Source organism: Phycodurus eques, chromosome 7, assembly GCF_024500275.1.
Source record: "Phycodurus eques isolate BA_2022a chromosome 7, UOR_Pequ_1.1, whole genome shotgun sequence".
NCBI classification, from domain to species: domain Eukaryota; kingdom Metazoa; phylum Chordata; class Actinopteri; order Syngnathiformes; family Syngnathidae; genus Phycodurus; species Phycodurus eques.
Genome location: NC_084531.1, coordinates 445,038 through 517,126, shown reverse-complemented (window position 1 = coordinate 517,126; position 72,089 = coordinate 445,038).

The following is a 72,089-nucleotide window of genomic DNA, read 5'->3' as shown; positions in this document are numbered from 1 at the left end:
ACAATATAGTATGCATAAAATTGACTAATTTAAAATCAAACCTACGCACTTATTGTACTGAAAACACTCCAGACACTTATTTTCATGCTCTTCGGCACTGTACACCTGTACAGCGCTTCTGATCACTAGTTAAACAGAAACTCTCCTCAGTTTTAAACTGTAGCATTCCAATTTGTCCTAATCATTGTCTATTGGGTGATTTAAAAGGTATAGATTGTCATGAATGGATGGAGACCAGACCCAAGAGCAGGCGGAGGCTGAGAGGTTGTGATGAACAGTTTATTGAAAAAGGAAAATGTAGATGTCCTTGAGGTGCACTGGTGGGTTGTGGAGGCAGGGAATGCGTGGCAGGCGGTGATGAGGACAGGCGGCTGGCTTGGTGGCGTGGTGGTAGGAATTCACTTGGCGAGGAACACGGAGGGAACACTAAGGACAAGGAGAGACACGGAGGTCAGAAAGGAGACAAGGGATTATGTATCTTACGTGGAGACTGGGGAGCCGTTGTACCGCTGGCGAAGCTGGAATACTCTGGCAAGGATATCCGAGATCAAGCAGGCTTAAATGCAGGTGGTACCGAGGGCTGATTGGTGACAGGTGCGCGGCCGAGGAAGGTGCTGGAAAGAGAGAGAGGAGGGAAGAGAGAGAGAGAGTGAGAGGGCGCAAAGCGCCACCCATGCTCCAACAGTAGAACTGCAGGGCAGCTCATGACATAGATCTTCCAAATAGAGATGCTCAACCAATACTATACTAATTCTAGCAATCGCTAAAGAAACAATATTGTTAAACTGGAAAGATAAGCTATCAACATTAACTAATGGCAAATCTTGTTATAGAGGATATAACACTAGAAAATATCTCTGCTAACCGTAATAACCAAATTGATAACTTTCAGAAAAATTGGTCACCTTTAATTAAAATGGTCAACCTTGAAGCTTGATTCTTGTCTGCCTGGGAAAGAATGTCATACAGAAATGTAATGTAATCCATCCATCCATTCATTTTTCGTGCTGCTTATCCTCACTAGGGTCGCGGGCATGCTGTAGCCTATTCCAGCTGACTCTGGGCGAGAGGCGGTGTACACCCTGAACTGTTTCCCGGCCAATCGCAGGGCACATATAAACAAACAACCATTCGCAATCACATTCAAACCTAAGGGCAATTTAGAATCCTCAATTAACCTACCATGCATGTGGGAGGAAACTGGAATACTCTGAGAAAACCCACACAGGCATGGGGAGAACATGCAAATTCCACACAGGCGAGGCCAGATTTGAACCCGGTATCCTCAGAAGTGTAAGGCGGATGCGCTAAACAGTCGGTCACCGTGCTGCCCATGTAATGTAACGTGTAATGTAATGTGACCAAACCATATCTTCTTATTTTAGACTCCTGTTCAAGCCACTAGAGTCACTTGCATGTACTTGAACCCCGATCCTTGGTGTGTGTGTGTGTGTGGGGGGGGGGGGGGGGGGTCGGTGGTCCAGTACCCGTGCCCCTCCCTTAGGGACTGGTCGGGCTGCTTCAGTTGGGCTGGGGGCTCGCCCTGTGTCCTGTGGAGCAGGTGGCGTGCCCCTGGCTGCTATCACCCGCGGGATGAGCTCGCTGGCTTGGCCACTCCTTGTGGATGAGGCCGAACAGGAGTGGCAATATGGAGAAAGTCGGAAAGATATTGTATCAAGGTGCAAGTGAATTGCCATAAATGTATTTAGAGGAATTTTAAAGTTCCCATATTTTGGCTACTTAGACCTCCATAGAGTGAGTATCTAACATGGACTTAGTAAGTTTGTAAAATTCTCAATTTCATTTCATTGAGGAAGGGTGGGGCCGCCCCTTGTGAAAGCCACTGACTTCCAAGAAGTCCACCAAGAAATGTGGAAAGAGTTGATTGCGGCTACAGTGTTGAGGAAAATCCAGGAGTCTCAGTGGAATATCCCCACCCTCATGTCTTTCATCAATGATGTCCAGAAAATGTGCACTTACCTTGGCCAAATGCACGATGAACACTACAAATTCCTTGCTCAAAGACCTTCGACCATGCTTGAATGGAGGTGGCAAAGATGTCTGAGCCAGATTGTCTTCAACCAGCGGGAAGTTGCGACAAATGCCCTTGTCTGAATTTTGGCCAGAAACACCGAACCACACAGATTTGGAAATGATGTGTGCATTACAGCTCCCTGTTGTTGAGAAGAGGCAGCCATGCAGTGTTCCTGAAGACAATCAATACCTCTTTGCAAAACCAGGAGCACTGACCAAGACTCATTGTGTGTCCGTGCAAAGCTCTGTGGTGCAGTGTCCCTTGGCACTTTCACCAGGTGGACACTGAGAGGGATCAAGTGGCAAATTTCCTTGGACATGACTTAGAAGTCCATGATAAATTCTGTTGGCTCCCTTGGAAGCCCATGCAGCTTGTCTAGGTCAGCAGTTTTGATGGCACGCGAACAAGGACAATTAACCAAGTTTCAAGGCCCGAACTTGGATGAAATTGAAATACATCCAGATGGTGGGTTCTTTTAATTAATTTTTTTTTACAATATACTGGTAATATTTGTTGTTTGGTCACTTTGATAAGCTGTATATTGAATTGTTTCCACAGAAAAGGTTATTCACAACAGCAATGAAGAATAAGGCACCGGGGTGGAAGCTGATTCCGATGTGTGACCATCACTGGTCAGGGTAACATTTGTCAATGCAGTCAGTAAAGATGAAGGTATTGCTGCATGGGAGTCATTCAGTGCTGAGGCTGAGGTGGGAACCAAGACCGTCGGGGCCAAATTTGGAAATGGAGTACATCCAGCTGGGACAGCTTGCAAAGCACCACCATACAAGGGGAAAACCCAGTGGAGCCACCAAAAATCCCTGGCAGTGAAAAATATATGCGTTGTTTCATCAGCTCTTTTATTGTTCCAGCATGGCTGTGAAAAACATACAAGAACAAGCTTGTGAGGCACGAGACTGGACAATTGTTAAATTCTATGTTTACAATCGCATTACAGACAGGAAAAGGAAAATGCAACCTGTTGAGTGTGAAACTATGTCAATTAAACGTTTATTCAATACAAAGTTCAGGGTGTGGTACTCTGTATGCTGACAAAATGACCACATCCAGCCATGGCCAAAGCATTGTTGGAATGTGGGCCCCAGCGTGGAGGGAAAAATATACACACGAGAGTGGCAAAGCCCCTGCAATGTCTTCGACACACGTAAATCAGAATGTGTGTGTGTGCCTGCGTGTGTGTGTGTGGTTCGGGTGAAGAAAAAAACAAATGCACAAAACGAAAAAGAAATAGGAAAGGAAAGTTGTTGTCCCGTTTGGGATGCGCTCATAACTTCCCTGCCGGTCGACCTGGTGGCGGGCCGAGCTCTGGCCCTCAGAGGCGTATGGGATCGCTGGTACGGCAACGCCGGTATGGCATCCCGGCAGTTGCTCACTGAGGCCCCGCCGACCGATCGTAGCTAGGGAAAGCGATCAGAGCCGCATGGTCGACTCCTTTGATCGAAAACGGCGCGGGTAAATGGGTTTTTAAAATAATATAAATCTCAAACACTCCATCTCTGTACTCTCACGCATAGAATCATTGTTTAAACTTTGGTCGTGGCAGATGGGTTGCTTGACGTTAAGCTGCTAATTAAGTTAAGGTCCACTTGACGTACACCAGGTATTGCCCGAGTCGTCGTCTCACAGCAGGCATAGTGGAGGAGTAGGGTTCTCAAGTGGGTGCGAGTCTCTGTGGTGCCTTGATTTGCGGAGCGCATGTCCGCTACAACTGTGTTACATCAACTTTTCTTTTAACAACATTCAATAAACGTTTGGGATCTGGGGACACTAATTGTTTTCTAGGTGGAATTCTTTCCCATTCTTGCAGTCTGGGGTCTCCGTTGTCGTATTTTACACTTCATAATGCGCCACACGTTTTCAATGGGAGACAGGTCTGGACTGCAGGCAGGCCACTCTAGTACCCGCACTCTTTTACTATGAAGCCACGCTGTTGTAACACATGCAGAATGTGGTTTGGCATTGTCTTGCTGAATATGCAGGGGCGTCCATAAAAAAGATGTTGCTTGGATGGCAGCATGTTTCTCCAAAACCTGTATGTACCTTTCAGCATTAATGGTGCCTTCACAGATGTGTAAGTTACCCATGCCATTAGCACTAACACAGCCCCATACCATCACAGATGCTAGCTTTTGAACTTTGCGTCCATATCAGCATGGTTCTTTTCCTCTTTGGCCCGGAAGACACGACGTACACAATTTCCAAAAACAATTTGAAATGTGGACTCGTCGGACAACAGAACACTTTTCCACTTTAAATCAGTCCATCTTAGATGAGCTCGGGCCCAGAGAAGCCGGCGCCGTTTCTGGGTGATGTTGATAAATGGCTTTTGCTTTGCATAGTCGAGTTTCAAGTGGCACTTACAGATGTAGCGCCGAACTGTATTTACTGACATTGGTTTTCTGGAGTGTTCCTGAGCCCATGTGGTGATATCCTTTACACATTGATGTCAGTTTTTGATGCAGTGCCGCCTGAGGAATCGAAGGTCATGGGCATTCAATGTTGGTTTCCAGCCTTGCCGCTTACATGCAGTGATTTCTCCAGATTCTCTGAACCTTTTGATGATATTATGGACCGTAGATAATGAAATTCCTAAATTCCTTGCAATTGTACATTGAGGAACATTGTCCTTAAACTGTTCAACTATTTTCTCACGCACTTGTTCACAAAGAGGTGAAGCTCGCCCCATCTTTGCTTGTGAATGACTGAGCAATTCAGGGAAGCTCCTTTTATACCCAATCATGGCACCCACCTGTCCCAATTAGCCTGTTCACCTGTGGAATGTTCCAAACAGGTGTTTGATGAGCATTCCTCAACTTTCTCAGTCTTTTTTTTTTTTGCCACCTGTCCCAGCTTTTTTGGAACGTGTTGCAGCCATAAAATTCTAAGTTAATGATTATTTGCTAAAAACAATAAAGTTTATAAGTTTGGACATTACATATCTTGTCTCTATTCAATTAATTATAGGTTGAACATGATTTACAAATCATTGTATTCCGTTTTTATTCATGTTTAACACAACATCCCAACTTGGAATTGGGGTTGTATATGGGACAGACAATTCCAATCAAAACGTTGACGAATACTGCGAGGAAGCAGTTCCTCCCCTCTAAACAAACAGAGGAGATTGTTCCCCACACCACCATGAAAACCAGCTATCATTGCACATCTCCATCTCACTCTCTCATAACTAACATGGCTTCTAATTAAACAATATGTTTGAATATAATCAGGATAGAGGTGCAGTAGATAGGAAGCAGGAGTTGGTGCTGGTTGTGCTCATATACGGAGGGTAGTTGTAACACGCTACATTTACTGCGTTACATTTACTCAAGTAACATTTTGGATAAATTGTACTTGTCAGAGTAGTTTTAATGAAACTTACTTTCTACTTTTACTCGAGTATTTACAGAAGCTGAAATAAGTATTTAACACGTCATAATTTTTCTCACTAAATCTATATCCAAAGGTGCTATTGACATGAAAATTTCCCCAGATGTTGGGGAAAACCCAAGTAATCCATACATAAAAAGAAAGTAGAACAAATAAGTTTTCAAATTAAGTTATTTGTAATAATGTGAAATGACACAAGGAAAAAGTATTGAACACATGAAGATAGGGAGGTGCAAAAAGGCATGGAAAGCCAAGACAACACCGAAAATCTATCAATAATGAAACAGCAATCCAGCCCCTTGTCAGTGCAAATCAATATCAGCTGGTTCAGTACTAATTGATGGCCTACAAAACAGTCTCATTGTCAAGGTGTGAGTCGAGACACATCTCATAATCGGTAAGAGCAGACAGCTGTCTGAAGGCCATCGAAAACTAATTGTTGCAAAACATAATGATGGCATTGGTTACAGGTGCATATCTAAGCTTCTGAACGTTCCAGTGAGCACGATTGGGGCCATAATACCTAAGTGGAAAGCCAATCATAGCACCATAAATTTGCCTCGATCAAGTGCTCCTTGCAAGATTTCTGACAGAAGAGTGCAAAGCTTCAAAAATACCTGGAATTAGCAGGTACTTTCACAAGGAAAACAGTGAGTAATGCACTCCACCGCCATGGCCTGTTTCCACGCTCATCAAGGAAGACCCCATTGCTGAAAAAAAGCATGTCAAAGCTCGTTTAAAGCTGACTGAACAACATTTGGACAAGCCAGTTAAATACTGGGAGAATGTAGTCTGGTGTGATGGGAGCAAAATTGAATTGTTTGGATGCCATAATGGACACCACGTTTGGGAGGAGAAATGGCACTGCACATCATCCTAAAAACACCATATCAACAGTGAAGTTCGGACGTGAGAACATGATGGTGTGGAGCTAACTTGAGAAAACACCTTGTGGCAAACGCCACACAGGCGAGGCCGGATTTGAACTCCGGGTCCTCCGAACTGTGCTCATACCCAACAAAAAAACCAATGGATTTTTCTAAAAAAAAAAAGAAAAAAAAAAAGAAAAATGTTAAACCAATCATGCTATATAACTCTTTGAACAATGAATATACCACCCACACCAAATGTACCATACATGCTGTGTAAGTACTTCTGTAGGTCTCTCTTTTTGAACACATGAAATCTGTGGGCGGGTTTTCTCCTCTGAGAGGCAACTCATATATTTTTTTATGAGATACTTGATTTGTCATATTATAAATTCTATTGTACTGTTTGGTGCAACCATTACAGCGACTCGGGCATCTGAAAAACATATTTCAAAAATATTGCCATACCGGGTACACATTTCTTTACAATTGAATCCAGAAATTAAAATTGTATGTATATGCTAATTTAATTTTAGTAATTCTCCAATTACAGTAACAGGGTGGAGAGTAACAGGGTGGGTTGCCAGTCAATGCTAATGGTCTGGTTTTTGCTCAAGAATACATGTTAGCTGTGTTAGCTGCTGTGCTACCTGCTTAAGAACATACTTCAGTGTACAATATTTAAAAAAAAACTTCAATATTCTCTTGTGATGTCACTCACATTTACTGCAGAAGCTGAAGTTAAACTGTAAACAAGCTGCAGTTTTCTAACAGCCGTTACTTCGTCAGTTGGTGAGTAACACACACACACACACTCAGAAGGAAAGGTTAAAATCTCCTGTCTCATTTAGTCCTCTTTCTCGCTTCACTTTCATTCCTTTTAGTGTCGGCTCTCATCCCTCGTCATAACTCTTCCGGAATGCCTTGCTAGCCAGCTTCATGTTAGGGCAAGGCTCCTCGAAGTTGTTGCATTGGAAACAAATGGCGAAAAGAATAGGTGTGATAGTCCCCACCTTTAAAATGCTGTAATAGTGCAAACGATTTGGCACGACAAAAAGAACAAAGGTTGGAAATTACAAATAAAGGAGAAAGTAAACAGAGAGGTTGAGACGGGCTGGTCTGTTGTGAGTGCATCTTTGCATTTCATTGAAACATGTCAATTCTGTTTGTTGACAGAAAGAATTCCTGCCAACAGGGTGACTGCAGCACCACCACACTGTAAAAACAAATTTGTTGGCTCCACTTAAAAAAACAACTTCCATGTAAGTTGATGCCACTTACAATGATAAGTTACATTTATTAATATGAAAGTGATAAACAGTTAGCTCAACTTGATATTCTAAGTTCTACGAACAAGGAATTTTAAGGAAATTTAATTTGTATGAACTAAATGCCCGGCGGCACGACTGGTTAGAGCGTCTGCCTCACAGTTCTGAGGAATGGGGTTTGATTCCCGGTCCCGCCAGTGTGGAGTTTGTATGTTCCCCCCGTGCCTGCGTGGGTTTTCTCCGGGTACTCCGGTTTCCTCCCACATCCCAAAAACATGCACGCTAGGTTCATTGAAGACTCTAAATCGCCCGTAGGTGTGAATGTGAGTGCGAATGGTTGTTTGTTTAAATGTGCCCTGTGATTGGGTGGCAACCACTTCAGGGTGTACCCCGCCTCCTGCCCGTTGATAGCTGAGATAGGCTCCAGCACTCCTGCGACCCTTGTGAGGATAAGCGGTTCAGAAAATGGATGGATGGATGAACTAAAGGTCTAGTTGAGGTGACATTGCATTACAAGTCCAACCAACAAACATGTATTTCTACATTTGTTTCTCAAACAAGGAAAGATACGTTTTTCCAACTAAGCCTATAAGTATAATCAACATAAAATTTTAAGGCAGCGAGGTTATTTTTTCAGTAAAAGTTGACCTCACTGACAATCTTAAGTGTGATCAATACCTCCAAATCGCATTATTTGTCAGGTCAACTAAATCACTTATTTTCTAAAATGACTGAGTGGAATACATAAAGGCATTACTTTTTTCGTGTTAAATGTTAAAAAACACAAAAAAAGAAAGAAAGGAGGCTGCAGAAGTCACAGGAGCTTTCAACAGATGTACAGACCAAGACTTGAACTGAGTCAGGTCTTATTTAACAGTTGCAAACAATGGATAACATTTGAAGTGATCCCATCTGTCTTTATCCATAAACAACGAAAGACTTGTAGAGATCTGATCAAACTGTTTGTTGCAGAATCTTGTTCTTGTGCAAGAACTTTGGATGAACATGTCGCACTGACAACATGCATGAAAACATTCTGGATTATCTCAAAGCTGTATTTCAGTCCCTTTGGATAGTCAATGTTGAGACTATACAAGAAGCCAATTCGGACAGTAAAGGCATTTGGAACACATTTTAGGTGACGGATGATAATTTTGTCCTCCAGTATTACTGTAACATCCAGAATGTCTGTGAGCATGTCGCCATCCCCAGCTTCTCCGGTCATGACGAGTAGGCCTACATCGACCCCTCTTGTTATTTCCATCTCCGGATCAGAAGCCTGAAGACAGAAGGTGAAAACACATGGATCAGGTATCCACATTGAAGGATTCTCGTCTGCTAATTATCTGCAAATTAAGGCAAGGCCCTTATTTGCATAGCCTGTTTTTACAAACGGTTGTCTCAAAGGGGTTTACACAGCATCAAAGCATCCTTTCACCTGGCTTAGACCCTCATATCGACAGAGGGGGAAAAAAAACACGCTCACCTCTCTGTCTCTTTCTCTGCTGCTGCCTGCACCGCTTTTGTTAACACACACCTTTCTCACCAGAGCAATCAGCTCATATGCTTTAGCTGGACAGCAACCTTTACCCTGACTGACCTGTTGACCATGGGTTCTGTAGTCTTTTAATGGCAGCCATGATGGATACGATGATATTTTTGCAGCCACCCAGAGGGAATGTATTTCCGCTCTATGGCTGTGTTCAGAATGTCATGCCAACGTACTATTATTAATACCAAGTATGATGTCAAATTGAGTATGTGATGTTCACTCTGTTCTGTATGTGCGAAATTCCCGGATGTGAACTAGATTATCAAGAATTTCTGAGTATGTGGTTGGAGGTGGGAAAAATCCTGATATCAAAATGCCCTTGCTGAATTCAGATAGGTAGCTAATAGGCTATATAACTTACAGGGCGTTAACAAGGGGAATATTTAGGATAATAGCTTAAGGAACATGGTTTGGCAACCATTTTAACATTGCATAGAATGGCAAACTGCACCTTTATAACTTTTAAAAATCTTTACTTTACCTCCTTATGTTGACTCCTGATACTCTTCCTGGGCCTCCTTGTAAAAGAAAATGGCTTCCTTTCGTGGGGGCAGTCTTGACCGGTCTTGACATGTTGGCTTGTGTAGGTTGTCCCGGGGAGTTTTGCAGGGGCTACTCATATGATTTAACTGATAAGTTGGCAATATTAGAACTTAATATTTCAAGTTGACCCAATGATTTAGGTACTTTTAGTTGGACTGATTCAGAAATATGAGTTCAGGTAACAAAAAAACCCTAATTCATTTTTACAGTGTACAGTATAACCGGACCATACAAATGTAATTGGTACACAAATAAAAAGTCAGGAGAAGACCGTTGGGCGTGTTCCACTGCAACGTAGGAATCAGAGGTCAGCTGCAGGTCGAGCGCTGCTGGAGCAGAGGAGTCAGAGGGCAGCTGAAAGATGTGCGCCGCCAAAGCAGAATGAACAGGTGACTAGCACAGCTTGAGCTGCTGCAGTGCCAGAACAGGGGCTGTGAGCTGCCACTGAGCCAAAACAAGGGCCATCAGCTGGACCACGAGAGATCCCGGCAGGACACAGGCACCCATGTACAAAGTACCTGACAGCGATACTTGGGTTGAAGTACATGTATCTTAACTGAAAACAGATTTGGTTCGAAGTCAGCTTGTAGGGTATTATTTGAGTATCTGACATTCACTCTACTCAAGTATCAAAAGTAATTTTCTGATATTAAATGGACTTAAATATTGGCAGTAAAAGTACAATTAAAAAAAAAAAAAAAAAAAGAAACTGGGTGGTTATGATTTTTTTTCGTTCTTATTTATATTACATGAATTTTTATTGAGGTAGTTTACTTCAGCAGTGTAGTTAAAGATCTGTGTGTTGACTAATAAGCCAAGATAGCTAGCACAACTTAGCCTGACTATCACGCTAGCGGCTCACCATAGCCATATGCCTAAACAAGCTCATGATAACTAAAAAAACATTGTTTTCACTTCATTGGATTAGTGTAGATTTATGTAACCTACAACGTACTTTAGTTTGGCAAACTTTAGTTTCAGCAAACAATTTCTTCTAGTTCCTAGAAATCCTGTCAATACATGTGTCCGCGACTAATTATTTAATAAAACAAGTCCTTTTGATCATGTATCTTTTATTTTCATAATCGTATTGCACATTTTGCATCTTCCTGAAATTGCTCTCCACGCTGTCATTTTGGGATAACTGCACCTTTAAGAAACCCTCTGATGTTTTCAGTTACATCACAACCAGCATTGTGCCTTTCGTCCGATTTGAAAGACGGGAGAGTTGCAAAATAAATAGTTATACTTATGTTTTGTAATTTTCATCATATGTCTATGTAGTTGGATGTTGTCAAGTTTAACATTTCAACCCTGTCTATGTATAATATCAATTGACATAAAAACGTACGTACGTAAAAAAAAAAAAAAAAAAAAAAAGTGCTTATTTAACTTTCTAAATAACAGATTAGTCTTAAAACACTGAAATGAAAAGGCAATTATTTAGCTGCAATATATTGATAGATAGAAAGATAGATGGATTATTATTATTATTATATATGGAAAATGTTAGAGATGCTAAAGCATCACTCTTCCTTTGATGTGACACACACTTATGTGCACCCCTGAATATTGGGTTAATTTAAATACTGTACTAATGTAGCTTATATTGTAAACCCTACAATATGACACGATAAAATGTTGCTGACTCGATTGTTGTAGCTCATTGATGAGTCAACTCAGCCAAACCAACAGCAATTGTTTTGGCTTAAATTATTTTTAAAGATATAAAGTTTACAAAATCCCCACTCCAAAACACAAACACGAAATAATGTAGCCTAATACTATACCTTCGCAAAATGGACACCACAGTCTCTGCCCCTCCTCTATGATTGACTGGGATTGGCTGCCCCTGTCACAGTGTGTGATTGCGACCTCTGTGTGAACTGCTGGGGATATATGCCCTCCCTGGGTTATATATATAATACACAGGGTGGAGGAAACCATCTGAGAACAAATGGGGGCCTGGGTGGTGCTGTCGGCGAGTAGGTTTAGGATATTGGCAGGATGACATGCTTTAGATGAGATGATACTGCAGGGTATATACAGTTCTTGTATTAAATAGAGCTGGCTAAATGAGTAGAGCAGATGACTGTGATTAGAAAAAGGCTAGTGTTTGGCTGGTCTGTCGATCCAGCTGCAAAAGTTCTTGTTTGTAAAAATAATCTATTCATAGCTATATCGAAAAGCATACTTACAAAAACGAATAAAGTATGCTGCTAATTTGATAATTATTGTCACTATTCATACAACGTTTAAACAAGAATCTACTGCAAAAAGTTGCAGTCGACAGGGAGATTTCTATGATCTGAACATTAGCGGGTTTCATCACTTAATCAAACAATTAAGCATACCTGGTAATTGCAGCATTTTATTTAACCTGCAGCAGAGGTGGGACCAAGTCTCATTGCTTTGCAAGTCACAGGTAAGTCTCAAGTCTTTGCCCTCCAGTCCGGAGTCAAGTCCCAAGTTGAGACAGGAAGGCCATGAGTCAAGTCTCAAGTCGAGACAATCAAGTCCTGAGTCAAGTCCTACACTTTGAGGTTCGAGTCCTTTCAAGTAATTTTAACAACTATATATATATATATATATATATATATATATATATATATATATAAAAATATTCAACAAAACAAATTTGATAACCCAGTGCATTGAACCATTACGGGAAAATTAGGGGGCTAATCAAAATCTTTGCACCTTCAAAACCAATCGTCAAGGTGGGCCCTTAGGTTTTTGCCCAAGAGACCTCACCTTATCGTAGTGTAGGGGTTTGTGTGTTCCAGTGATCAAGTAAGGATCGGTCACGGCCCGGGTTCACAACGTTCGCCCCCGGCACCGTTAACCTGCAGGGCGCCGGTGGAAATTCAGCTACTGTGGGTCGAAGACGAAGGAGAGGTGGAAAGCAGGTTCTTAGACAGAAAGAGAAGAGGAAAGCACAGTCATTCTATGAAAATGCTATGACTTACTTTTTCCTCACTTTATTTCTGAAGTGACATTATAAACACATTGAAGTTACTAATTTTATTAGTAGAGAACAGAGCTGGGTCGAGTAGCCAAAACACTTACTCAAGTATGAGTAAAAAAGTATGTGGAGAAAATGCTACTTGAGTCCTGAGTAACTCTTGTTTCAGTAGTGACATAAATTGACACAAAATGAACTGCTGCCTTCTATTTTTTTTGATATTTTGTTTTTTTTGTCTTTTTAAAAAAAAAGAGATAAAAGACAAAAACCGATGAAAATGTTGAAGTTTACATTGTGTTTTATGAACTTTATTCGAGATAATTTATTTTTAAATATTTTTTTGTGGCATTTTCTTGGGAAATAGGACTTTTACATTGTTTCATATTTTGTATCTCGTTCATGTCAATATTGAAACACATCAGACTTCTCAACAGCTCAAACAGAAACTTAGTATTCAAGTACCTTTTGACTCTTTTGACACAGATTTAATGGCCAATGGCCTCCTGGGGTTAACTTGAGAAGTTCTGACTAGATATAGTCGAGCTCACCTTCACACACGGCTTAAGCTTTGGTACCAGTCCTCCTGAGAGGTGATGTACTCTCTTCCACTCTGAAGTTGCCACTTTGAGAGGTGACAAGCAGGTGAAGGCATATGTATTGCCCCCAACCCCCCGGCTCAGTACTTATACATTGGGTTTCACCCCGGTGGACGTGAGGGTAGCCTCCCTTCGCCTTCAGGTGGGGGGATGGGTGCTGACTGCTGTTTGTGCCTATGCACCAAACAGTAGTTCAGAGTTCAGAGTACCCACCCTTTTTGGAGTCCTTTGAGGAGGTGCTCAAGAGTGTTTCTGCTGGGGACTTCCTCGTTCTACTATGGGGCCTTCAGTGCTCACGTGGGCAATGACAGTGAGAGATGGAAGGGCATGACCCGAACCCGAGTGGTGGTTTGTTATAGGACTTTTTGCTCAATCAAGGATTGTCTATAATGAAAACCACGTTCAGACATATGGGTGTCCATATGTGCACTTAGCACCAGGACACCCTAGACTGTAGTTCGTTGTTTGTGGTCGTGTTATCGTACCTGAGGCTGCATGTCTTGGACACTCCGGTGAAGAGAGGGGAAGAGCTGTCAACCGATCAGCACCTGGTTGTGAATTGGGTCCGATGGTGGGGGAAGATGCTGGTCCAGCCTCCCAGATCCAAAACGTATTATGAGGGTCTGTTGGGAACATCTGGCAGAGTCAGGTCAGAAGGTGTTTAAAATCCCACCTCCGGCAGGACTTTGCCCACATCCCGGGATAGGCGGGGAACATTGAGTCCGAGTGGACCATGTTATGCGACTCCACTGTTGAGGTACCCGATCGGGGCTGCCTGTCGTGGCGGCAATCCCGAACCCGTTGGTGGACACCTGTGTTAAGGGATGCTGTCAGCCGTATCAGGCTTTTGCGGCCTGTGGAACTCCGGAGATAACTGAGGGGTACTGGGTGGCCAACTGGAATGCAGCTTTGGTGGTCGCTGAGACAAAAACTCAGGCATGGGAGGAGTTCGGTGAAGCTGTGGAGAATTACTTCAAGACAGCTTTGAGGAAACTCCGGTCCACCATCCGATGTCTCGGGAGGGAGACGCAGTGCACCATCAACACTGTATAGTGGGGATGGGGCGCTGCTGACCTCAACTTTGGACGTTGTGAGTCTGTGGCCCGAATACTTTGAAGAAGTCCTCCATTCCACCGACATGCCTTCCCATGAAGAACCAGAGTCTGGGGACACTAAGACGGGCTCTGCTATTTCTGGGGTTGAGATCACCAATGTGATTAAAAAGAGGGCCCCGGGAGTGGATGAGATTCGCCCGGAGTACCTGAAGGCTCTGGATGTTGTGGGGCTGTCCTGGTTGACGCGTCTCTGAAACATTGTGCGGATATTAGGACATGATTCTGAATTGTCAAACCAGGATGCTGGAGGGTGTGTTCCAATAGTTGAATCACACTCTGCAGCTTGGTCTATTCAGGGGTTCTGGAGAGGAGGGCCCATCAAGATGTCAAATCACAGATTCAGGAGGAGCAGAGGGTGCATGGGAGTTCAGCCAACCAGTCTGCATGTGTTTTGTGGACTTGGAGAAGGCGTTCAAACGTGTTTCTCGGGGATTCGTGTGGCGGATGCTCCAGGAGTATGGGGTACCGGCCCCCTTGATACAGGTTGTTTGGTCCATGTATAACTGGTGTCAGAGTTTGGTCTACATTGCCGACAGTAAGTCGGATTCATTTTCAGTGAGAGTTGGACTCTGCCAAGACTGTCCTTTGTCACTGATTCCGTTCATCACCTTTATGGACAGAATTTCTCGGGGGCCTAGTTTTTGCCATCAGTATTACGTCTCTGCTTTTTGCAGATTATGTGGTTCTGATGGCTTCATCAAGCCGTGGTCATCAACTCTCACTGGAGCGGTTAGCAGCCAAGTGTGAGGCTGCTTGGACTGTCATAAACTTTTACCTTCATCCTAACAGAGCCTCTTCTGTCACATAACACACCTGACATCTTCCTGCACCCATTCTAACCTGTTTGGACTTGCATCTTCACTTTACCTTACCGCACTCACCATTTCTCTGGACTGTTGACCCTAAGTATTTAAAATCCTCCACCCTCGCTATCTCTTCTCCCTGTACCTCACTCTTCCCCCTCCACCCCTCTCATTTATGCAGATATAGTCAGTCTTAGATTGGCTAATCTTCATTCCTTTCCTTTCCAGTGCATGCCTCCATCTTTCTGACTGTTCCTCCACCTGCTCCACTGCAGATCACAATGTCATCTGCGAACGTTATGGTCCACAGGGATTCCAGCCTAACGTCATCTGTCAGCCTATCCATCAGCACTGGAAATAGGAAAGAGCTTAGGGCAGATCCTTGCTGCAGTCCCACCTCCACACTAAACTCCTCTGTCACACCTACAGCACACCTAATCGCTGTTCTGGTGCCCTCATACATGTCCTGTACTATTCTGATAGTTCTCTGGCACTCCAGACTTCTGCATACAGTACCACAGATCCTCTCTAGGTACTCTGTCATAGGTTTTCTTTAGATCTTCAAAGACAAAATGTAGCTCCTTCTGACCTTCTCTGTACTTCTCCATCAAAACCCTCAAGGCAAATAATGCATCTGTGGTACTCTTTCTAGGCATGAAACCATACTGTTGCTCACAAATACTCACTTCTGTCCTGAATCTAGCCTCCACTACTCTTTCCCCTAACTTCATTGTGTGGCTCATCAGCTTTATTCCTCTATAGGTACCGTAGCTCTGCACATCTCTGTTGTTCTTAAAAATGGGCACCAGCACACTTTTCCTGCATTCCTCAGGCATCTTCTCAACCGTGAGAAATCTGTTGAACAAGCTGGTCAAAAACTCCACAGCCACTTCTCCTAGATGCTTCCATACCTCCACAAGTATTTCATCAGGACCAACTGGCTTTCCATTTGTCATCCTCTTTTTACTGCCTTTCTAATTTCCCCCTACTAATCATTGCTACTTCCTGGTCCACCACAATTTCCTCTTCTACTCTTTCTTCACTCTCATTTTCCTCATTCATCAACTGCTCTTTTCATCTATCCAGCACACTACTGGCACCAGTCAACACATTTCCATCTCTACTCTTAATCACCCTAACCTGCTGCACATCATTCCCATCTCTATCCCTCTGTCTGGCCTACCTGTCGATCTTTTTCTCCTTCTTTAGTTTCCAACCTGACACACGTCATCATATGCCTCTTGTTTGGCCTTTGCCACCTTTATCTTCGCCTTACGTCACATCTCCATGTATTCCTTTCTCCTCTCCTCGGTCTTCTCAGTGTCCCACTTCTTCTTAGCTAACCTTTTTCCTTGTATGATTTCCTGTACTGTGAAGGTCCACCACCAGGTCTCCTTCTCTCCTTTCCTGCCAGAAGTTACACCAAGTACTCTCCTGCCTGCCTCTCTGATCACCTTGGCTGTAGTGGTCCAGTCTTCTGGAAACACCTCCTTTCCAACAAGAGCCTGTCTCACCTCTTCTCGAAAAGCCGCACAACACTCATCCTTTCTCATCTTGCACCACATGGTTCTTTGCTCTCCCTTTGGCTTCTTAATCTTCCTCCCCATCACCTCCTTACACACCAACATCCTATCCTGTCTAGCAACACTCTCCCCTACCACTACCTTACATTCAGTAACCTCCTTCAGATTACATTATCAGCAAAAGATTGAATCCACCTGCGTGCTTCTATCTCCGCTCTTGTAGGTCACTTTATGTTCCTGCCTCTTCTGGAAGAAAGTGTTTCGTGCAGCCATTTCCATTCTTTTTGCGAAGTCTACCACCATCTGTCCCTCCAAGTCCATTTTCTGGATGTCAAACTTACCCATCACTTCTTCATCACCCACGTTTCCTTCACCAACATGTCCTTTACAATCTGCATCAATCACGACTCTCTGTCTGGGATGCTCAGAACTACTTCGTCTAGCTCCTTCCAGAATTTGTCTTTCACATCTTGGTTACATTCTACCAGTGGGGCATAGCCACTAATCACATTATACATAACACACTCAATTTCAAGTTTGAGCCTCATCACTTGGTCTGATACAATTTCACCTGCAAGACATTCTTAGCTAACTCTTCTTTTAAAATCACCCCTCCTCCATTTCTCTTCCCATCTATACGATGGTAAAAATAATTTTAACCCTGCCCTGAAACGTCTATCCTTACCACCTTTCCACCTGCTCTCCTGGTCGCACAATACAGTATATCAACCTTTCTCCTAAACATCATGTAAACCAACTGCCGAGCTTTTCCTGTCATAGTCCCAACATTCAAAGTCCCCAAATTCAGTTGAAAGCTCTGTGCTTTCCTCTTCCCTTTTTGCCGAAGAACCTGCTTTCCACCTCCATTGTCTTCGACCCACAGTAGCTGAATTTCCACTGGCGCCTTCTAGGTTAACGCCGCCGGTGGCGGACATTGTTAACCCGGGCCATGACCGATCCAGTATGGAATTTTTTGGATGAACACTCATATTTGCTTGGCAAAGTTTTAAGTCCGATGCCCTTGCTGAAGTAACGCTCTGCATTTGTCCAGGCTTGGGACCGGCCCACAGTTTGCACTGGCTTATGCCACTCATAGTGCTGCATTAACTCATACAACTGCCAAATCACAAAGATGCTTGTAGATACAAAGAACATGAATGGAAAGCCACTGTTTAAAACTCAAGCCACAGTCCGAGTTTTATGAAATAAAATCACAATTGCTAACCTTAGCCTGACAAATAACTAATACACACACTCATAACAATATCGACAGGACAGGACCAAATGCAAGTAAAGGGCAATGTTAAGCTTGATTTTCTACAACTACAGGAGTGTAGTTAAAGACATGACCTCAATTAATTTTTGGTTCACGTAAAATTATCTGATTTGAAAATCCAGAATATTTATTGGTATACTAATTAACTCAAACAAATATGAAGCTTTATCTATAACAAGCACTGGAACTAAAGGCGACTCGGCAACCAAAAAGTTCCAGTAAGTGATCATCATAACAGAAGATGCATAATCTCTCCCCATTATACTGTACACTCTTCATTAACATGATGGCAAACGATCAATTATCCAGATGGTATGCAGCTAGTGTGTGCGCATACACATGCATATGACACACACACATACACACACACGCACACACACACACACACTATTTACACATTGCTGAGAGATGCACAAGTCACAAATGTACACCCCCTGATGCTTTTAAACACATGCTCTCACACAAAGTCATCAACATCTGTTTGTTTTCTGTAGGTACTCTGCCATGCTGTCGATAGCAGCAGCAGCAAGAGCACAGCTGAGGCCTGCAGCTGTGAGAGTATTGGACCACTGTGATGGATAAGGTGGGATTGTTCTAATTGATAGTTTGAGGAGAAAAGATGGTTATATTATGGCATTGAACATGTCTTTTTGACAATTACAAATTACTGACAGAAAGAGCCCACACCCCTTGTCAGTACGTTTTTTTGGTGTTGGGCTGTTCAAATTTCAGTAAGGCAATTATATGCTAATTTACGTTGGATATTGACAATTGAGTATATATATAAAGAATTTGGGTCAAAATATCCATGACTGTCACAAGCCAATGCAACAGCAGCTGCCGGCGACCAATGTTCCACGGAATGAGCCGGCTCTTATTATCGGTTCAGTTTTTTCAATATCACACCGATCAGCGTGATGTCATTTTTTTCCCCCCAATGTTGGTCAATAATTATCAGTCCCAATAGTTATCGTGCATTTGTAATTAAAAATGTTTAGCATATACTGTAAATGTTGACTGTTAACCTTTTTTTGACTAGTCTCAAACTAAGTTTTTTTCAATAACTTTCCGGATGCTGTACTGATGGAACAACATTGCCAGATCTCTCCAGCTCATCTTTTGTGTATTTCTGTGGGAACAAGAACACATGCAGTGAAATCTGAGCCAATCAGGGCCCCCTGAAGTGTTAATGCTCTACATGATGAGTACCACTTTTGCCCCTTTACTGCCCTAACTGTAATTCAAGCAAAACCTCACAACACTAATACACTCACATGCATGGGAGTTTATTGACTGGTTTCGGGTTGTCATCTTCAGAAGGCCTACTTATCCTTGCAGCTCCGCTTCCATTAGAAGAAGATAATCTCCTGTGATTACCTTCTATATCTTATTTGCTGCTTCTGGCCCTTTTCCTCTTTCTCTGTTTGGTCTCTCTCCTTTCCATTCCATTTTGTTTTTACATGACCACCACTGCCCCCCAACACAACTCCTACACAATATCCCCTCACTTTCTCTCATTGTTTTTATTTTGTTTGGGCGTCCAAATAGACAAATAGTGAAAATCTCATATCCAGCACCATCTCACTGTGTTCTTTTGTACAGACTCCACTCATCCAGCTGCTTGTTCACAGTTCTGCCAATTAGGAGTCCATTCAGAAAGCATAAGGACCTGAGATGAGATCAGTTACCCCAAACCCCTCTTTGCTGTAGCTATGGTTCTATTCAAAAACATTGACTCACACCCCTACACCCTGTAACAAGTATTTTTTGTTTGTTTTTCATTTCCATTACAACTGAACGCTGCTGAAATAATCTGTTATAATATTTTTCAAATAGAGTTTCAGTTGTGGCAGTACAATGTACAGACATAAGTGTCATTTTCATATAATTTGATCAATAACGGTAAAAAATGGCCCACTGAATTTCCTTTTGAAAATCAATTAATTTTGCTATGAGTATTTGAATTATTGGCAGTGGTTATCCATCAAAAAGGTCATAATTAAAAAATGTAAGTCATATTTTTATATTATATTAATTACTAATGTTTTACTTTTAATTACAAAAATGTCTTTGCCGTTAGGTGTCTGAAATGAAGTTTCATGATTTACAACATGCTTCTTGAAGACGAAAATGAGATTTTTGGATAAATTGTATTTTTTATTTTTGCTTCATATGCCTTTTCTTTGAAAACTAACACTGGAGAGGGCCTCACTTTGTTGCTGCAAGACGCCAGAGGGATATGTGAGTTGAAGTGTTAGGACAAGGCAGCCATTTTGCATTCACACAAAAGCAAATACCAACATAAATAGTTATTTCTGCGATATGAATAAATACAGTGCCATGAAAATGTATTTGCCCCCTTCTCAATTTCTTTTTTTTTTTTAGTCTCCCCACTTTGTGGTAAAGATCATCAAACAAATGTAATTATCCGACAACGATAACCCAAGTAAACATAAAATGCAGTTTCTAAATGGTGATTTTATTTATTATTTGTGTAATAAAAGTTATTGCCCCTAAACCAGAGGCGTTGCATCCTATTCGGCAACTAAGGCAATTGCCTAAGACCCCGAGCTGAAGGGAGCCTCCGGAGGACGGCTGACATCGGCCCACATCAAGAATAATAATTTAAAAAATAAAAAATAAAAAAAACTGCTTTAACAGTGCGACAACAACGGATTGCTTTCAGCAACCCCCACAAAGGTGCCCCGTACTAGTGTGCTAGTAGCACATTGCTGGTGGGCCCTATCGCTGACCAAAGGGGGTGATATTGGTCAGTGACATTGCAATGACACAGTAGTCTTGTAAGAACTCCCTAATGGGGCCCCCTATTAGCATGCGTATTGGAAATCCAGTGTTCAACTTGGGCAGAAAAGCAAGCAGGACATAACCTCAGAATCTGCAGCTCAAGAGGGTCTGTGAGCAGAGTCAGCGTTATATGCAATGGATTCTCCATTGTTGTTAGGGAAACTTTGCATTACATTCACACGAGAGTCAGTGTTACCAGCAGGCGATCGATAGCATCGTTAGCAAGGGAGAACGTAGCACGGGTGCGTGCCGCATGGAAGCCCAGCTTGGAGCGCTCTAACCCAGATACAGGTTACACTCGACGTCAGAGACCACTCCGGAAATTGGGGAGTTTGAGAAGAATGAAAATCCACCCGAATGCAAAAGGAAAACCACTTATTATCCAAGTGGGGAAAAAAGGTCCACTTTTTGAGGTTTTATGGCTCCATACGCAATGAAAAACAGTACTGCACTGAGTGGGTGCACAATGTATTGTTTACAATGGGAGAAATCAAATGCAGTCAATTACAAGAATACTCCACACTAAAAGCTTGAATAAAAAGTTTGAAAACTTGAAATACACAGTATTAACTACGAGTGAAGTACATAACATAAATATAGAAATATAAATAATATTGTCATGGAAAAAATATTAGACCCTTGGTTTCTTCAGGGCGGCACGGTGGATGACTGGTTAGCGCATCCGCCTCACAGTTCTGAGGACCGGGGTTCAATCCCTGGCCCTGCCTGTGTGGAATTTGCAAGATCTCCCCGTGGCTGCGTGGGTTTTCTCCGGGCACTCCGGTTTCCTCCCACGTCCCCAAAACATGCATGAATTGGAGACTCTAAATTGCCCGTAGGTGTGACTGTGAGTGCAAATGGTTGTTTGTTTCTATGTGCCCTGCGATTGGCTGGAAACCAGTTCAGGGTGTACCCCGCCTCCTGCCTGATGATAGCTGGGATAGGCTCCAGCACGCCTGTCACCCTAGTGAGGAGAAGCGGCTCAGAAAATGGATGGATGGTTTCTTCAGTTTCGTGTTCATTTTTAATGCCAGGTGCAACAAAAGGTACCTTTGTTTGGACAAATATAATGATGACAATGAAAGTTAATCATAAGAATTTAATATAAGAGCTGATATCTAGCTTTAGCCATTTTGCATGCTTTTCTTTATAACAACAAAAATTTATTCATTCATTCATCTTCCCTACCGCTTATCCTCACGAGGGCTGTGGGCGTGTTGGAGCCCAACCCCAGACGTGCGAACACCAAAGGCATGAAAAAGGTGACCAAAATAAAAAAACATTGCGTCCCCTCATCCCCCGTAAAGAATTTTTGGGATTTAAACATAAATTAAGCAATCTGGAAGACTCTAAAGAGTACAATAAGGGGAAGAAAAAAAAAAAAAAAATCTTCACGCAGAAAAAGTTAGTTACGCCGCTCAAGTTGAAATTTAAGATTAAAATTAAATTTGCCTCATTTCTTTGCTTTTTTGTTTTGGCCTCCAACTTGAGCTAGGCTTATCTCCACCTGCACCTGATGCCGGTTTCAAGTTGTGCCTCATGAATAGCATCCTCCACTTTAAGCACTCGCATTCTGGAAAAGAATTGACTAAAATTATTGTCTGTTTCACTTTTTTTTTCACTATTACTAACTTCAAAGGCTAATCCCAAATGCATTCTCCAGGAAAATATTAAGTACAATATTTTTATTTTATTGGCCATTTCTGAATTTGAAGTTAGTTCATTCTGTGTTGGGACATAATCCTTAACAGAGTTTAATATATTTTACATAAACGTCCGTAAACTAATGAGATAATTGTAGCTGCATTTCCTAATTAATACAAAATGTATGAGCAGATCAGCTCTTGTCGCCAATGTTACGTGTGCTTCGCTGTTCCACGTGGGACCACAACCAGGGCCCCCGACCCGCAGCACCTTAATGTGAAAATACAAAAGACCAGCGCAACAAATACCACACTGCCTGATCTGATGAGCAAACATGTTGCTTAAACATAAGAGGAGCAATAGAGGATGTCCGCTGCAGAGGTGGGAAGATTACCCAAACATTGTCCTCAAGTAAGAGTACTGTTACTTGACAATAAGGTGACTCAAGTAAAAGTAAATAGTAGTCCGACAAAAAATTACTTGAGTAAGAGTAAAAAGTCCACAGTGAAATTATTACTCAAGTACTGAGTGAATAGTGAGTACCTTCTGACTTTTTTAACCACAGCATGAACATCAATAATAAAAAAAAAATATATATTACAAAATAAAATGTGAATGTAAAAATTCTGATGTGTGTATGCACAGTCAAACCTACAAAAAACATCTGGGATTTTCAAGCTTTCTTAAGTTATAAGTGAGCTGAAATGTCCACATTTGGACAGACAGTGCCAGACAAATACAACAATACATGAAAGCTGTTGTTTTTGTTCGTCGAAATGTAAACACAAGTAGCGCGCCGTTGCCTTCATGGTAATTGACGAAATTCCCAACCTGGCCACCACGTAGGCACGACAATCAGCCTGGCTGGCTTATCTAGTGTGAATACCTATGTCCCAATGGAAGATGTGTGAGGTCGTGACTTTCTTGTGTCGTTTGATTGGTGAACTAGACTTAAACGTCACTAGCGCTTAAATTAGATGACAGAAACACGCCCGATCCGGAAGTCGAAGTCGAAATAGTTGATAAATAAGCAATAATTGATGGTATAAAATAAAAGTAGCGACCGACATTTAGATCATTGTAAAGGAGTAAAAGTACCGTGACTTATTAACAGCAGAAGTAGTTTTTTTTCTCGTCTCGTCAACTCCTGTGACTTCGAGTGCACAGGCAGAGCCTCAGGTCTCATATAAGTCCACTGCGGCGTAATAGTCACAATTACGTCTGTGTGTGGCTGGTGGATGTGTGGAATGGATCTATCTGAAAGCGTTCAAGGAGTACGAAACAGCCTATGACGACGGCGAACCCCCCTCCCAGGAAAAACACATCGGATCCATACTTCTTCTTCTTCTTTTCCTTTTGGCTTGTCCATTTTGGGGGTCGCCACAGCGCGTCATCCTTATCCATTGAAGCCTATCTTCTGCCTCCTCCTCTCGAACACCAACTGCCCTCATGTCTTCCCTCACGACATCCATCAACCTTCTCTTTGGTCTTCCTCTCGCTCTCTTGCCTGGCAGCGCCATCCTCATCGTCATTTGAAAAGGACAGTTTCACTCCACACACCCACCCGGCCGCACCTGCGACCACAACCACACCTCTGACTTCTGCGTTAACCATCCATGAACAGGATGTGAGACGCATCTTCAAACAACAGAAGATTAACAAAGCAACAGGACCGGACCATGTGTCCCCATCCTGCCTCAAAGTCTGCGCGGACCAGCTCGCTCCAGTCTTCACTCAGATCTTTAACAGATCTTTGGAAATGTGCGAAGTTCCATCCTGCTTCAAACGCTCCACCATCATTCCAGTCCCCAAGAAACCTGCAATCTCTAGTCTGAATGACTACAGGCCTGTCGCTTTGACATCTGTGGTCATGAAGTCCTTTGAACGTCTCGTGCTGGACCACCTCAAGAGTGTCACAGGTCCCCTGCTGGACCCCCTGCAGTTTGCCTACCAAGCAAACAGGTCTGCGGATGATGCAGTCAACATGGGACTGCACTTCATCCTAGAACACCTCGACAGTGCAGGGACCTACGCGAGGATCCTTTTCGTGGACTTCAGCTCAGCGTTCAACACCATCATCCCTGAACTCCTTTCAACCAAGCTTCTCCAGCTCAGCGTCTCACCTGCCATCTGCCAGTGGATTTACAGCTTTCTGACGGGCAGGACACAGCAGGTCAGGCTGGGGGAGGCCACCTCATCCACACGCAGCATCAGCACTGGGGCGCCCCAAGGTTGTGTCCTCTCTCCGCTGCTCTTCTCTCTCTACACGAACGACTGCACCTCAGCGAACCCGACTGTCAAGCTCCTGAAGTTTGCAGATGACACCACTGTCATCGGCCTCATCAAGGACGGTGACGAGTCTGCATATCGACAGGAAGCGGAGCGGCTGGAGCTGTGGTGCGGGCGACACAACCTGGAGCTGAACACGCTCAAGACGGTAGAGATGATCGTGGACTTCAGGAGGCATCCTTCGCCACAGCTGCCCCTCACGTTGTCCAGCTGCCTTGTGTCAACCGTCGAGACCTTCAAGTTCCTGGGAATTACAATCTCTCAGGACCTGAAGTGGGCGAACAACATCAACTCCGTCCTCAAAAAGGCCCAGCAGAGGATGTACTTCCTGCGGCTTCTGAGAAAGCACGGCCTGCCACCGGAGCTGCTGAGACAGTTCTACACAGCGGTCATCGAATCGGTCCTGTGTTCTTCCATCACAGTCTGGTTTGGTGCTGCTACAAAAAAGGACAAACTCCGACTGCAACGGACAATCAAAACTGCTGAAAGGATTGTCGGTACCCCCCTACCCACCATTGAGGACTTGCACGCTGCCAGAACTAAGACAAGGGCGTGCAAAATCCTCTCGGACCGTCTGCACCCCGGTCACCAGCTCTTCCAGCTCCTTCCCTCAGGTAGGCGCTACCGATCAACGCAAACTAGAACTAGTAGACATTCCAACAGCTTCTTCCCTCTTGCGATCAACTTCTTAAACACCTAACCTATAATTCCATTACAACAAGCTGGCAATTTTTTGACTTGAGTTCGTTGTCACATTTCTGTGGGGCCAATTATGTATTACTTGTGCACTCACTGTAGTTGTCTCGCCATGCTGCACTATTTGCATATACTGGCCACTCATGCCAGAGTAGCATCTGCTCCATTTGCACACTGATTGAGGAGTATCTGTAACATTTGCACAACCGACATTGTCCCAGATGACTCGTCACTTTAAACCGCATACACTCCTTGAAGTCTCAGCGCCCTTTGCACAATGGTCATTGCACCGGACTATTGCAATATTAGTCGTTCGAACTGCTCTAAGTGCTAGAGGACTCTGCATCTTTTTGCACAATTGTTTTTTGTCAATGTCTTTATGTCCCCAAAGTGTTCTGTAAATTGACTGTTTGTTGTACTAGAGCGGCTCCAACTACCGGAGACAAATTCCTTGTGTGTTTTGGACATACTTGGCAAATAAAGATGATTCTGATTCTGATCTGATTCTGATTCTACTAATATACTCACTATTTCTCCTCTGGACGTGTCCTAACCATCGAAGTCTGCTCTCTCTAACTTTGTCTCCAAAACATCGAACCTCGGCTGTGCCTCTTATGAGCTCATTTCTAATTTTATCCAACCTGGTCACTCCGAGAGCGAACCTCAACATCTTCATTTCCGCCACCTCCAGCTCTGCTTCCTGTTGTCTCTTCAGTGCCACTGTCTCTAATCGTGCATCATGGCTGGCCTCACCACTGTTTTATAAACTTTGCCCTTCATCCTAGCAGAGACTCTTCTGTCACATAACACACCTGACACCTTCCTACACCCGTTCCAACCTTCTTGGACCCGTTTCTTCACTTCCTGACCACACTCACCATTGCTATGGACGGTTGACCCCAAGTATTTAAAGTCTTCCACCCTTGCTATCTCTTCTCCCTGTAGCCTCATTCTTTCCCCACCACCCCTCTCATTCATGCACATATAGTCTTACCTCAGCTAATCTTCATTCCTCTGCTTTCCAGAGCATGCCTCCATCTTTCTAACTGTTCCTCCACCTGCTCCTTGCTTTCACTGCAGATCACAATGTCATCTTCAAACATCATGGTCCACGGGGATTCCAGTCTAAACTCATCTGTCAGCCTATCCATCACCACTGCAAACAGGAAGGGGCTCAGGGCTGATCCCTGATGCAGTCCCACCTCCACCTTAAATTCATCTGTCACACCACCAGCACACCTCACCGCTGTTCTGCTGCCCTCGTACATGTCCTGTATTATTCTAACATACTTCTCTGCCACTCCAGACTTCCCCATGCAGTACCACAGTTCCTCTCTGGGTACTCTGTCATAGGCTTTCTCTAGAACTACAAAGACACAATGTAGCTCCTTCTGACCTTCTCTGTACTTTTCCATCAACATCCTCAAGGCAAATAATGCATCTGTTGTACTCTTTCTAGGCATGAAACCATACTGTTGCTTGCAAATACTCACTTCTGTCCTGAGTCTAGCCTCCACTATCCTCTTTAATGCCCTTCTAACTTCCCCCTTACTAATCATTACCATTTCCTGGTCCACCACACTTGCCTCTTCTCCTCTCCCTTCTCTCTCATTTTCCTCATTCATCAACTCCTCGAAGTATTCTTTCCATCTAGCTAGCACACTACTTGCACCAGTCAACATATTTCCATCTCTATCCTGAATCACCCTAACCTGCTGCACATCATTCCCATCTCTATCCCTCTGTCTGGCCAGCCTGTATAGATCCTTTTCTCCTTCTTTAGTGTCCAACCTGCCATACATGTCATCATATGCCTCTTGTTTGGCCTTTGCCACCTCTACCTTTGCCCTGTGTCGCATCTTAATGTATTCCTTTCGCCTCTCCTCGGTCCTCTCAGTGTCCCACTTCTTCTTCGCTAACCTTTGTCCTTGTATGATTTCCTGTACTGTATGGTTCCACCACCAAGTCTCCTTCTCCCCTTTCCTGCCAGAAGATACACCAAGTACTCTCCTGTCTGCCTCTCTGATCACCTTGGCTGCAGTGGTCCAGTCTTCTGGAAGCTCCTCCCGTCCACCGAGAGCCTGTCTCACCTCTTCCCGAAAAGCTGCACAACACTCGTCCTGTCTCAGCTTCCACCACATGGTTCTCTTCTCTGCCTTTGTCTTCCTAATCTTCCTCCCCACCACCAGAGTCATTTTACACACCACCATCCTATGCTGTCTAGCCACACTCTCCCCTACCACTACCTTACAGTCGGTAACCTACTTCAGGTTACATCGTCTGCACAAGATGTAATCCACCTGTGTGCTTTTACCTCCACTCTTGTAGGTCACCCTATGTTCCTGCCTCTTCTGGAAAACAGTGTTCACTACAGCCATTTGCATCCTTGTCGCAAAGTCTACCACCATCTGTTCCTCCAAGTTACTTTCCTGGATGCCGTACTTACCCATCACTTCTTCATCACCCCTATTTCCTTCACCAACATGTCCATTACAATCTGCACCAATTACGACTCTCTCTCTGTCTGGGACGCTCAGAAGTACTTCGTCTAGCTCCTTCCAGAATTTCTCTTTCACCTCTAGGTCACATCCCACCTGTGAGGCATAGCCACTAATCACATTACACATAACACCCTCAATTTCAAGTTTCAGCCTCGTCACTCGATCTGATACTCTTTTCACCTCCAAGACATTCTTAGCCAACTCTTCTTTTAAAATAACCCCGACTCCATTTCTCTTCCCATCTATACCGTGGTAAAATAATTTAAACCCTGCCCCTAAACTTCGAGCCTTACTGCCTTTCCACCTGGTCTCCTGGACACACAATATATCAACCTTTCTCCTAATCATCATGTCAACCAACTCTTGAGATTTTCCTGTCATAGTCCCAACATTCAAAGACCACACATTCAGTTCTAGGCACTGTGCTTTCCTCTTCTCTTTCTGCCGAAGAACCCGCTTTCCACCTCTTCTTCTTCTTCGACTTTGACCCACAGTAGCTGAATTTCCAGCGGCGCCCTGCAGGTTAACTGCGCCGGGGGCGGACATTGTTAACCCGGGCCACGACCGATCTGGTATGGTGGTTCATCACTTTTCAATGTTTTCTCCATTTGTGGATAATCGTCCTCACCATGGTTCGAGTCCTTAAGCTAGAAATTTATTTGTAGACCTTTCCAGATTGATAGATGGAAATTACTTTATTTCTCATCTGTTCTTGAATTTCTTTGGATCTTGGCATTTTGTTGCAGCTTTTTGAGATTTTTTGGACGACTTCATTTTGTCATACGGGTTCAATTTAACACATTCACTGCCATTGACGGCTTTAGAAGTCAAATATCCATCTTAACTGAGAAGGCCGGCAGTGAATGAGTCGTGATTTCTTGATTGAAAAGGTCTGGAAGTAATCAGACTTGGGTGCAGTCAGTGAAAATGAACTCAGCTTTTAAATTTTTTTTTATTAGCCACCATTAATTCAATTGAAATTGAAATAACGTAAAAAATAAAATCATTTAAAAACTGCATTTTCTGTTGTTTACTGTTATCTATGTCTGAGATATATATTTTTAAGCGGGGAAACTATGCAAAAAACAATAATAATTTTAGAAGGGGGCAAATACATTTCCCAGCACTGTAACATCTCTTGGAATTAATCAGTAGACCTGTTTGAGCCAATAAGGCAACATTCTCATTTATTGCGAACGTAACACACTTGAATTCAGACTTAAAAGTGTGTAATCACAAAACTTAAATGAATGGCGAACCAAAAGTGTCTCTGAATTTGGGCATTTTTGTTCTTTTGCGCCCTAAAAGGCGACACACATCACACATGCAAAACTCATTTACTTCCTAATTTTTGCTTTCTGCACTCAAATTCACTCCCAGAATGACAGCTGCCTAATCTCGCTTTCATACAGCAATCCTCAACAGTCTTGTTCCATTGTGGCAGATACGGCTGGAATAAAAGAAGGACAAATGTGGGAAGGTGGTGTCTGTAATGGATACTGCGGCCCATAATTAGGTGCCAGGTCCCATGTTAAAGTGTCATGACTTCGGGAGAGCCATTTAGGCCACTAATGAGTTTCTAACAGTTTATTGATGCCACTTCCCCCTTCACTTTTCTGATGGTTGCTTCCCTTTGCCCTTTGGGACTCCCCAAGCAACCATTGTTGCTAATTAATTGAAATTAGGGCAGATCAAATGCATTACAACTTTTGTCGTATGAACAGAAGTACCTGGGGGAATTAAATTCTAATTTAGAAGACTTGCGTATTTCTTGTCCATCCCTTGAAAATTGTCAAACGAATACTCTTAGTACAAGCACAAGGCACTAAATTTGTTCGAGTAATAGACACGAATCTATGAGAGCCATTTGCCCTTATTGCCTGATTTTATTCAGTGTGATTTAGACACATTGACATGCGAGGGACAATGTTCAAATTTAGCCCGATTGTATGTGCAGTATGTGTGCACCGTGCTTGCTTCACTTCTTTTATGCTGGCTCGCTGTCCTGTGTGTAAGGTACCAATGCATGTTGGAGAGTTGAAGGTTTTTATTACACACTCACACAACATTGTCACTGATCTGCACCCCTAAAAAAAAAAAAAAAAAATGAAATCTCACTTGGCCAAAAACAAATAATAAACAGGATAGACTTGTTAAACTAATACATAATACAAATTCACACAAGAGAAAACATCAATTAAACGGTTAACAAATGACTAGAAATCGGTGCACTAACATGCAACGTTACGACTGTTTTAATGACTTCACATAAACTGAAGAAAACATAAACCCTCCACTCACATGGCACACATTTCACTAACCTGTTTTAAAACAGAAAAATGACCAGTCTCATGACCACGACTGTATTAGAGGATCTTGGTCAATCCTTTTCTGTTAAATTCCAATTTAACAGAAAAGGGACCTTATTGGCACGTACAGCTGTATTAACATGAGTGTCAATGAACCTCCACGTATGTATTCAAGGCAGCATGGGTGAGGCTTGAAGGACCCCAAAACATTGATTGACAAAACGGCTCATGCAAGCTTGTCAAAAGGACCCTAGGTTCTTAAACCCCTGAGTTGGGTGGCGTGGTGGTGGGAGGTGGGTGGCTCTCCCACCCACACAGGCCCACAATTTCAAAAGGAGTGCAGCCACTCAACAGAAGAAAAATGGCTCACCCCTTGTCCAGCTTGTTCGTTTCTCTCTCTCGCTCTCTCTCTCTCTCTCTCTCTCTCTCTCTTTCTCTTTCTCTCTCTCTCTCTCTCTCTCTCTCACAAACACACGCACACAAACACCGATGGGACTAGGATTAACCCACGAGAAGGCCACAATAGACACATGCCCCCTCCCTTCCCCGACCAGCCTGGGCCGATTCATGTCCTCTGTTATTTGTCATCCTAAAATGGATTAGACTTAATGAACTTGAAAGAAATTAACAATAAATGAATCAGGCCTTATAAACAGCCTCCTAATTCCATTTTCTTTGTTGTGACATTTCTCTTCTTTTCTTTTCTGCAAGGTGAAAAAGGCTTCTTCAAAGGTGTAATCCAATCAAAACTATTGGGAGAATATGCATTAAAACCATAGCTCCTCCTCTACACACATACACATTATCTGCCAATGACTTGATGTGCTCTGTCAAACCCATCTGATTTCATTGATCTGTCTGTCAAGCGGAAAATTGCAAATGTATTTTCATATCCGTTTTAAAAAATATATATATTATTACAATTTCATTACATATTCAAAGAGGTTAAAGAATTAGAAAAAGCTGATTATGTGTTTTTATTATGTACTGTAGTTTAGCCTGCAGGACAAATGATAATGTGTATATTTTAGCACCAGCTAATCATTGAAGGTATTTTCTGAGGAAGAAATACATTTTATGACAGTTATCATGGTATGTGGGACTCAGCGTGTTATTTGATTGTTTTCTATATATAGGCATATAGCTACCAGCTGCAGCAAGATGACAGCTTGCGCAATATTATGATATCGAATAGAAGAACAATCAAATTCACCCATCCATGTTATATAGTGCTTTTTCTCATTAGGGCAGCTGGTGAGCTAGGGACTATCCCAGCTGACTTTAAGGTACATGCTAGACTGGTTGTCAGCCAATCACAAGTATAAAATACATTTTATTTATTATATTTTTTAATATATTATGTTGAGCTTGTCATGTACAAGTGCACTGCATCATACTAAGAACTGCTCCTGATAGTTTTGAGTCTCATATACTGTAACTAATTGAGGAAACCCTTTTTAAATTGTTTCGTGAGCTGGTTTGTCTCTGCAAGCTTTCATTAAATATGTATTTTTATATTTCTGTCTGCATATGTGCATTAGTGCATTGAGTTCCTTCCCTGCATTGCCGTGTCAGTTCAATGTTTGTATTTGTATAGACTGTGGTCTCTGAGGAAAATCCTGCCCAGTCCTTCTCCCATCCCATGTTTTTTAATCAAAATTTTTGAAGTGAAAGAAACGTGCGCAAAAGCACGCACGCATGCATGCACACTCACGCACACACACACACACACACACACACATGCACGGACATGCACACGCACGCACAAAACACAGAGGTACTTGGCCCTTCCCTATCCCCTTCCAAATATTTGAACTGGTTGAAAATGATGTAATGTTTGAAAGATGTTATTCTCTTTACAGAATGAACAACATAAACATTTGTGAAATTGAATTGTGTTGCTGATGATAGAAAGTTGATATTTTTTTCACAATAAAACAAGGTCACAATTCCACAAAATGAAGGCACTGTGAAAGACATATACAGTACGGTATATACTGTATATGTAATTATCCATTTAACTGCAAAACAATATATATACATTTTTACTGCAAAAGAAACAAAATTAAACTAATTGTATCACATATGTTGTCATGGCCTGTGTTTTGGTTTGGATTGTGTTTAGTTTCGTTTCATGTTTTCCTGTGTTCCATGATGTTTACGTCGTGCGCTCATTGAGTTATTGTGTCCACCTGTTCTCGTCAACCTTCTACCTTGTGTCAACCAATGAGCTCTCTCCAGCCACTCGTGTCTTGTCCAGGTGTTTCTCATTGTCTCGTCAATCTGTTTGTATTGAGTTCCCTGGCTTTCTTTCATTTCTTGTTGATTCATTGTCATTGCATCATGTCATTGTGGTCATCCCTGTCTGTTCCACGTCTTACTCACCAGTCATGTTTTGTTTCCATTTTTGGTTTATTCAAGTGTTTCTTTGTTACTTTAGTTATCTGTTGTGGGACTTTATTGAATTAGCTTTTTCCATGACCCTTGTTTACATTTGATTTGGAAGACTCCTGCACTCCTGCCTTGCCTCCCTTGTTTCCTGCACTTGGGTCCTCCATGTTTTTGCCCTGCCTTCCTCGCCTTCGAAAACCCCCCACATGACATATGTCTTGGTCTCAAGACCAACTATTAAAAGTCTTGGGTCCTAATCTCCTAACCTTTATGCCACCTTTCCTTAACCTTTGCAGGAATATGTCATTGGGTCAAGGAGACATGAAAAAGTGCCTCCTTTCGACAGCACTTTCAAATGAATTCAACTCCACCTTTCCTAACTGACATCATCGCGCGACGTCGAGTATTGCTGACATAGTCTCGAGCTTGCCGACTTTACCTGCAAAATATTTGATCATTAATAAAATAGCCGCCACCATGGGCGACTGTTTAGCCCATCTGCCTCACAGCTCTGGGGACCGGGGTTCAAATCAGCCCCGCCTGTGTGGAGTTTGCAGTTTCTCCCCGTGCCTGGGTGGGTTTTCTCCGGGCACTCCGGTTTCCTCCCACATCCCAAAAACATGCGTGGTAGGTCGATTGAACACTCTAAATTGCCTGTAGGTGTGAATGTGAGTGTGAACGGTTGTTTGTTTCTATGCGCCCTGCAATTGGCTGGCGACCGGTACAGGGTGTACCCCGCCTCCCGCCCCGTATACATGATATATGGTACATTTATTTAACTTTTTCAAAATATTTGTTGACCAATAAAATATATTTTTTAATAATTCACAGATTCTACCCATGTAAAGTGTTTCTACAATGGTAAAAACGAAGATGAAAATAAATATGATTATTATATTATAAATATTAAATAAATATAATGAAGGCCAATAATATAATAGGATTAGGACAATATATATTAGGATCATGAGACTGCAAAAGCAATTAAAACCTTGAATCTATAAACTCATAAAAACATTTCCATGACTTGAAAGCAGACACGGTATTTTTGTAATACAGTACGATAATCTGCATGTTGTGTTTGCATGTTCTGTTTAATGAATAAATATTAATGGAAAAAAGTCTCTAGCTTGCTTTCTTTTATTTTGCTGTCCTTTTTCTCTCTCACTCGAAGTATTATCCCTCGCGCATGTTTCTGTGTTGTGTTTTTTTCCCCCTGTATGGATAGTAATGTTCGTCTTACATTTCATACATACTTACGTTGTACATCTCAAATTTTTATGTTTACATTGCCATTGTTGACAAAGATGTTTATGTGTACCAAATTATTTTATTTTATTAAAATAACAGTTTTATTTTTATTATGCTTTAAGTGGTCACTGATGGTGTAGTGGTACATTCGCCTGACTTCAGTACAGGCAATGTGGGTTCAGTTCCCATTGAGTGACGTGAATGTGAGTGCGAATGGTTGTCCGTGTCTACAGTATATGTGCCCTGCAACCGGCAACCAGTTCCGGGTGTGGTCTGCCTTTTGCCCGAAGTCGCCTGGGATGGCCTCCAACCCCCCATATCCCTGAACAGGATAAACGGTATTGAGGATGGATGGATGGATATTTTTTAAGTCTTTTGCTCTCGAGCATCTTCATGTAGTTTGTAATCATCGGTAGTCTGTTGTTTTAAATATTTTCTGCCATAAAAGATTGTGGGTAATGTATGTCCTTTCCTGTCTTAAAGGTTGCTCAGGAGAACCTTATGCTAGAGGTGGTTTAAAGGTTGCATCGAGGCACTTTTCCCAAGCATTTTGTAAATTTCGAGCAAACTATGCTCCAAGTGCTTCCGGTTCATCTCGATCGAGTCAGGTAGGACATGAAAGGGAAGTGTGCAAATTCAGTGGTCTTCAACTCACTGAAACCAGCGGGGACAAGGTCAAACTTCAACTGGCATCTCGAAAGAAAACATAAACACAGTAAGCTAATGTTAACTGTAAGTCCATCCATTTTCCATCCCGCTTATCCTCATTAGAGTCGCGGGTGTGCCGGAGTCTATCCCAGCTATCTTTGGGCGAGAGGCGGAGTACACCCTGAACTGGTTGCCAGCCAATCACAGGGCGTTAACTGTAAGTAACAGCAGCAAATTTTTGTCTTTGTCTTTTTGTCTATTGATATGAATATTTCTGGAAAGTGGCTTTAATTACACCTTAAATTGGCTTCATATACTGTATCAGTACTGTTGTGGGGCTGTAGCTTATGCCAGATCAACTAAATTGGCTATACAGTATTTTCACTCTTTGTACCATGAACAGCACTCGTAAACTAGCTTTATACTGGAGTTTCATGTTTAAATGCATGCAAGCATTTACGTTTTAAAATAATTTAGCTGAAAAAAAAAAATGTTTAGATGCAATATTTTTATTTTTGCACGTTTTTGTGTGTATAGTAGGGCAAGACACAAAAGACTCATGGACAATCAGCAAGCACAGTGACCATTTTTTCTTGTGTCCAGTGAGACAACAGATAACATATTAAATAACATTAACAACATTAACTAAACCACTTGAGTATCAATTTTAATGTATTTATTTTGTTTGAAGTAATTCTGACTGTTATGGCAAAAAAAAGGATCTCTATAATGCATTCTATATGTACTGTAAATCAGCCTTATATCCACTACATGCATATTTTAGTTTGACTCTGAAGTGTTTAAAAAGCTACACATTATTGGAATCACAGATTGTGAGTCCCGATGGCTTTTTGTCCTTTATTGTTTATAATGGCTTTTTGCTCAATTTAAAAATACAAGAAAATATCTATCCCAACTCAACTGAAATCAGTAGTTGGATTGACAGCCTGTTCGCTTCTGATGAGGCCTGTCATTTTCCTCTGAGTCTCACAGTCCTGATGAGCCACAGAACCACATAATTTGAATATGAAAGAGGAAAGAAATGTGTCAAAACTTTTCATGATTGCTTTCATTTCAAGTTTTTTGATTGGTACATTCAGAAATTGTATTCTTTCTCCATCTCCTTGTGCTGATTTGAAGTGTCGCATATCAGTTTTCTGTGTCCGAGGTGATGTCAGTGCCTGTTCGTTATCCTTCTTCGTGGATGGGAAATGGCCAAATCAATCTGGAATAAACAGAACAGACAGGAAATGTGTGAAAGCGAAAGGATGGGAATGGGTTGGAGTTAACATTTATATATGAATATATGCCTGCAGCAGAGCTGCCATTATTGACATTAAGATGTTGACACACAAATCACCAGGCTACAGGATGTCACATGTCCAGGAGGGTGACAGGAAGAGCTATAAAAAAATTTAAAAAACATTCTCAAACACATTTACACGCTTAGTGTGACCTATGCTGCTTCAAATTTTGACCTGTACAAAACACCCCTATTCTGAAAACTCCAAATATGCAAAACTTTGACTTCTCTGTTATTGTGGCGTCTGCTTGCTATTTCCCCAATATGACAGCAGGTGTGTTCACTTTCACTCCCTGTACCGTATTTCTGACCCTTTAAACTATGACCTAAAAAAAAAAAAGAATCCAAAGCAATAACTACAGACAGTCAGAAGGTTGAACAAAAGTAACTGATGTATGAATATTGGCCTGACAAGCATAAAGATGTAATTGGGCCCACTTGTTTGATGTAAATACTAAATACTCACTGCCGTCCTGAGTCTAGCCTCCACTACTCTTTCCCATAACTTCATTGTGTGGTTCATCAACTTCATTCCTCTATAGTTCCCACAGCTCTGCACATCACCTTTGTTCTTAAAAATGGGCACCAGCACACTTTTCCTCCATTTGTCAGGCTTCTTCTCAGCTGCTAGAATTCTGTTGAACAAGCTGGTCAAAAACTCCACAGCCACCTCTCCGACTGCAGATGCTTCCATAGCTGCACAGGAATGTCATCAGGACCAACTGCCTTTCCATTTTTCATCCTCTTTGGTGCCGCTACTTCCTGGTCCAACACACGCCTCTTCTCCTCCTCTTTCGCTCTGATTTTCCTTAGTCATCAACCTCATCAAAGCATTTGACATTCCATCTCTATCCTGAATCACCCTCATCTGACAATGTAGTGCGATAATCTGGGACAACCTTTGAGGTTCCACCACCAAGTGTCCTTGTCCCCTTTCCTACCAGAAGATGCACGAAGTACTCTCCTGCCTGTCTCTCTGATCACCTTGGCTGTAGTGGTCCAGTCTTCTGGAAGCTCCTCACGTCCACCAAGAGCCAGTCTCACCTCTTCCCGAAAAGCCGCACAACACTCTTCCTTTCTCAGCTTCCACCACATGGTTCTCTGCTCTGCTTTTGTCTTCCTAATCTTCCTCCCCACCCCCAGAATCAATTTACACACCACCATTCTATGCTGTCTAGCCACACTCTCCCTTACCACTCCCTTAAAGTTGGTAACCTCCTTCAGATTACATCGTCTGCACAAAATGTAATCCACCTGCATGCTTCTACCTCCGCTCTTGTAGGTCACCCTATGTTCCTGCGTCTTCTGGAAGAAAGTGTTCACGACAGCCATTTCCATCCTTTTTGCAAAGTCTACCACCATCTGTCCCTCAAGGTTGCTTTCCTGGATGCCAAATTTACCATCACTTCTTCATCACTCCTGTTTCCTTCACCAACATATCCATTAAAATCTGCACCAATCACGACTCTGTCTGGGATGCGCAGAACTACTTCGTCCAGCTCCTTCCAGAATTTCTCTTTCACCTCTCGGTCACATCCTACCTGTGGGGCATAGCCACTAATCACATTATACATAATACCCTCAATTTCAAGTTTCAGCCTCATCACTCGATCTGATACTCTTTTCACCTCCAAGACATTCTTAGCCAACTCTTCTTTTAAAATAACCCCGACTCCATTTCTCTTCCCATCTACACCATGATAAAATATTTTAAACCCAGCTCCTAAACTTCTAGACTTAATGCCTTTCCACCTGCTCTCCTGGACACACATTATATCAATTCGTCTCCTAATCATCATGTCAACCAACTCCTGAGCTTCTTCTGTCATAGTCCCAATATTCAAAGTCCCCACATTCAGCTGTAGGCGGGGGGGGACATTGAGTCTGAGTGGACCATGTTCTGCGCCTCCATTGCTGAGGCTTCGGTGGTTGCTGAGACAAAACTCGGACATGGGAGGAGTTTGATGAGGCCATGGAAATGGCTTTGAGGAAATTCTGGTCCACCATCCGGCATCTCAGGAGGTTGAAGCAGTGCACCATCAACACTGTGTATAGTAGGGATGCGGCACTGCTGACCTTGACTCAGGACGTTGTGAGTCGGTGGGGAGAATACTTCAAAGACCTCCTCAAATCCACCGACACGCCTTCCCATGAGGAAGCAGAGTCTGGGGTCTCCGAAGCGAGCTCTCCTATCTCTGGGGTTGAGGTCACCGGTTAAAAAGCTCCTCGGTGGCCAGGCCCCGGGGATGGATGAGATTCGCCCAGAGTTCCTAAAGGCTCTGGATATTGTGGGGCTGTCCTGGTTGACATGCCTCTGCAACATCGCGTGGACATCGGGGACAGTGCCTCTGGATTGGCAGACTGGGGTGGTGGTCCCCATTTTAAAAAAGGGGGACCGGAGGGTGTGTTGCAACTACAGGGGGATCACACTTCCCAGCCTTCCTGGTAACGTCTCTTCAGGGGTGCTGGAGAGGAGGGTCCGTCGGGAAGTCGAATCTCAGATTCAGGAGGAGCAGTGTGGTTTTCGTCCTGGCCGTGGAACAGTGGACCAGCTCTACACCCTCGGCAGGGTCCTCGAGGGTGCATGGGAGTTTGCCCAACCAGTCTACTGTGTTTTGTGGACTTGGAGAAGGCGTTCGACCGTGTCCCTTGAGGAGTTCTGTGGGGGGTGCTTCGGGAGTATGGGGTGCCGAACCCCCTGTTACGGGCTGTTCGGTCCCTGTACGACCAGTGTCAGAGTTTGGTCCGCATTTCCTGCAGTAAGTCCAACTCGTTTCCGGTGAGGGTTGGACTCCGCCAAGGCTGCCCTTTGTCACCGATTCTGTTCATAACTCTTATGGACAGAATTTCTCGGTGCAGCCAAGGCGTCGAGGGGTCCGGTTTGGAGCCCTCAGTATTGCATCTCTGCTTTTTGCAGATGATGTAGTTCTGTTGGCTTAATCAAGCCGTGATCTCCCACTCTCACTGGAACGGTTTGCAGCCGAGTGTGAAGCGGCTAGGATGAGAATCAGCACCTCCAAATCTGAGACCATGGTCCTCAGTCGGAAATGGGGGGAGTGCACTCTCCGGGTCGCAGATGAGATCCTGCCCCATGTGGAGGAGTTCAAATATCTTGGGGTCTTATTCACAAGTGAGGGAAGAATGGAATGGGAGATTGACAGGCGGATCGGTGCGGCATCTGCAGTAATGCAGACTTTGTAGAAGTCCAGAACGCTAAGTTAATTAACTCCCCGCCACTCGAAGGATTGGAACCGTAGCAACGCCTCCACCCTGCTGAGAGCTGCTACTTAGGAGTTGGAACAGGCAACAGCGACACCCACGGGCGACGGAACGGCACTACAGACAGGGGTTCATAAGACTCGCCTGGGAGTCAATATTTTAAGAACTTTACTTGAATGCCACTAGTGACTGTATTGCTGCAAACTTGAATGTCTAAAGTCAAATCTGTTGTTAACTCAACCAGATGGAATTTCTCACCCCACTCCACATGTGTGTTTGGGTTCGCAACGAAACCTCTCGAAAGTCGAGGACTCAAAGTTCCTAAAATGTAGCCACCTTCCGAAACGAGACTGATTATAAAGGTTTGTCATCATTTCACCTCAAGTTAAACATCTAAAATATGACGAGGTGCCCCTCATATCTATCAAATATCTTGATTTATAACGCTGTCATTTAAAATTACGATAACCCGGAAGTGACGCAGGCGCCGCTTCCAACTTTTTGTTTTCTTCTAAATTCTGCACAATTTGATGTGCCCCAATAAACGCTACACTTGTTAGCTGGTACAATTGTGATGTTGTCGTCCTTCACTGGGGACGTCAATGTTTTTTCTCAGTAGGTAAGGTATGTTGTTTACATGGTACAATGCAGTGAGGAGTGCAATGATCTCTACATTGGAGAGACGAAGCAACTGCTTCACAGACACATGGCGCAGCATTGTTGGCCGGCTTCTTTGGGTCCAGAATCAGCGGTTCATTAGCATCTCAAGAAGAATGGACATTCTTTTGAATCTGATGACATCTTAATTCTTGATAGGGAGGACTGGTGGTTTTAAAGAGGTGTAAGAGAATCCATCTTTGTCAAACTAGAAAAGCATCTCTAAACAGAGGAGGAGGTTTGACACTTCACCTATCGTTTGCATAAAACAACTTCCTGTTATCGCTCCCTTCAAAGGTCGTCTCATTTAATGGGAAGAGTGCAAATGATGGATTAGGATGCAGGATGGCCGTTTCACCAACCACACCGGGCAGCAGAAACAAACTTTTTTTTTTTTTTTTTTTTTTTTTTTTTTTAAATAACCTGTCCTGTTCAGCTGCATGGCCTTGCAGAATGGTGGATCTGTATGCCTTTGTGCTGGAACAGTTTGGCTGTGCAACAGGGGAGTTTGAAATACTCCCTCGGGTTATTTATTTATCTTTTTAAATTATTCTGATGTTTATTAAAAAAGGCAGCCGGACCTAAAAGGGTTTTAGGGGACAGACAGAGGGACAGGGTGGATAAGGGGCCTTGGGGTGAAAACCACAGCAGAACAATAGTGAGAGTCTAGATATTTGAACAGAAGTAACATTACAACAGTCATTTGTAGATTGGAGGGAGACACCCGGTGAGGGCATGCAATAACTAACCCAGAGAACCAGATAAGAGAGGACAGAAAAGGGCAGAACAGGATGTGGGAAAATGAACAAGGCAGTGCTACTGTCGAGTGGTGTGGTGGGATTCTTTTTAGTGTCTAAACACCTGTAAGAACCTATGAGTTGATATGTTTGTATAACCTGTGTTGTTATTAGTGATCCCAGCACAAGTAATTAAAGTCTATAGTGTTTATATCGAATTTATTAATAAATGAACACCATACCACATGCATGTTCGTCAACTGTGAAAACCCACCACCCAGCCTATTACTATGGTTACCAGGTCCCCGACTGGCAACCATTATTCCCATACCGTGATTGTGTGTGGTGGGTTGTAGTGCATTAAAATTGGTGAAACTGGTGGGGGTGAGGCGAGACGGTCACAGAGCAATAATGACCCGCCACCGTCACCCCCACCCATGCTAACCAGCTCCCCAAAGGATATGCGAATGTAGGTAGTGCATTATAAATCTGCAGGAAAGAAGCATGGCGGGCCATTGTTGACCACCCTCAAGGAACACACCCTTCGAGGCATAAGTAGGGTGACTGCACACCTAAAATTTTAGAACTAAAGAAGCCTTATGGATAAAAGATGAAACGCCTTCATCAAGCAAGCAGTCCACTTGCTTTGATTCAACCACTGTGGATTACCATGATGACTGAGAATCTACATAGACAAGCAGAATAAGTCTATGATCTTTTTAGAAAAATATCACTAGCCAGAAACACTACCTCGTAACTTCACTGTTAACAAAGAACCTCAGTCTGGCAAGAATGAAAAGAGATTTATTGTAATAATGCCACAGTTGTTTCAAGAACCTAATAATTACATCCCCCTGCTCTGCCTGATGTAAACGTTTGAAATTAGAGTTAGAATCTTTTTTCAATATCTTAAAATTAATATCAGAATCATCTTTATTTGGTCACTGATGGTGTATTGGTACACTCGCCTGACTTTGGTGCAGGCAGCGTGGGTTCAGTTCCCACTCAGTGACGGTGTGAATGTGAGTGCGAATGGTTGTCTGTGTCTATATGTGCCCTGTGACTGACTGGCGACCAGTTCAGGGTGTAGTCCGCCTTTTGCCCGAAGTCAGCTGGGATAGGCTCCAGTGTCCCGCAACCCTAACCAGGATAGGCGGTGTTGAAAATGGATGGATGGATCTTTATTTGCCAAGTATGCCCACGTGTTTGATGTAAATATATCTTAATGAGAATCAGAATCATTTTTATTTGGCCAAGTATGTCAAAAACACACAAGGAATTTGTCTCCGGTAGCTGCTCTCGTACGACAACAGACAGTCAATTGACAGAGAATACTTTTGAGACATAAAAACATAAAAACCCAGTCACTGAGCAATAAAAGGTTACCAGTAATGTGTTAATGCCGGTTCAATTTATTTATTCTTTTGACAATTGTGCAAAATGATGCAGAGTCCTCCAGCAATTAGAGCAGTTTGAAATCACTAAAAGAACAATCATCTGGTGCAGTGACCATTGTGCAAATGGCGCAGAGACTTCATGAAATTTATGCAGTTTAAAGTAATTAGTAGTGCAATAATCTGGGACAATATCAATTGTGCTGTAGCGATTATGTATGAAATAAGAATTGTAATTAATTTAGGATAAAGTAATAAACCGGAAGCGACGTTGGCATGACTTCCGGTTTATCGTAATTTTGATTTAATTGTTAAAAATCGAACTAATGTCTCGAAAAGGGCACCACGTCAAATTTTTCAAGTTTAACTTTAGGCGAAATGACGATTAAGCCTTTTTAATCAGTCTCAGAATCTGGAGGTTGCGACACTCTACGACATTTTGAGTCCTAGGTTACATTTTATTGATGCCATTTTGAATGCACAGAGATACCGTGACGAGATCCCATTGTTGTGCCATTCATCCACGACCATCACCTCATGTTGCAACATGATAATGCACGGCCCCATGTTGCAAGGATCTGTACACAATTCCGGGAAGCTGAAAACATCCTAGTTCTTGCATGGCCAGCATACTCCCTAGACATATCATCCATTGAGGATGTTTGAGATGCGCTGACAGCGTGTTCCACTTCCTGCCAATATCCAGCAACTTCGCACAGCCATTGAAGAAGAGTGGACCAACATACCAACATTCCACAGGCCACAATCAACAACCTGATCAATTCTATGCGAGTGAGATGTGTTGTACTACGTGAGGCAAATAGTGGTCAAACCATATACTGACTGGTTTTCTGATCCCACAGACCTCCACAATAAAGCAAAACTGCACATTTCAGAGTGGCCTTTTATTGTGGCCAGCCTAAATCACACCTGTGCAATAATCATTCTGTCTAATCAGCATCATGATATGCCACACCTGTGAGGTGGGATGAATTATCTCGATAAAGGAGAAATGCTCACTAACACAGATTTAGACAGATTTGTGAACTTCATTTGAGGGAAATTGTCTTTTGTGTATGCAGAAAATGTTTTAGATCTTTGAGTCCAACTCACGAAAAATGGGAGCAAAAACAAAAGTGTTGCACTCATATTTTTGTTCAGTGTATGTATGATCAATATCCTAAATGTCAGAAGTTTTGCGTCTAGTGTGTTAAGCCCACCACTTTTGTTTGTTCTGTTTTGTCAATTGATTATTTTATCCTTTTGATTAAAATCATCTCATATATTTATATATTCCACTGAGGTGGTTCACAATTTGTGACATGTAAGAAAAATTTAAGAACGTGAATCATTTTGTTGAAAATATGTTAGTAAAATTTATTTGAAGTATACCAGTTACATTTAGGGTTTCACAGGATAAAAACATACATAGTTTACTTAATATGACCATTATTTGACCAGTGGTCGCTTGTAACACTGACTCTAGATATGAACATGGAAAGCTGTTTATTGTATGAAAACCATGGGAATTTATTACAGAAATACTAGGGTTAGAGTAGGTTCACAATCCAATTTATGTCCAACATGACAATTTAGTCTTCAAACAACCTACCACAAGTTTTGGGATGTGGTAGGAAACCCGAGTACCCGGAGAAAACCCATCAAGGCACAGGGAGAACATGTAAACTCCACACAGGTAAGGCCGGATTTTAACCTCAGTCCACAGAACTGTAACCAGTCGTCCACCGTGCCGCTATCTCACAACATGAGGGGAAAATTATTGCTTTAATGGTCTTTTTTAAAATGAGGAATTAAAACAATGTGCAAACAAAAACATCAACACAGTATGACATGAAGGATAGTGAAACCAAAATGATAACTTTGCTAGCTTTCCTAACAGCTCTGGCGGACTATATTGACAAAATATTTTATTTCACGGTGAGCGACTGGTTAGAGCGTCTGCCTCACAGTTCTGAGGACCAGGGTTCAATCCCGTTTGCATGTTCTCCCCGTGCCTGCGTTGGTTTTCTCCGGGCACTCCAGTTTCCTCCTGCATCCCCAAAACATGCATGGTTAATTGACAACTTTAAATTGCCCATAGGTGTGAATGTGAGTGCAAATGGTTGCTTCTTTATATGTGCCCTGTGATTGGCTGGGATAGGCTCCAGCACGCCCGTGACCCTAGTGAGGAGAAGCGGCTCAGAAAATGGGTAGATGGATATTTGTCAAGTCAAAATGAAGTTCCACACATTTCCTCAAAGGACAACAAAGATGGCGGACGAATTACAATAAACCGAAATGACAAATCACCACACAGCTGCTGCACAAACTTTAAAAGGACGGCACATGTCGCAGGTGAAACGAATTAATCAAGACTGTGACGGGCAGACTTCTCATTTTCTGAATAATAAAACCCATGCAAAACGAATGCGTCTACAAACGCCGGACAGGCAGCCGGTAAGAGACTCTCGCAGTTAAATTGTTGTTTGTGTAAGTGCCAACACACATTCACATTATTACACACAACTTAAGTTCAGAGCTTATTTGTTTTTCTTTCTTTGTATGTATGGGTTACTTGGGTTGTTCCCAACATCTGGTGAAATTTGCATGTCAATAGCAGCTTTGGAAATCTATTTAGTGAGAAAAATGGTGACATGTTAAACACTTATTTCAGCCGTTGTATGTATTTGGGACAATTTGGGACCTAGTGAATGACCTGCAGAGAGCTGGGACCAAACTCAAATCCTGCAGTGCCAGACGTGTCCCTCTGCTTAAGCCAATACATGTTCAGGTCCATCTGAAGTTTGCTAGAGAGCATTTGGATGATCATGCTTTGGAGCTGTTTCTGCAAAGTGACCAGGACGACTGATCTCTGTAAAGGAAAGAATGAATGGGGCCATGTATCGTGAGATTTTGAGTGAAAACCTCCTTCAATCAGCAAGGGCAGTGAAGATGAAATGTGGCTGGGTCTTTCAGCATGACAATGATCCCAAACACACCACCCGGGCATTTTAAGGTCCTGGAGTGGCGTAGCCAGTCTCCAGATCTCAACCCCATAGAGAATCTTTGGAGGGAGTTGAAAGTCTGTGTTGCCCAACGACAACCCCAAAACATCACTGCTCTGGAGGAGGAGGTGGATGTGGAGGTGGAGACAGGCTTAAGCAGTGACACATGGAAAGTCGGATGAATTTTCAGAGACTGCGGGAGTTTAATGGACGTGGGATTGATTATTTTAGTCATGGGGAACCGACCGATAAAGCGCGGAGTGAGTTTGTTGGATTCCGTCTGGAGTGGGAGGTCACGGGAGGGGGAACAACGAACGTCGCGAGCCATTTATTCTGGTCCGCGGATCACACCAAGGCCGCCCTGATTTTTTTTTTTCCACACGGACTGGACCCTTTTCAGGTTATCCCTCACTGCGAGAACCGCCACCAGATGTTCCTGTTCCTTAAATAACGGAGGTTGGAAACTTTAGCAGGCCATGAACATTGACATACTGGTGCTGAAGCTGGTGAGGGAGTTGTGGGCGTACTCTATCAATGGGAGTAATGAGCTCCAGGAGGTGGGGTTGCGTGCGGCAAAGCAGCGAAGGGCTGATTCCAGGGATTTGATTCTCAGGGGAAGAGATAACAAAAAGAGAAATGTCCTCGCAGTGATTTCCGGAAATAAGTAGTGTGAATGGCACTGTTTGGAGGGTGACAGGGGATATGACTCGCAAGCTCGTCCTTTCACTGCTCCGAACGCCTGTTTAGAAAAATCCCCTTATGCGCAACGTCATCCCACCCGCATTCACCCGCATGTATACTGAATTAAATTGAATAGGAACCTACGGAACGGCCTGAGTGAGCGTAAGGAGGCGGCGGGTGGCTTCGCTGCCCTGAATGGGGTGATCAAAAAAGGAATCGAATGACTGGACTACCATGGAGGAAGTGTGGCATAATGCGGTAGACCATTTAGCTGCTTTGCCGCAGAGGAGTTTAGTGACAAATGCGAACTTGGATTGTTCGGTGGGATAACTATATGGTTGTAGGTTAAAAACTAGAGAGCAATTAAGTCCCTGGAGTAGGGCTCGGGCGGAGGGACATGAGGTTCTTTGTACGTGGGGGTGGGGTGGCTCGGAGGCTGCGGGCTCGGAATGATTATTTCCGGAAGGAAGGTCGTATTGCATTTTCGAAGACAGGAGGGAGACTTGTTGAGTGAGGGAATGTAAGGATGCCATGATCTCTTGCAGAGCCTTGTCCTGTCTCCCTATACGGGCGCCTTGGAGGGTGAGTGCATGTTGTAACGCCTCCGGGGTTGCTGGGTCCATGGTGGCCAGAGTATTCTGTCACGAGTTGATTTAGACTGGACCCAAGAGCAGGCGGAGTCTGAGAGATTGTGATTGAAAGTTTATTGGAAAAGGGAAATGGAGATGGTCCCTGAGATGTACTGGCGGGTTGTTGAGGCAGAGAACGTGTGGCAGGTGCTTTCACCAATTGAGGGTGTGAAAGCGGCCTTATGCCTTATGGTGAGTCACACTGCTGGGAATCAGGAGGTGGCTTGGAGAGCAGGAGCAAGAGAGCCAAGAAGAAGCCAAGAAGCGAGAGAGCCAAAAATGCATCACCTTTTGTCTCTCTGTCCATCCCACCAGCAGGGGTTTGGCTATTGCATTTTGCCGGAAAAAAAAAATGTCCTTTGTCTTTCTTTATTCGATGCCACAATTTCATTCTTATAATTTGATTGAAATGATGATATTTTCACAATTGTTCCAGCTTGATTTTGCTCTGCCCAAAGACACCAAACACAATAATTTAACCACAAAGGCATAATCAAGAATCAAAATGATAAAGAACACATTACAGATAATTTTACATTCAAGCCAATATGTATCGTTGTGTACGAGTGGAATGTGGTGTTCACATCTGTGTGTGTGTATGTTTGTGTATGTAGGACACAGAGAGAGGGAGGTGATTCATGGTGACTACATTTGTATAAAAAATAGAAAAGAAAAGGTGACAATTCAGTATTTAGTCATATGTACCTGTGGCTAAAAAGCCAAGCATGATGTTTTTCCAACCAACCATTCTCTGTACCGCTTATCCTGCGTGTAGTCTTTCTGCTGCTGAAATAAGGGTCATTTTCATATAATTTGAAAAATGAAGCCATGGCCCACTGAATTTCCTATTGAAAATCAGTTCATTTTACTGATATGACTATTTGAGTTATTGATAGTTGTTATCCATCAAAATTTCATAATTGTCCATCCATCCATCCAAAAAAAAAAACCCACACAGGCACGGGGAGAACATGCAAACTCCACACAGGTGGGGCTGGGGATTGAACACGGGTCCTCAGAACTGTGAGGCTGACGCTCTAACCGGTCGGCCACCATGCCGCCATTTCATAATTGTTTCTAAGAAAAAAAAAAATTTGAAAGTAATATTTTTCAAACTATTCACGCCAAAATGTCTTACTGTTACCGTATATCTTATTGTCTACTGTTAGGTGTCTGAAATGAAGTTTCATGATTTGCAGCATGTTTTCTGAATATGCTAATTACTTTTTGGTTTATACGGGATTTTTCTCCTCTTGCTTAATGAGTTTTCCATGAAAATTAATACAAATGCATCTTCGTGTCTTCAGATTTGTGATTGGCTGGCGATCAGTTCATGGTGTACCCCGCCTCTCGCCCAAAGATAGTTGGGATAGGCTCCAGCACCCTAGTGAGGATAAGCAGTACAGAAAATGGATGGATGGATGGATGTCTTCAGAGTTCTTATTTTTGGTTTTATAAACAGTCCTTCTCTGTCTCTCAAGCTGTCGTTACCGTTAATGCCACTGGAGATGGCCTCATTATGTTGTTGCAATACCCCAGAGGGATCTGTTAGCTGAAGTGCCAGGATGAGGCAGCCATTTTGCATTCACATAAGAGCAGACAAAAAAAAAAATCAATTGTGTTATTTCTGTGATATGAATAAATATGTATGAATTTGTGAACATGTTGTAACAATTGCATGTCTTTACCGTTGTGATGATTGTATAAAAACATTAGCGTAATGGGTTTAATGAGTAGTTAGGATCATTTATTGCACTTTTGAAGGGCAATACATAAATTGTGCAACTCACATTAATTTTATGAAGCTGTTGATGTCTTTACCGTTATGCACTTTTGTCTTGACTGTTATAAAAAGGGGTGTATTTCAATGGGCCACCACCATTTGCTCTGTCAATAAGGATTCTCTTTACTATGAATGCCTACATTTTAAAAATATCAATAACGTTTTGAAAATGCAACTTTAAGCATGGCTGTTTCAGCATGGGGGACATAAATGCAGAAGTGCAGTCAATTAATGGGGTTATCATTGCCAGCAGCCTCTCAAATATCCACTCCTATCAACTCCTCCACATGGGGCAGGATCTCATCCCTGACCTGCGGAGGGCACTCCACCCTTTTCCGACTGAGGACCATGGTCTCAGATTTGGAGGTGCTGATTTTCATCTCAGCCGCTTCACACTCTGCTGCGAACTGCTCCAGTGAGAGCTGGAGATCATGGCCTGATGAAGCCAACAGAACCACATCATCTGCAACAAGCACAGATGCAAAACTTAGGCCACTGAACCGGACCCCCTCTACACCTCGGCTGTCCCTAGAAATTCTGTCCATGAAGGTTATGAACAAAATCGGTGCTAAAGGGCAGCCTTGGCGGAGTCCAACTCTCATCGGAAATGAGTCCGACTTACTGCCAGCAATGCGGACCAAATTCTGACACCGGTCAAACGGGGACCGAACTGCCCGTATCAGGGGGTTCGGTAACCCATACTTCCGAAGCACCCCTCACAGGACTCCCAGAGAGACACGGTCGAACGCCTTCTCCAAGTCCACAAAACACAGTAGACTGGTTGGGCGAACTCCGATGCACCCTCGAGGACCCTGCCGAGGGTGTAGAGCTGGTCCACTGTTCCACGGCCAGGACGAAAACCACACTGCTCCTCCTGAATCTGAGATTCGACTTTCCGATGGACCCTCCTCTCCAGCACCCCTGAAGAGATGTTACCAGGAAGGCTGGGGAGTGTGATCCCCCTGTAGTTGGAACACACCCTACAGTCCCCCTTTCTTAAAAAGGGGGACCACCACCCCAGTTTGCCAATCCCGACGTACTGTCCCCGATGTCCACGCGATGTTGCAGAGGAGTGTCAACCAGGACAGCACCAAAACATCCTGTTTTTGGTCTTTATTATTATTTATAAAGTCTTTGGCATTGTGGCCCACAGTTGAACCTTTCACTCTGCATACAAGGTGCCCATCTGCACCTGGAGTAGGCCCTGGAAAATGTCCCTTTTCCTCATTTCTATTATCACATTTGCCCTTCCTCATCTTGGGTGCAAAAGAAAAAAGAGCATTTAAAGACACACGTATTTAACAGAATCTATTGAATTTATTAAAACAAGCCACTTACACAGTTAAATTACCTGAATAGCTCCAGGGAGAAGCAGACAGAGAGGGTGACAAGTTCTCTGGTTTTATAGAACAAAAGTTAATATGGCTTTAATTTACACATTGGAGCTGGAGCAGTAATGAGCCAGCCTGCAATTGAAAGGAGAGTTGGAGAGCTGCTGTCAGTGATGAAGGCACTGTTAGGGCAATGGTGATCTTGTAGTTTCTTGTCACTCACTTACAAGTTAGTCCCGGAAATGCGACTTTTCATAAGCACTCAAGACAAAGATATGACACTGCTCTTTCAGCACAATGATGAAAAAATACCGCAGAAAAAAATATTTCATTTTACAAGCACCTTGTTATAAATGACTGTAATTTTCTCATTTGACTTTATACTATCCATCCATCCATCAATCCATTTTTTACCGCTTATCCGGGTCGGGTTGCGGGGGCAGTAGCTTTAGCAGGGACACCCAGACTTCCCTCTCCCCAGCCACTTCATCCACCTCTTCCGGGGGGATCCCGAGGCGTTCCCAGGCCAGCCAAAGGACGAAGTTTCTCCAGCGTGTCCTAGGTCGTTCCCGGGGTCTCCTCCCGGTGGGATGTGGCCGGAACACCTCACCAGGGAGGCGTCCGGGAGGCATCCGAATCAGATGCCCCAGCCACCTCATCTGGCTGCTCTCAATGCGGAGGAGCAGCGGCTCTACTCTGAGATCCTCCCGGATGACCGAGCTTCTCACCCTATCTCTAAGGAGAGCCCGGACACCCTGCGGAGGAAACTCATTTCGGCCGCTTGTATCTGGGATCTTGTTATTTCGGTCATGACCCACAGCTCATGACCATAGGTGAGGGTAGGAACGAAGATTGACCGGTAAATTGAGAGCTTCGCCTTTCGGCTTAGCTCCTTCTTTACCACAATGTACCGATACAAAGTCCGCATCACTGCAGAAGCTGCACCGATCCGCCTGTCAATATCCCGTTCCATTCTTCCCTCACTCGTGAACAAGACCCCAAGATACTTGAACTCCTCCACTTGTGGCAGGATCTCATCCCCGACCTGGAGAGGGCATGCAACCCTTTTCCGACTGAGGACCATGGTCTCAGATTTGGAGGTGCTGATTCTCATCCCAGCCACTTCACACTCGGCTGCGAACTGCACCAGTGAGAGTTGGAGGTCACGGCTTGATGAAGCCAACAGAACCACATCATCAGCAAAAAGCAGAGATGCAATACTGAGTCCACCAAACCGGACCCCCTCTACGCCACGGCTGCGCCTAGAAATTCTGTCCATAAAAGTTATGAACAGAATCGGCGACAAAGGGCAGCCTTGGCGGAGTCCAACCCTCACCGGGAACGAGTCCGACTTACTGCCGGATATACGGACCAAACTCTGACTCCGGTCGTACAGGGACCGAACAGCCCGTATCAGGGGGTTCGTCACCCCATACTCCCGAAGCACCCTCCACAGGACTCCTCGAGGGACATGGTCGGACGCCTTCTCCAAGTCCACAAAACACATGTAGACTTGTTGGGCGAACTCCCATGCACCCTCGAGGACCCTGCCGAGGGTGTAGAGCTGGTCCACTGTTCCACGGCCAGGACGAAAACCACACTGGTCCTCCTGAATCTGAGTTTTGACTTCCCGACGGACCCTCCTCTCCAGCACCCCTGAATAGACCTTACCAGGGAGGCTGAGGAGTGTGATCCCCCTGTAGTTGGAACACACCCTCCGGTCCCCCTTCTTAAAAAGGGGGACCACCACCCCAGTCTGCCAATCCAGAGGCACTGTCTCCGATGTCCACGTGATGTTGCAGAGGCGTGTCAACCAGGACAGCCCCACAACATCCAGAGCCTTTAGGAACTCCGGGCGTATCTCATCCACCCCCGGGGCCCTGCCACTGAGGAGCTTTTTAACAACCTTGGTGACCTCAAACCCAGAGATAGGAGAGCCCGCCTCAGAGAACGCACACTCTGCTTGCTCATGGGAAGGCGTATCGGTGGAATTGAGGAGGTCTTCGAAGTATTCTCCCCACCGACTCACAACGTCCCGAGTCGAGGTCAGCAGCGCCCCATCCCCACTATACACAGTGTTGGTGGTGCACTGCTTTCCTCTCCTGAGACGTCGGATGGTGGACCAGAATTTCCTCGAAGCCGTCCGGACGTCTTTCTCCATGGCCTCACCGAACTCCTCCCATACCCGAGTTTTTGCTTCGGCGACCACCAGAGCTGCATTCTGCTTGGCCAGCCGGTACCCATCAGCTGCCTCAGGAGTCCCACATGCCAAAAAGGCCCAATAGGACTCCTTCAGCTTGACGGCATCCCTCACCGTTGGTGTCCAACAACGGGTTCGGGGATTGCCGCCACAACAGGCACCGACCACCTTACGGCCACAGCTCCGGTCAGTCGGCTCAGCAATGGAGGCGCGGAACATGGTCCACTCGGACTCGATATCCCCCGCCTCTCCCGGAACATGAGCAAAGTTCTGTCGGAGGTGGGAGTTGAAACTCCTTCTGACAGGGGATTCTGCCAAGACGTTCCCAGCAGACCCTCACAATACGTTTGGGCCTGCCACGTCGGACCGGCATCTTCCCCCACCATCGGAGCCAACTCACCACCAGGTGGTGATCAGTTGGCAGCTCCGCCCCTCTCTTCACCCGAGTGTCCAAGACATGTGGCCGCAAGTCCGATGACACGACCACAAAGTCGATCATCGAACTGCGACCTAGGGTGTCCTGGTGCCAAGTGCACATGTGGACACCCTTATGCTTGAACATGGTGTTCGTTATGGACATCGGAGCCAACTCACCACCAGGTGGTGATCAGTTGACAGCTCCGAAACTCTCTTCACCCGAGTGTCCAAGACAATAAGGGCAATAAGTATACCCACACCTGCTCGCCGCCTCTCACCGTGGGCAACTCCAGAGTGGAAGAGAGTCCAACCCCTCTCGAGAGGACTGGTACCAGAGCCCAAGCTGTGTGTGAAGGCGAGTCCGACTATATCTAGTCGGAACTTCTCGACTTCACACACCAGCTCGGGCTCCTTCCCTGCCAGAGAGGTGACATTCCACGTCCCTACAGCTAGCATCTGTAGCCGGGGATAGGATCTCCAAGGTCTCCGCCTTCGGCCACCGCCCAGCTCACACTGCACCCGACCCCTACGGCCCCTCCCACACGTGGTGAGCCCATGGAAAGGGGGACCCACGTTACCCTTTCGGGCTGTGCCCGGCCCGGCCACCAGGCGCTCGCCTTCGAGCCCCACCACCAGGCCTGGCTCCAGTGGGGGGCCCCGGTGACCCGCAAGGAAAAACGAAGTCCATTGTTTGTCGTCATCATTAGGGGGTCTTTGAGCCATGCTTTGTCTGGTCCCTCACCTAGGACCTGTTTGTCATGGGTGACCCTGCCAGGGGCATAAAGCCCCAGACAACTTAGCTCCTAGGATCACTGGGACACACAAACTCCTCCACCACGACAAGGTGACGGCTCACGGAGGGGACATTATACTATCTATTATCTAAATTCAAAGCATACAGGTAAATTTTGCCCTCACTTCATCTATTTATCATTTACTGCAGCTGATATGAACGCACTGCACTGTATGCAAAGTTTTTCTATACATTTTGCAGTTTCAGTTGGACAGTACAACAAGCATGCACTATTCGCCACATATTGGAAGGTTTGTTGTCAGTTGATGGTTGCTTTCTGTTGCCACCCACAGATCCTCAATCGATTAGGGATCAAATGAGTAGGCATCAATCAGTTATAAAGGGAAGTTGCTGATTTTCTCAGGCTCCTGTACAAAAAGTAAGATGTGTTATGAAGCCAAGTTTCTCTCTAACATTCAACTGGAGGAGGGTTCAAAAGAAGAGTTGCACAATAATTTCCACACTCTTTGAGTGCATTGAAGATAAAGAGAAACTTTATAAATTCGTCTGAGTTTCCATTTACAAAGATTTTTCCTTTCACAGGTATACAAGTTGAAAACCTCTGGCATAAAAGTTCATGTTTGAGAAGGTTGTGTGGTAATGGAGAGATACGGCTGAGCTGCTGTCATAAAAGGTTGCTGAAGTCCAGATTAAGACAGGCCCAGCACCAATCTTTTTTTTCTAAATTAAACATGCAGTGTTAGTCTACAGTTTACCCTGACTGTGTGATGCTTGCATGTCCTGCCTTTGAGACTATCAATTACATATATGCTATTGGGCAGCAGGCTAGATATATTTATTAGATCTCACAGTTTGTCTTCAGCTTTTAACTGAGCTTTCCATGTTGCTTACAATGTGTGGTGAGCCTTCTGATGTCAGCTACTGCAATTTCCTCCCATTTAACAACAACTAAAACGACCATATCAGAACCCGATGTTATATATATTTGTAATGTATAAAAGGAAAATCTGTTACGCTCTATAGCTATATTATGATGCAGCTTTGAATACAAACTAATACACCAATGTGCCCACATGTATTTGTTTGTACTCAGTTTGTCTATTTCTTTGGTTTTTTATTTTTGGTATTTTGATTGGCTACATGTTTATCTTTGTTCCAGTCCTCATACAGCTTAAGGGTGGCTGCAGTTTATCAATGTAATTGGATAATCTTACTGCCATCCTGTTTGTTTGAATCTGTTTTGTTCTTTGTTTTGTTTATTTGGCCTTTGTCTCTAATCTGTAGTAGCTATCCCTCACCACAGTAATCCCTCAGATAAATAGGAGACAGATTGGGTAGCCAAGGAGTATCAGACATGTGCCCTGTCCCTGTCTGTAAGCCTCTGCAAATATAATAGGGGAATATGGAGCAGGGATTAAAGTTGGAGGTTCAACAAGTTCATTTTGAAGTCCCACCAAGGTCGATGGAAGGTGTCAGGTGAGGTCACCGAGGACTCCTGCATCAGTAGCTGTTTGTCACTCCCAATGGGGATTGCTGTTAAGGCTCACTGTCACGCGTGCTGCAGTCCTTCTTTTGACAAAAGGCCATTTCAAGCTAATAGCTATTAGTACATCAGATGCATCACATATTTGTAACAATTTTTAGGTACAATTCTATTAAATCCACTATTTGGTCATCTGGTCATTTTTAGGTGTCCAAAACACCAACATGGAGGCTGTGATCAAGAAAGCTCAGACGTTTCAAAAGAAAAGCTCAAGATGCTTGAGGTCTTGCTGTGTTCTATGTATTCAAACAAAGGTATTGTAATTGTTGCTCAGTGTGTGAGTTGTACAATCCATTGACAAAACACAAAAGACATGTAACAAATGACTCCATCAGAGTATTAGAGAACTGCCCAGTTGACATTTGGTTTGACTGATGTCATGGGATCTGTACTGACTGCAGTAGGAGCTGATGCTTTCCAGGGTTTAAGCGTCTGCAGAGGCCAAATTGATGAGGTAACAACCTTGACCAACACAGCCTCTCTTTCGTTTGGATAAAAAGAGATAGAAGACATTTGGCAATGAGCCACACTGAATAACGACCTAAGCATGGACTTTTCACATTTTATTTAGACCACATTCTTGGCGAGTAACCCAGTATCAAATTTTGATCGGACACATGCCAACTTCACTGATGAGTAGACGAGAACGGCATCTTTTTTTCACTTGGGACATGAAAAAAAAAAAATCCCAGCTACTCAGTAAAAAAGCCTACAATACAAGATTAGACTAACTTAGTTCCCTGACTTCGTATTACATTTTTTTAGTGCTTTCATTCCAGTGTTGTCTCATGTGCATGTGTGTGGGCCCTTTAATGGGTGACTGCACTAGCAGGAAGTGTAGCTACAGTATGTGTCAATGTTGCTAGTTGTTCCAACTGGGTGACTTTATTTAGAGACACTTTTTAGCTGTGAATATTGCCTTCGAGTAGCAGTTAAAAATGCTCCTTCTGGAGCTGTCCCCTTATCGTGGTGAAGGGGTTTGTGTGTCCCAATGATCCTGGGAGCTAGAGCTGGGCAATTATGTAAAAAATAATAATCTCAATTCTTTTTGATTGATATTAAAATCAATATAAAGAATTATTCAATGTCTTCCAAACTTTGTATTTATTCAGTTACTGAAACACAACTTTAAATATGACTTTAAGGAACAACAAAAAATAATTAACTAATAACAATATATTAAAATGGTAAAAAAATAAAAAAAATAAAATAAATAAAACTAAATACCTGCTATTGCTGCTGTACATGCCCCAGGCCTCTTAAGGGCAGTGTGGTGCATGCATTTAGATACACACTTACATTAAGATAAACAGAGTAAAAAAAAGAAAGTCACAATTGAACTTTATTTATTAATATAACTCTGTTTTCACAACTTGAGGAAGAATATATGCCTGGGAGTATTTTCGTTTTGCCTGTCAGTTCCGACCGTTTGTGTATGAATATTCATTATTTTAAGGTAAATCACTCCCATGACTTCTTAAGCTAATTGTTCGCATTAAACTGGCGATTTTCGGCAACGAAGCTAAAACTAAGTATGGTGTTGTATTTACATATGCAATGTGGTTAATTATTTTGTTGTGTGTTTGTTTTTACAGTAAACTTTAACTGAAGTGTCAATAAACAGCCTAAAGCATGCTCAGGGAGGGCAGAATAATACGTCACGCACTTGCTACTGCAAGCAACACAGGTGCATTAAGGGTACTTTTGCAGCTTGCGTACACACCCCGCCATGTGGCACATTATTCATTTTTCTTAGATTATTATGTTTTATGATTCTGAGAAGCCAAAATTGAAATCAATATTAAATTTCAATTAAATGCCAAGCCCTACTTGGAGTTGTTGGGGACTTGATGCACCTGGTTATGGTCACCCAGGGCAAACAGGTCCAAGGTGAGGGAACCAACATAACACAGAGCAAAGACCCCCCCATGAAGGAAAACACATTTGGACAGCGTTTTCCCTCGTCCACCCGCAGGTCACCGGGGCATCCCTCAGGAGCCAGACCTTGAGGTGGGGCTCCATGGTGAGCACCTGGTGGCCGGGTCTGCACCCATGGGAGTTGGCAGGGCACACCCTCTAGAGACGACATGGGTACCCCTTCACATGGGCTCACCACCTGGGGCTCGTGTGCAATGTGAGCTGGGCAGCAGCTGAAGGCAGGGACCTCGACGGTCCGATCCCCGGCTACACAAGGTAGCTTTAGGGACTTGGAACGTCACCTGTCTGGCAGGAAAAAAGCCTGAGGTGGTGTCCGAGGTCGAGAGCAATGTTGCCAACTCCTCAGTCAGGAAAGTAGGTTTTGGCTGTCCAAATAGTCACAAAAAGTTGCTACATGAAGTAACAGCCTCATTTGCATAATTGAATGCAGTGAGCGTTCAAGGAGAGAGGAATAACGTTGTGGGAGTCAGATAATAGGTTTTAAAAAATGCTAAGTATGATTAGAACTGCAAATGAACTTCTTAGTTTGTGTTCTTTAAATCCATCCATCCATTTTCTGTCCCGCTTATCCTCACTAGGGTCACGGGCATGCTGGAGCCTATCCCAGCTATCTTCTGGCAAGAGGTGGGGTACACCCTGAACTGGTCGCCAACCAATCACAGCTTTTCTTTAAATTTAAATGGTAAATGGGCTTTCATTTGTATAGTGGTTTTCTACCTTCAAGGTATTTAAAGCGCTTGAATGGACTGTGTTTTGTGCCGATGAACCAAAAAGCCTGTCACGTACGTGGTTAGGGTGAAGGCGAGGAACGCAAGGCAAGAACATGGTGGACCCAATTGCACGGAAGCAGGGAGGCAAGGCAGGAGTGTGGGAGTCTCAAAAATAATAATATTTAATCTTCAAAAAGGGAAAACAAGGATATTGGATAAAGCAAAACTGAACGAAGTCCCACAACAGATAACAACCAAACCAAAGTAACAAAGAAACACTTGAATATCTAAAACTGGAAACAAACTATGACCTCTGAGTAAGACGTGGAATATATAGGGAAAATGACACCTGACAATGACATACCACAATGATAAAGACAACTGGCGACTATGACATGGCAAAGACATGTGACAACGACAATGAACCGACAAGAACTGAAAGAAACCAGAGAACTAAATACAAACAAATTGACGAGACAACGAGGAACACCTGGACAAGACACGAGTGGCTGGAGAGAGCTGATTGGTCGACACAAAGTACACGAGAACAGGTGGACACGACAACCTAATGAGCACATGACAAACATGGAACACAGGAAAACATGGAACAAAACTAAACATAACCCAAACCAAAACACAGACCATGACAAAGCCAACCTTTTGGAGTCCTTGGAGGGTTACTGGAGAGTAGTTCCACTGGGAACGTCCTAGTTCTGCTGGGAGACTTCAAGCCGCCCCCGTGAACCTGATAGGGTGCTTGGTTATTGGATTTCTGTGCTCATCACAGATTACTCAAAATGAACACCATGTTCAAATTTAAGGCTGTCTATATGTGCACTTGGCACCAGGATGCCGTAGGCCCCAGTTCAATGATCAACTTTGCTGTCGTGTCATCGGACATGCGGCTGCATGTTTTGGAGCGACTGGTGAAGAGAGGGGCAGAGTTGTCACCCGATCACCACCTGGTGGTGTGTTGGAAGTTTCCAGTCCAGCCTAGCAGGCCTAAACATATTGTGATAGTCTGCTGTGGATGTCTGTGTGAGTATCCTGCCAGAAGAAGCTTTAACTCCCACCTCTGACAGAATTTGACCACGTTCCTGGGGAGGCAGGGGACAACGAGTCCGTGTTGTCCATGTTCCGTGCCTCCATTTGCTGAGGCGGCCAGCCGAAGCTGTGGCCATAAAGTGGTCAGTGCTTGTTGTGTCAGCAATCCCCGAACCCATTGACAGTGGCTGTCCGTTAGCACGCTTCTGCTCATCATTTTGAGACATCAATCTTGGGAGATTGTGGTAGATTTAGTTGAACTGGCATGGGGTTGATGATTTTGGTGATCGGGAAGGGACCAATAAAGCGCGGAGTGAGTTTACGGGATTCGGTCTTTGGTGGGACGTCACGGGAGGGAAAGCCAAACCATCTGACCCACCTTGTACTCAGGCAGAGGGGAGCGACGAAGGTCCGCGAGCCGTTTAGTCCTCTTAGCGGACCTTGTTAAAGCCGCCCTGATGTCCTTCCAAATGGACTGGCATTGCTCAATCCAAACGGCATGACCAGGTATTTGATGTGTCCGAAGGAGGTATTGAAAACAGTTTTCCATTCACTCCTCTCACTGATATGGATGAGATGGTAGGCATTGCGTAGGTCCAATTTGGTAAATAACTGGGCATCACAGAGGGGTTCAAGGGGTAGTGGAGATTTATTTTTTTATGGTGATGTCATTGAGTCCACGGTAGTCGATGCAGAGGCGGAGAGTGGTATCTTTTTTCTCAACAAAGAAGAAGCCGGCCCCCACGAGAGAAGAAGAAGGTCGAATGAATCCAGAAGCCAGGGAGTCACGGATATAGTCTTCCATCGCCTTTTTCTCAGGGCGGGACAGGTTGAAGAGACGGCTGGTGGGGAGAGGGGCTGACGGCAGAAGATTGATCGCGCAGTCACAAGGGCAGTGCGGGGGTAAAGAAATAGCAAGATCCTTACTGAAAACTGAGGAAAGATAATGATATTCTTCCGGCACCTGGGAGAAGTCGACTGGTGTGGCACGTGGTTGAGGTTTGCTGGAGGGCGGCATGGCAGAAAGCAGACAGTGCGACTGGCAGTGAGGACCGGTGATAGATAGGTGGGTCCAGTCTAAGTGGGGGTTGTGCATTCTGAGCCAGGGAATTCCGAGGACTAACGAGGTCTCAGGGGAAGGTATAACAAATAACGGAATTTCCTCACAGTGGTTTGAAGAGTAAAGTAAACTGAGCTTTTCATGGGTGACAGGGGAGATGACAGGGGAGAAGAGCCGCCAATCCAGGGCAGTGACTTTTTTGGGTGACTGGAGCGGTTCGAGAGGGAGTTGGAGCTGACGTGCCAATCCCTCATGAATGAAATTATCATCTGCGCCAGAGTCAATGAGGGCAATTACAGGTGTGTTGTGAACAGGACCAAGAATAGATGCAGGAATGGTCATTCGGGAGGGAGAGCTTGGGGAGGTGGTGATTTGGCTCATCACGGTGCTCTCGGGTCACGGTGAGCCTGGTCTTTTAGTCTGAAAGTGCATGTGAAATGGCCTGATTTACTGCAATAAATAGACAGTCGCTGGGTGACACGGCGCTGACATTCCTGGAGGTCTAATCTCATGTTGCAGAGTTGCATGGGTTTATCTGGTGCAGTGGGGGGGTGAAGACGAGACGGTCCGAGGTTCAGAAGGTGGTCGAGGTGCTGACGGCGCAATGCCCACGGAGGATGCATCTCATCCCCTTCTCTCGTGCGCTTTCCCGTAATTTGTTGTCCAGGCGGATGGATAAAGAAATAAGGTCCTCAAGTGAGGAGGGCTTGTCCCGGGGTCCGAGTTCATCCTTAAGCTGCTCTGAAAGCCCGTTTATAAAAAATATCCCTTAGCGATGCGTCATCCCCCCGCATTCACCTGCAAGAATTCTAAATTCCACCGAGTAACAAGCCACGGAACTAGGGCCCCGAGTAAGTGTAAGGAGGCGTAGAGTGGCTTCCCTGCCCTGAACGGGGTGATCAAAAAATTTGTAAATTTGGCGGAAAAGGAGTTTAATGACACGGGTACCGGGGAAGAGTTATGCCATAATGCGGTTGCCCATTTCGCTGCTTTTCCGCGTAGGAGATTAGTGACGAATGCTACCTTGGATTGTTCGGTGGGGTAGTTTAACGGTTGTAGATTGTATACTAGGGAGCAATTAAGGAGGAATTGACTGCATGCACCTAGGTCCCCGGAGTAGGGCTCGGACGGAGGAACATGCGGCTCTTTGTACAGGAGGCCGGATGGTTCGGAGGCTGCGGGCTCGAAAGGAGTACTCACTTTAATTTAAACTGGACCCAGAAGCAGGCGGAGGCTGAAGAAATTTGTGTTTATTGAGAAGGAATTTGGAGTGGGACCTTTGAGGCGCAATGGCGTGTCGTCGAGACAGGAAACATGGGGGAGGTGGTAGCATGAGCAAGTGGATGGGCTTGGCGGCGTGGTTGAAGAGGTCAGCAAGGCTGGGAACAGAATGAGCACTGAGGACGAGGAAGAACAAGGAGGTCAGAACAATTGCGAACAAGGTGAAGCTTACATGCGAGTAAAGAGTCGGTGTACCATGGATGAACATTCATTCTCTGGCAGAGGAGTCCTGGATCTGGCAGGCTTAAAGTTCAGATGACAATAATGTTATGGGGCCGGTTAAAATTCATATTTGCATTGTTTATCCATCCATCCATTTTCTCAGCCGCTTCTCCTCACTAGGGTCGCGGGCGTGCTGGAGCCTATCCCAGCTGTCATCGGGCAGGAGGCAGGGTACACCCTGAACTGGTTGCCAGCCAATCGCAGGGTACATAGAAACAAACAACCATTCGCACTCACAGTCATGCCTACAGGCAATTTAGAGTCTCCAATTAATGCATGTTTTTGGGATGTGGGAGGAAACCGGAGTGCCCGGAGAAAACCCACGCAGGCACGGGGAGAACATGCAAACTCCACACAGGCGGGGACGGGGATTGAACCCCGCACCTCAGAACTGTGAGGCTGACGGTCTAACCAGTCGGCCACCGTGCCGCCTGCATTGTTTATATGTTATGTAAAACATGCACGTCACTTCCAGCAAGTTGTCAACTATAGTTCAGCTAAATATGAAGTTTTTATTACACCTATTGAGCACTTCCCGAACAAACCTGAAGCTCAATACACCGGTGTGTAGTTACACTATCCACCGCAAGGGCTACCGGAACTGATGTTACAATTGCCAAACACCGCACACTATACTCTATAAGCAATGGCGAGCAACGTGTTGGAACATTAGGAGGAGGATTTCGACGTACGGGAGCACCCAACTGAAATTGGTATCGTCAAAGTGTACGTTTGAGCCGATCAAGAGGTTGGAGCCTGGCAGTGACAACGGTCAATCAAGTAGCTGCTGTACAACAGAAAAAGAGAGTGGCCACTGGCTCGATTTGACGGCACTGCCTGCAGAAGAGACGACACAATACTGTGCAGAGCGGATTGGAAATACAGACTGGTATGTTTGTGCAGCCCATAAATCCATAATTTACTTCCTCCGGCATCCTCACTTGTCGATAGAAACATAGTCATGAACAGACACGGTATGAGCAGTCGGCCGTTCGTGTGGAATTCATAAAGCGTTGGTTCATCCATCCATCTCTGTACCGCTTACATTTATTTGTTGTGATATGATTCTTTTATTGTACGTGCATTATGTACATTTGGTCAGTGTTCTTCCGGTTTCTTGGCAAAAACACCCTTGAAGAAGAGACAGTGGTCTGAGTGGGGTTTAATTTCTGGTCAAATAAAGGTATTGATTATTTGGTTATTGTCACTGTTTCAGTAACAATGAAAACCGATTTGGGATCCCTTCATAAATACACTGAAGTAAATATATATTTTTTTTAAAAAGCATGAGTGAACTACAAAAAACAAAAACAAGTTGGAGGATGTCTATTGTGAGCTCATGAGCAGAAATGCCAGAAAAGAGTGTCCATGGGAACAAGTGAAATGTGAAAAGTAACATTCATGTTAATGGTCTGATGATAATTCCAAATCATTTCCATTGCAGGTGTTCCTGTGGAGAATGCCATGCACAGCCAACAGGGGTGGAGAGTGTGTGTTGCCAGGAGTAGCAGAAAAGTTGACTGTTGGAATGAGTTGCATCATTGAATATGAAGGATTTGACGCCAACTGTCTAAATCAGTATGTGGTGGAAACCAGCTTCTGGGAGTACATCCAGACAAAAGGCCCAATCGGTGATGAAGACCCAGTAAATAAGTTTTTCAGAGAGAAGACGAGATAGACCAGTAATTCTCAAACTATTTTACACCAAGTACCACCGTAAAAACACTTGGCTCTCCAAGTATCACCATAATGACCAGAATTAAAACACGGTAGCATAGTAAGCCTGTGTGTTCAACAAATAAGGCAGCGGTTTTATTCCTAAAGAGTATTTTTAATATTGTAATACAGTCAAACATTCTGCAGTTACAGCATCAACACGGCCCTTGAAAATAAAATGGAAAAAGTGCATTTCACTGACTTGTTTTTATTTTTTTTTGAACATTCAGGGTCTACAGGTACATTGCATACAGACGATTCACACGATGGATCAATCACATCCCTGGAAAGAAAAACAGAAGAGTTCTGCCATCCTGTGTAAGTAGAATACATGCTCAGTGGGAGAGTGAAAACTTATTGTGGATTTAAATATCCAAAAGTCTAATTAAACCAGAACTTTGTTGAACCCGGTGCATTCTTTTTTTCTCCCACATACCACCTGCATCTTGTCAACCCTGTCATAATTCTCAACAACATTTTGTGGCACAGATCTCACTTGCATCAACCCCAGCTGCCTCCAAGGTTGGAAATGTCTGTCTCCTTTGCATTACTTGATCCAGCAGTGTCTGGACAGTCTAGAACAAAAATGTTTGGACAAATCTGAAGGAACAAGTATTGTTATTAAACATATACAACGCTGACCATACTTACTTGGCACCTTGACCTCCTTTACCACTGGCTTACCATCCTTCCCTTTTGGGCAAGAGATGCTCCACTGTAGCTCCCCATCCTTCCTTCGCATTTGCATTGAAATGTAAAGCTGGCAGAAGCAACCTAAAATGCAAACCACCAGGAGCAACAATGAACAGAATAAAAACAATTAGCATTAATCGATTCTAAAAATATTCGATAGTGACAGCTATATAACCAAGTTTAGCACATTCCATTTGCTCCTCAAACACGAGCAATGTACATTGTGGCTGTGTGGAACTGTATATCTAGTTTCACCGCTAATGTACAGTACCTTGCTTTCATTGTCTTGTGTGAGAAATGGGAGGCCTTTGGAGCAAAGTACAGCACTACTTTATGGTAGGCTTCAAGTCTTTATGTTTGTTTAATTGAGTTCATCATGCAGACATTCTGTAAATGTGTCACCATGGCCCTTGTGAACATTCACGACATGGTTGGCGATTGACATCCACTTCTGCCGACATTCCTCACTGTTCCCATTTGCTTGATGCTGCTGACCAATAAATGTGATTGGTGAGGGACTGCGACCATTTCAACACCGCCTCGCAACCAGCCTTTTTTGGAAGGGCCAGCAGCTGCTTCTTGATTCCTGAAAAGGAAATCATTATCAGTCCAGTGTGTCAAATACCTTTGTCTGATTAGTCCTTCAATGTAAAAAACTGAAACATGCATGGACAATCATTAGTGACAAACGCAGAGGTAAGATTACCTTTTGCGACATGCCAAACGTCATACCAATGGCAACGGTCCTAACGGGTTTCCCTCAGAAATGTCTTAATTTGGGAGTGACGGTCTGTCACAATGTTTTTTATGCCGACACCTTTCCTCTGTAACAAGGCAAGGCACCTCTTCAAGCCCTCAAACTCCATGGCATGAGAGTTCTTCACCTCTGTAACCTGAAATGGGAATTATTTGCACAATATATGAAGACACAAAACATTTGGCCTGACAACTCGCTTGATCTCGAGAAATGTCATTGCAAAGATTATTTCCACTGTACCAATTGTGTGTCCAAGATCTGTGAGTCTTCAAGGTTCATAAGTGTATGAACCATATTTGGCTGTGTGCCCAGGACAACAGCATCGTGCTTCACCACCAACTGTTAGCCGTTTTCCCTGAACTCCTTCCAGAAGGGAAGATTGGTGACGTTCCCACACTAGGTTGACAGTTAGAAGCAGGTAAGCATTCTAAATGCGACAGAATTTCCTCTTTGAAAAAGTCATTATGTTCATACTTTTGAGCATATTTATTGCTTTCACTGGACTGCAGCCCCTAAAAAGGATGGCACTGGCAGCCAGCAAGTTACCAAGAGGTATACAACCTGAATTGGTTGGCTGGGCCATTCTTTGATGTGACCATGTCTGCATGTGGCTTTGAACACGGCAAGGCTTCCTCTAATATTTTTAAATAGTCACCAGGCATGGGCTGGAACAGACAGCACAGATTGCCAAGAGTGCTCGTAGGCACGATTCAAAAACAACAAACTTCCGCATTCGAATAGGGTTTCCATCAACGATGGACTCATTCTCCGTCAAGGAAATCCTGTAAAAATCAAGTGCGAATCATTTTGTCTTGCCCCAGTTCTACAGTATAACAAAAAAACAAGAGCTGTATCTGTAACTTACAATGGTGAAAGGAATAAATTTGTACATTTACAGTATACACAAAACTTTCTACTTTCTAGTTGTATTTGCAAGCTTCCCTCATTACTCACCATTCTTCTTCAGTGTCATCATCATCATCAGATTGCTCACCACCAGGAGAATAGTCCTCATCTTCGACATTTCTATCTAATATGGAATCATCCAGCTCTGTGCGCGTATCTGACAGGCCATCATCCAGCAATGTGCACTGCACACCAGCATGCACACACGAAGGGCCTACATCTTCTGCCAAATTAGTTTGTGTCGTCTTGGAAACTGCTCGCACAGCTGGGTCACATTGAACTTTTTTATGCCTCTGGCTCACTGTCGATGTGACTTGGGTCCCATAATGTCGCTTATACTGAAAATGTGAAAACTGTGTGAGTGAGGAGGTATTGATTGCGATGATTTGAGGTAGTGATCAAAGCACTTGATAAATACAGTATATTATATTCCAACTCACCCATGATGTTTGAGTACTGACTGGCTTATTGTCAACCGTAGCCTGGATACACACAGAGTTGCAATTGGACTGCGGTAGAATTTATGTGACGTCCATGGTAAGATTAGCATCATTTGATGTGACGATCTGGTTGTCATCTATTGCTCTCGCTCCTAGTAACTCGGACACCATCTGGAATAATAGTGATGCAAGATTAACCACTTTATTTGTGTATAAGCACACAACCCCTTGATGAGTCAGACTGTGCATCAGGATTTGTAGGCTTGAGTTTGATACACACGAAATGTACCTAACTGCAAATGATTTTAATCAATGACAATCACATTTTAATAATTTTTTTTTTTTTTTTTTTACGTGATTTAAATCAGATTTTTAATCACCTTATTTGAAACAAAAAAAGATGGGGGAGACCAAGCCACATCATCCTTACATGTAGTGTTTACCGTCGCGCTAAAAAATATTAGCACCCCTGCAGTGCCAATGCAGACGATGTTTTTTTTTGTTAACCATCTGACATGAAATCAAACTAAATGTTTACTATTTTCGGATTACCAAAATTATGTCTATTCGCTAAACGCTAAATAGTGAGACGAGGATTATTTTTTTTATAATAAAATCTAACAGGCATGCTCATGGGGTCAGACAGTTGAAGGAAAGAAAATCTAGAAATAATGGCACCCCAGGGGTGACTATACGCATTATATGTTCATATATGTTTCAAGCTTTTACATAGTATGCAGTATTCCTATATATTGTGTGCCCCTCGCTCGAGTAGCTTTATAACGCGCTCCCCAGTAAGTCTTTGCCGTGTCTGTTTGCTTGTCATATTGGCAAAAGTACTGACGACAGTACTGAAAAGTACTGCGTGGGTCTTTTTTTTCCCCACACTGCCCAGTGCATAATAACCATAATAGAGTTGTAGGTATATACAAGGAAATCCTCACCACTCATCTTCGCCGGTTCGCTGCCGCACCATGGCGGCTTCGAGATTTAGTTCTCTTGCTGACGGTTGAGGTCCCGGTGGCCATAGGAAAAATAGTTGGCTGCGTAGCTGGTTTTAGTCTCTGCCCAACTACACCTGTGTATCCAATGCTTTCTGCTAAATGTTTCTCAAAACACGCTGGTTCGAACTGATCACCACAGTGTTTGGAATGCTTGCTAGGCACCCGTAGCTGACCACGTTTCTTCCCCTGTCGATTGACTTTCCCTATCCACTGGTCACGTATTCCTTTTTCACTTGGAAAGCCAAAGAAACTCTTGCCACTGCCTGAACCATTTGTACAACCAAACCACAAAATAAACCATTGTGAAATCGCTGAATCATACGACAACAAATATACAAGGATAGCACACAACGCCAAATGAATAGGATGTTTGGCTCGCTAAATGCAAAAAAAAAAACAAAAAACAGAAAGCGCATTCTGAATCATATTTATCGATTTAACTGCTGTACATCTGCTATATAATCACTTTGAAATGGCAGATGTGGTTTGTAAAAGGGTTCAAGAGTTATCAAGAACATTTTTAACATCTTTGTCCTCTGACCTTTAAATGCAGGTGATGATGAAGGCTGATTCACAACAGGAGCGCGGCAAAGGTGGTGCTGATTACTTGGAAGTGAGAGAGAGAGAGATAGAGAGAGATAGAGAGGGTGAGAGAGGGTGAGAGGGGCGAAAAGCACCACCCAAGCTCCAACAAAGGAACTACAGGGCATAGCTCATGACATAAATAAAAATGCAAATAAATAAAAGGACCGTAGTGGAAGGAGGAAGGCCATTTTTGTCATTCATAAGGTTTGCTAACAAATCATTGACACCATTTGGTATCAATACATTTTTTACATCCTGCCAAGGATTTGTTGGGGTGGTTGTGGTGCTCCTGGAAGAGTCTTGGTTACGATGCACAGCAAAGCCCAGAATGCTCGTCTCAGCTGTGACATTAGCAGCTGAAGCTATTTCTACTACAGCAAGTTAACACGCCACAGCTCGGCCAGCATGCTACGTGTTCTTAAAGATTCATGGCCTCAACACGATTTCCACAGCTGTTACTTTTGTTATGAGTTGAGGCTTTTTTTTTTATACAAAAACATTAGTTTCTGATACATGTACATAACATGAAGGCAATACATTTGTCGCACTCACAGTCATATTAATCTTCTATAATCTCCAATAATGTGCAACAAATATGCATGCATGCATCCCTGACTCAACAAAAAGCTCATTTAGCTCTCATATATATTCCCTTTTTGATTGATGTTTATCGATGTGCTTCTAGTGGGGCAGTTTCCTTCTGTCTGCTGTTTTGACAGTTGTGAGTCTGAGCATCGAATGGCAAATCTCTTAATCTGCCCTTATTAGTAAGAAAAACATGACTGATATTTTCTCACACATTCCCATCTGCACTAAAAATAATACAAAACGGATTTAACACAAGACAGCAGGGATATTAGCAAAAAATAATTGGAGAATGTGTGTGACAGACAAGACCTAGTTTAAATTAAGGGGTGAGAGGCATTTAGAGAGCTGGATGTTATCCACCATTCGTTATGACAATATTGCAGCATCAAATCTGTTCATCCGAATTCATTTTTAAATGACTCGGTGTCAGTGGGTGTTTCTGCATACCAAAGTCCACATGAACAGACTGGAGAACATAAGGAATTTTAGCCTGATGAAGAGTTTCCAACAAAATCAGTTGTAAACAAATATCTAGGTTTAAATTAAACTATACTGTTCCTTTCAGAAGTGTGTGTGCAACCGTAACATTTTAATACTTTCACTATCACTGTACTATCATATACTATCACTGTATTTAATACAAACATGATATGGGTCATTTTCATATAACTTAATCAATAATGGTAAAGACATGGCCCACTGAATTTCCTGTTAAAAAAATCTATTAATTTTACTGATGAGTATTGAAATTATTGCCAGTAGTTATCCATCAAAAAGGTCATACTTGTTTCTAAGAAAAAAAATATATATATTCTAAAGTTATAATTTTTTTAAACGTTTAATGCTTAAATGTCTTTACTGTTAAGGTGTCCAAAATGAAGCGTCATAATTTGCAACATGTTTTCTGAAGATGCTAATTATATTTTTGGATAATTAAGATTTTTCTCTTATTGCTTGATTCAGTATGCCTTTTTCCATGAAAACTAACACAAATGCATTTTATTGTCTTCATGTTTGTTTTTGGGGGGTTCTTTGTTTGTTGTCTTTACCGTTAATGCCAGTGGAGATAGCCTCATGTTGTTGCAATACACCAGAGGGATCTGTGAGCTGAAGTGCCAGGATGAGGCAACCATTTTGCTTTCACACAATAGCAGAGAGCAAAATAAATGGTGTTATTTCTGAGATATGAATAAATATGTTGGAATTTGTGAAAGTGTCGGATTGCATCTTTACCATTATCACAATTGTATAAAGACAAGAGTGTATGAATAGTTATGGCCATTTATTCACTTGTACCTGCAGAGTTTGAAGGACAATACATATCAATTGTGCAACTCACACAATTTTTATGACGCTGTTATGCACGTATGTATTTACCGTTATAAAAAGAAGTGTATTTCAATGAGCTACCACCGTTTGCTCTGTCAATAATGATTGCATTTAATATGAATGCCTACAATTTTAAATCAATAGCTTTTTGAAAATATGTATTTAAGTGTGGCTGTTTCAGAATGGGAGACATGTACCCATATGAAACCAATGCAGCATAAAAAAAAATTGCAAAATTAGATTTGTGTCTTTATCGTTATCGATCAAATGAAATGAAAATGACCCATATGTTAATTGTGACAGGAACACTCGGGGCACGGTAAAGTGCCATGGGCCCCCAGTGAAATCAAGAATACAACGAAGCTGTGGGATTGATTGGAAGGATTGTCCTCAGTCACCGCCTTCATGCCACCTTTATGCATCAATTCCACTTCAATTTTTCGTCAACCTATGCTTGCCTTTCACCTAATATGAATCAAACTCTGACACGAATTAGCCCCCCAGATTGACTTGGTGCTGTCAGACCCAGGGGAGACAGACAAACAAACAACACAGAAAAATACACTTGAGCCCCCACCTCTCACTGCCACAACTTTTTCCTGTCAGCCCTATGCTTGCCATGTGCTCTTGGGTCTAACATTTGCACCTTCTTATTCATACTTCATACTTTTTTTCATATTGTTTGTGGCTTCAACCAAATATTTAGCAAAAGTTCACATCCTGGATTATTGAAGATATCGATCATGTTAATTTCTCACAGTATTTATTAATAACAATGCTTTAGGAATTAGATAAATATCAATACCTAATACTTTATTTCTTTAAATCTCTGCAAGTGTAGGAAACCACACATATTTTCATTGCCACGAACAATTAGTGTATGAATTATGAACTATGTCGCACCATGGTTGTACAAAATTATGAATTATAGTATGTAAAATACAAAGATTTGCTTTCCGATTTTTAAATCTTATCACTTTTTGAAATTTGAATTTCATTTTGTCATGGCACTGCCATGTTGCCACTGATCTGTTTCTTTGTCTGTTAATGGGAAGCCTGGCATTGCATGTTGTGCACCAGTGAGTTGTAATCTGGGGTGTAATAAGAATCATGAGGTCAAAGAAACCTGAACAGCTCAGAGACAGAATTGTGGCAAGGCACAGATATGGCCAAGGCGACAAAAAAAATTCTGCTGCACTTAAGGTTCCTAAGAGCACAGTGGCCTCCATAATCTTGGAATAATGGAAGACGTTTGGGACAATCAGAACCCTTCCTCGACCTGGCTGTCCGGCCAAACTCAGCAATTCGGGGAGAACAGCCTTGGTGAGAGAGGTAAAGAAGAACCCAAAGATCACCATGGCTGAGCTCCAGAGATGCATTCGGGAGATGGGAGAAAGTTCTAGAAAGTCAACCATCACTGCAGACCTCCACCAGTCGGGGCTTTAATGGCAGAGTGGCCCGACGGAAGCCTGCATGGAGTTTGCTAAAAAAAAAAAAAAAAAAAAACTGAAGTACTCCGAGTTGGTGAGAAATAAGAATCTCTGGTCTGATGAGACCTAGATAGAAATTTAATGCCTTAATTATAAGTGGCATGTGTGGCGAAAACCAGGCACTGCTCATCACCTGTCCAATACAGTCCCTACAGTGAAGCATGGTGGTGGCAGCAACATGCTGTGGGTGTGTTTTTCAACTGCAGTGACAGGGAGACTGGTTACAATCGCAGAAAAGATGAATGCGGCCAAGTACGGGGATATCCTGGATGAAAACCTTCTCCAGAGTGCTCAGAACCTCAGACTGGACCGAAGGGTCATCTTAAAAAAATGACCCTAAGCACACAGCTAAAATACAGAAGGAGTGGCTTCAGAACACCTCCGTGACTGTTTTTGAATGGCCCAGCCAGAGCCCTGACTTAAACCCAATTGAGCATCTCTGGAAAGACCTGAAAATGGCTGCCCACTAACGTTCACCATCCAATTTGACAGCACTGGAGATGATCTGCAAGGAGGAATGGCAGATGATCCCCAAATCTAGGTGTGAAAAACTTGTTGCATCATTCCCAAAAAGTCTCTTGGGTGTATTAGCTCAAAAGGTTGCTTCTACTAAATACTGAGCAAAGGTTCTGAATACTCATGGCTGTGTGATATTTCAGTTTTTCTTTTTTAATAAATCTGCAAAAATTTCAACAATTCTGTTTTTTTCTGTCAAAACGGGGAGCTGTGAGTACATTAATGTGGAAAAAATGAACTTAAATGATTTTAGCTCATGGCTGCAATATAAAAAAAAAAGAGTGAAATATTTAAGGATGTCTGAATAATATGTTGTGTCCACGTTCATGAAAGGGTTGGAAATGAATGACACACAATACTCAAGCTGACAAAGGTCACAAAAGCTGTTCTCAAACTCTTGGCCAAGTGTGTTTGTGACTTGAAAGTTCTGTTCTTCAACTTTGTCAGAAGTGTCAGATGCATAACATAAGCATTATCCTTCAGCACCATCTGCACAGAAAAAAAATTGCAGCACATTTTTCTCTGTAAATTCACAGAGAAAATGTTCATCTGAGCTTTAAATGCATTTAGAGCACCTATCATACCAGCAACAGTCTTACCTTTGCCCTGCAGCTCACAGTTCAAATGGTTCAATTTCACACTAGGGTCAGTTAAAAATGCAAGGTCAAGTGTCCTCTCTGTCCTCCAGCAGCAAGGTGTCTTCGTCTTTGAATTGCATGAACTCCTTGATTTCTCTCAAAAGAGGAAAAAATGAACCACAATCCATCCACTGCTGAGCCATCGGATTTCTCTGTGTAGAAACACTTCATCGTATTCAGCTGACAGCTTCTCCAAAAGCACCTTGAATGCTCTGTGCTGCTTAGCTCTGGAGCGGATGGCATGTGCTCAAAGCCGATCACTTTTGCTGGTGAGTGTTGCAATGGTAATACAGAAATTTTGGGAAGTGTGTGTCACCTTTACAGTGAGCAATGAATCCTGTATGTCATAAGCAGGAGCCAAATCTGTAGTCACTGATACCAGTTTTTCCAACGGAACCTTTTTCTCCACGAAAAATTTCTTTACTGCTTTATAGATCTCCACGTCCCTCATAGTTGTGTCAAAAGTTCTTTTGTGGAGAAATCATCAAACACCATCCGGATAAACACCATTAACTGTGCTGTAAAACTACTGCTGTTCACGAACTCGTCACACTGAATGCTAAACCACCTGCACATCACCAGATCCCAGTCCAGCTAATTGGCCACGTTCCCAGACATAGCCGACACTCTTCTACCTAACTATTGTAGTTACCCCCAATTGGACATTGGCGAGAGTGGAGATTACATTGGTTCCCTATTTCTCGTCTTTGAGTACTGTTTTTACAGTTATAATCATTGCTTCTTTAAAAACCTCCCCGTCCGAAAATGCCTTCTTTTTCTTCATCAAGAAGTGTGAAGCTCTAAATGATGCTTCTGTTACTTGTTGGGTGTTTTTCACTGGTCTCGTTTTCACAAGGGTGCCTTCAACTCACTGAGTTTTTCAGCTCGTAGTGGGCTGCCCAGTGGATAGTTAGCATGGAAACTTGTGTGGCACATTCTGAAATGTCTCTCCACATAGTGCCGCTTTGGCGTCGCCACAGTTGCGCCACAAATGAGACACATGCAGGATTCTTTCACAGTGCTAAAAAA